This window comes from Protopterus annectens, chromosome 15.part0, assembly GCF_019279795.1.
Source record: "Protopterus annectens isolate FY-2018-M chromosome 15.part0, PAN1.0, whole genome shotgun sequence".
Classification (NCBI taxonomy): domain Eukaryota; kingdom Metazoa; phylum Chordata; order Ceratodontiformes; family Protopteridae; genus Protopterus; species Protopterus annectens.
This window is the reverse complement of record NC_056749.1, coordinates 729,189,569-729,261,657: the sequence shown is the minus strand read 5'-3', so window position 1 is coordinate 729,261,657 and position 72,089 is coordinate 729,189,569.

The window sequence follows — 72,089 nt, the reverse complement described above, 5'->3', positions numbered from 1 at the left end:
CATTTAGAACTTCTTCTAGTATGAAACAGTCACTTTGCTAGTCTGAAATAATATCATGATAGATAGCAGAATGTTAACATTGAAAGCACTGAGTTGCTCAAAACATGTTTATGCATGCTGCCTTCTAATTTCTAAAGCAACCACTTTTCAGTTGAAAGACGGTACCCTAATAAAACTACAATAGGTCCGCTAAGAGTCGCTAAGATATTCACAGAAATATGTTTAAATTAAAGTCAAACAATATAGCATACGAACCCTGTTATGGCGACTACCACCTGGGTTCAGGAACACAGCAGTGACTCATAAGAAATGGCGGTACACCTAGGTAACTTTGTAACTTCTCATACGTCAGAGGTATGAGCGGGGTTTCTTCCACCCCTAAGAGATGGTAAATTTTCAAATGTTTTAATGTTTATACCACTCTTTAATGTTTAGCTTGCCTCTTACGAGTGTCAGTGTTATACTATTGCAAGGCACTTACAATTATGTTAAGTACCAAATTTTTTAACGCTAAGGTTAACTTTATAGGTTTAAATAGGGAGTTATTGCTGCTGCGTTCTGATCCCAGAGCTAGTGATCCCAGGGATTGCTTAAATACATTAGTCAGTGTATAGCATAGTATTGCCGTACGAGACCTTGTTGGGATCCTTTGGAAATGGGTGAACGTACTGTTCGCTGAGTTAAAAGTTGTTTTTGAAAGCACGGAATTATTTTTCAGTAGGGGTTTAGTTTTAGTTCGCCAGGGTAAACACAGTGATACACCTAGAAACAGATAAAACAAAAGCATATACAGGAATCAGGACTAGTCAAAAGCAGATAAAGTCAAATATGCAGTTTCAAGTAAAAGTTCCAGGTTAATATCCCGTTAGCTCCTTCACTTACTAAATAGCTAACATATGCATACAAGTTAACACTACTTAAAGAATAATATATGCTACATTTAGAACTTCTTCTAGTATGAAACAGTCACTTTGCTAGTCTGAAATAATATCATGATAGATAGCAGAATGTTAACATTGAAAGCACTGAGTTGCTCAAAACATGTTTATGCACGCTGCCTTCTAATTTCTAAAGCAACCACTTTTCAGTTGAAAGACGGTACCCTAATAAAACTACAATAGGTCCGCTAAGAGTCGCTAAGATATTCACAGAAATATGTTTAAATTAAAGTCAAACAATATAGCATACGAACCCTGTTATGGCGACTACCACCTGGGTTCAGGAACACAGCAGTGACTCATAAGAAATGGCGGTACACCTAGGTAACTTTGTAACTTCTCATACGTCAGAGGTATGAGCGGGGTTTCTTCCACCCCTAAGAGATGGTAAATTTTCAAATGTTTTAATGTTTATACCACTCTTTAATGTTTAGCTTGCCTCTTACGAGTGTCAGTGTTATACTATTGCAAGGCACTTCCAATTATGTTAAGTACCAAATTTTTTAACGCTAAGGTTAACTTTATAGGTTTAAATAGGGAGTTATTGCTGCTGCGTTCTGATCCCAGAGCGCTAGTGATCCCAGGGATTGCTTAAATATATTAGTCAGTGTATAGCATAGTATTGCCGTACGAGACCTTGTTGGGATCCTTTGGAAATGGGTGAACGTACTGTTCGCTGAGTTAAAAGTTGTTTTTGAAAGCACGGAATTATTTTTTCAGTAGGGGTTTAGTTTTAGTTCGCCAGGGTAAACACAGTGATACACCTTGTTGGGATCCTTTGGAAATGGGTGAACGTACTGTTCGCTGAGTTAAAAGTTGTTTTTGAAAGCACGGAATTATTTTTTCAGTAGGGGTTTAGTTTTAGTTCGCCAGGGTAAACACAGTGATACACCTTGTTGGGATCCTTTGGAAATGGGTGAACGTACTGTTCGCTGAGTTAAAAGTTGTTTTTGAAAGCACGGAATTATTTTTTCAGTAGGGGTTTAGTTTTAGTTCGCCAGGGTAAACACAGTGATACACCTTGTTGGGATCCTTTGGAAATGGGTGAACGTACTGTTCGCTGAGTTAAAAGTTGTTTTTGAAAGCACGGAATTATTTTTTCAGTAGGGGTTTAGTTTTAGTTCGCCAGGGTAAACACAGTGATACACCTTGTTGGGATCCTTTGGAAATGGGTGAACGTACTGTTCGCTGAGTTAAAAGTTGTTTTTGAAAGCACGGAATTATTTTTTCAGTAGGGGTTTAGTTTTAGTTCGCCAGGGTAAACACAGTGATACACCTTGTTGGGATCCTTTGGAAATGGGTGAACGTACTGTTTGCTGAGTTAAAAGTTGTTTTTGAAAGCACGGAATTATTTTTTCAGTAGGGGTTTAGTTTTAGTTCGCCAGGGTAAACACAGTGATACACCCTGTTATGGCGACTACCACCTGGGTTCAGGAACACAGCAGTGACTCTGTGTATATCTGTTAGCGGTGTATAAGCCCTAAACTATAATGGATTTTTAAGCCTCAAGTTATGCTTATCTGTGATATTAATAGCCTTAGCTATAACTGAATGTTAAGCTCCAAAGTAATGCTTATCTGCTAGCTGTTTTACTTTACTATTCTACTTGTTTTTACAGCATTTTGCATTGCTCCACATGTTAATTGTCTAACACAGTTTCTGTAACTAAAGACTTACCTTGAAAGGCAACTACAATTTAAGGGAACTATGATATATTAGGGTATGATATGGATAACTACATGTTCTGCTATTGAGTATTTACCTTGATAGTTGGAGGCTGAATACTTTTTCTGATATCTATATTGTTTTGCTTGCTAAGCCACATGTGTATGTTTTACCGCTCCAGCTTATCATAGTGTTTTTGTAAAGTATGTTTAACCTCCTGTGTCTCTACTGCTCTTGTAAGTAACACTCTATCAACTGCTGACTTGTACTTGTCCTCACTAGTTCTACCCTCCACTGTATTAACTCTCAACCTACTTTAGTTTAGGATTTTAAGTCTTCTTTATCTCTTTTTCAGCTATTAAGCCTAGTGCCTGTGACACAGGCTCTCCATCTTCCCTAACGTAACAAGGCAGAAGGAAAGCTCTCAGGAACGGAAGGGCTTACCCAACAGGATTCTCTGCGTGTATTTAAAGCCCAGCTAGCCTAACTTCACAGTATAAGCTACTGCTCTTATAGGTATTAAACTGAACTTTATGAGTGTCTAAAGTATAACCTGTTGTAAGGGCCAGCACACCCAAGGACCAACCCTAGGCCCTCCCCTACTTTCTCACCTGTTTTCTTCCTTTACCTCCTATCTTTAGTCTGAATGTAACTCCTTTCTTCCTCCACTAGAGGGCAGCAGTATTATAGCATGTAAAGTTGCTTTTTACCTGCTACTCAATCTCCTTTAATCCCTGTGGGGCAGCCTTCCTCTGGGCTAGCCCTTGTCCAACAGTGTATTTCAAGGTGAATGACATCAGCAGGTTTGCCAAAGTAGGGCAATGGAAAGTGTCGTGACTGTGACTGGCCTCAAAAGCATTGATCCATACACACACACACACACACACGCACACACACACACACACACACACACACACACAGTCTCACAGTTGACATCTCTGGAATTAGAACTCTTACCTAACTATTTCATCACACTATAGCATTATGCAGTTATAGTACACTCCACTGAGCTTATAGGGCTAGCCTTCTCCAAAGGTGTATTTCAAGGTGAATGACAGCAGCAGGCTAGCTAAAGTAGGGCAATGGGGAGTGCAGTGTGTGTGAATGGGCCTTAAACCATTTGTCTGGAAGCACACACACAACACTCAGTCACACACAGGTTTACATTTAACAGGACCATGTATACAACTGCTAGATGAATAATGACTTGTACTGTCATGTTACACAGTTATCACAAGCACCACAGACACTATAGTACTGAGGGCTACCAGAAGCAAATGTCTACAGTGATAGACATTTGCACATCATGTGGTATTAGCCAACTGGATGTGTGCTGGGTGGGACAGGCCTCATGATGGGAAGCTCTTTGCCACTCTCTGTTACTCTCTTCTCCACATTAATGTATGTGTATGTTTGACCTATTATAGTGTGTTTTCCTTGGATATATGTGTGTATTCCTATCCAATGTGTGTGTGCAAAGCATGACTGGTGTGCACTAAATGATAGATTATGCAAACAACATGCCCTCACTGCGGGCAATATGATTCTTCAGGACCAGGAGTACAATACAAGCTGATACTGTGCTGATAGATTACAGGGGTATGGTGTGGTTGTGAGTGTTGGCTACTGGTATGGTTGTGAGTATTGGCTACTGGTATTCAAGGAACAAGTGCAGGTACTGGACATACTGTTGCCAAATGTATGGGGTCCTGTGATCTGTTTTCCTGTTAGTGTCTACCAGGTGCAATGTCACATCACCAGCGGAAAGCCTTTTCACCAGTGGAATGCAACCTGATAATGGAAGGCATAATACAGAACCACACAGTACTTTTGGGCCGAAGCCAGTAACATCTGCAGGAGAGGACCACCCTGTGGGATGACCCTGTCCACAGGGTATATTAGGTGAGCCTGCACACGCATACATATGAGCAGGTGTGGCATCACGCCACCAACCTCATACATGCCTGGAAAATGGCTGTTGCCATGGCCAGGGACTCCACAACCACAGGTGGGAGCCCAGCCATACATCCCCCACTGACACTAAATGAGGAGCTCCTTGCCGAGCTTGGGCCACCCATCACAGTACAACAATAGGGTACAAAGTCCCACTTGCTGGAGGTGGGTGGCACACACACAATGGACAAGGAGTATGCAGGTAAGGTCCCAGTGGGGATTAGTAGACTACTGTATGAGACATACATGTATCTATACAGTAGCTACATGCATGTGCCAGGTCAGACTGCAGTTGTGGATGGGGATTTCTAATGTACAGAAGTGCAAATCTATGGTGAAGGACAGCAAAATGTGTAGTATTGGGTGTTGTACTGTACATGTGCAGACATGCTGAATCCATCCTTTTCCAAGGGCACACGTGAGTCTGCTGACAATACCTCTCTTGCGCAACTACATAGGTCATTCTGGCCTGCATATGGGACAGTAGCCTGAAGCTGGTGGGTATGGAACTGTTCAGTTGTGCTTTGGCAATACCCTAGGCATGTGGAGGGCATACAACATACCATGCACACAACTATGACAAATTGCTTTATGTGTGTGTTCACTTGTGGTGGGGATAATTGTACTGCATCACAGTGGTCACCACAGGGGCCTACCTGAAGAAAATGTAACATTCCTGTAGCATTCCTCACAACCTGTCAGTGCAAGACGCCTGGACAGACACCAGAAAAATGTGTTGGACAAACTGACTAAGGTAGGGACATGTGTGAAACATTACTGCTATACAGTGGATATAAAATGTATACACACACCTGTTAAGATGGAATTTGTTTCTGAAATATATTGATTGAGACCACATTATGTCAGGCCACACCTTTCCCAACCCTTAATGTGACACATTACACGAACACTTCACTTGTAAAACCAAGCATCTGGACTCATGTATTGCACCTACAAGCCTGGACAAGTGTGAGGGTAGCAGACGTTGTATCAGTATGCTGTTTCAGTCAGGTATGATACCTGCTGCTGCCACATGTGTCAGTACACTCACTGTGGCCTATTTGGCAACTATATCACATACATGGGCATTGCTAAGGCAGACAGAGCACTAATATGTTCCAAACATTTGGATGTTCCAGAAACATCTGTACAGAGGACTGGTATGGCTTGTACAATGGTTTCACATGCTGCATGTGAGGCAAATGCCATTACCACACTATATAAAGTAATGGCATTAGGAGGTGGTCACCTGCCATGTATGGTACACACATCAAAATGGTATCAGCCACACAAGATATGATACACACTTACACACACACACACACACACACACACAGACACACACACACACACACACACACACACACACACACACACACACACACACACACACACACACACCAGTATTCAGATTATAATTCCTACCTATCTATTTATGTCTACTACAGTGTTACACAGTTATCAGACCCACCACGGAGCTTACACAATTTCACCTCATTCAAAGGTACTTGTAAGGTGAATGACATCAACTTCTTCTTCTTTCGGCTTTTTCCGGTTAGGGGTTGCCACAGCAGATCATCTGTCCACTCATGATTGGCAGTGGAGTTTTACGGTATCAAGTTGCCAGCCTGGCACCCAACCTTCCATAGAAGGCACACACATGCATGAATTCATGCCAAGGGCCAATTTAGAGTGTCCAATCCATCTACTGCATGTCTTTGGGATGTGGGAGGAAACCGGAGCACATGAGGGAAACCCACACACCCATAGGGAGGACACAGAGACTCCAAACAGAAGGCAAGGTGAATGACATCAACAGGACTACTAAGTTAGGATGTGTATGTGTTACACAACTCAAAATGGTATAATCTTCACACTACATGATTCTCAAACAGTTGCCAGTATTGAGATTAGAACTCCTGCCTATCAATTTATTTGTATTATGGTATGACACAGCAGATGCACCATGTACCTTATACAATATCACCTTGTGCAAAGGTACTTGTAAGCTGAATGACATCAACAGGACTACTCAATTAGGATGAGTATGATGTTACACAACTCAAAATGGTACAACTTTCACAGTACATGATTCTCACACAAACACTTGCCAGTATTGAGATTAGAACTTCTGCCTATCTAGTTACTTGTATTATGGTATGACACACTTCAATTTCATCTTCTCCAAAGGTATTCTAAGGTGAATGACAACAACAGCAGTAGTAAAGTAGGGTGGGGGAAGTGTAATGGCTGGAACACAAATCAAAACTGCATGAGACATATATTATCCAATTCAAACACACCCATGCATACAGTTGCCAGTATTGGGATCAGAACTCCTACCTACCTAGTTGTTTCTACTACAGTGTCATGCAGTTATCAGATGCACCACAGAGTTGATACAATTTCACCTCCTCCAAAGGTACTTCTAAGGTGAATGACATCAACAGGACTTCTAAATTGGAGTGAGGGGAAGTGTAAAGGGTGGTACACAAGTCAAGAATAATATAACCCACACAGTACATGATTGTCTGTCTCTCTTTCTCATGCACACACACTCTCTCTCTCACACACACACACACACACACACACACACACACACACACACACACACACACACACACACACACACTTGCCAGTACTGAGATGAGAGCGCCTGCCTATTTAGTTATGTTTGCTATAGTGTTATGCAGTTACTGCATGCACTACAGAGCTTACTGGACTTACAACTGGCCAAAGGTGCTGATAACTACACAACTGATGTAAAGTATTACAGGTGACAGGAAGTCTACCTTCAGTTTCTACCATACATCTTGCTAGTTCTTTCTGTCTTGCACATCAAATAGCACTATAGCTTTGCACTTCAACAGGTTATTGTATCAATAAGTTTATCACACCTGGCAGCCATCAGCAGTACTTGTTCATCACAGAATTAGCCCTAGTACTTACTATTTATTACCACCCCTCCTAGCATGATTGAAGTGTGGTTTTCTGTGCTTTCACCCATTAACCTGTTGCACTTGTACAGTCTGAGGCACTGTTGCAACTGCCTCATGTACACAGATAACTGTCTCCTCTAAACTCCAAACACTCAGGCCAGTGAGAGTTACCCCTATATCATCAAATGTGGAAATATGCACTCTCCAGCAAAGACTGGACTAGCTGTTCAAGATGATGAGATCAACAGCTGCACCACACCATATGGACCACATAGCTCGCCACAACACCCACTATGACAGCCCTGGCATACACTGAAAAGCCACATGCCCACCTTCACAGAGGCACTCAATGGACATTTACACAAACAGCACAGAACAGCAAGACAGACACCCACTCAGACACCATGACATAGCACATGCCAAAGGACACATATGTCTCCTACACAGTTCACCCCTCAACTTGAGCTCTTAAGGCTGACCACCTTGCACAATACAGTGATCATGGGTAATTCAGTACTGTGGCACACAGATATCCCACTCACTGTATTGATTAAGGAGGAGGTAACAGCCAACAGTCTATCACATGCCAGCATCCAACATATGATACACCCAGGCAGGCCAGTCCACAACAGCTACAAATATCACTGTCATCATCCATGTGGGTGTGAATGACCTGAGACACACCTCCCTGGGCTACATGACAAGAGACATGGTTGAACACTCAGATTATGGACATGTATGCAATCTGAGGGTCATGCTACTCAACAGTAGATATCTGATTGTCAAGATGCAATCACTCAAAGCACTCCTCAGTGTGGAGGACATTGACATTTGTGTTATAACAGAGAGGTGGGTCACAGCAGCAGACAGCAGCCCTGCACTAACAAGCTATGATGCATTCCACAGCTGTCAGCACCAAAACATGGCCCACACCTCCACAAGTGGTGTTGTCTCCATATCCATAATGGATTTGCACAGCTCCAGACTAGTATCCCAGCATAATGCATCAGAGGTACTTCTGGTAAAACTGACTTTGGGGAATAGTGCAATCAACACCATAGCCTGCTATCAGTTCCCAGCTATGCCCCTAGACTGTCAATGCACATTCCTCAACACACTTTCATCTATGAAGGTCCAACCCAAGACTGACATAGTAGGAGACTTCAACTACCCCTCCAACACCTGGGGAAAGTAGTCAAGCACCAGTACACTGGCCCAATGCTTCATGAAATTCATCAGTTCCAATGGCCTGAACTGGCTCATATTGACCGTCAGTAGAGGATACAACAACCTTGACCTGTATTGATTACTTATATATGGGACTGTTGCTCGACCACAGTTGTCAATCCCTACCTGGTCAGATCCAAACATGATGTAATCAACATCTTTGTGTGAGTCACCAGGGCTGTGTATGACAGTAAGGCACTGCATACAGCCTACCTCAATCTGGCCAAGGCTTCTGATACCATTTCTCAATCAGAAAATATTGGCAAACCCAACAAACTAGGCATTAACCACTATATCAGTGAGTGGTTTGTAGATTGGTTCACAGAACACACAGCATGACAGTGGCAAACTCCAATTCAGACTTGCAAGCAGTCACGAGTGGGATCCCACAGGGATCAGTACTGGATAATGTCCTGTCCAGCATCTACTTCTCAGGAGTCTAGCCCAAGACAGAGGAGCTCTGGCTGAGCAAGTTCACAGAGGACTGCAAGCTAGGAGCTATAATGAACTTCGCAAGTGATGCAAACATCCTACAGAAAGACTTCACTGAGACCAATGAGTGGTGTGGAAACCATGGCCAGAAGCTTAACACCACAAAATGCATCATCATCATCCCTTTTGGTAAAACACTCAGTTCCCAGTAATTTCCACATCAATGTGAGCCCAATGAACACTGTAGGCATTATAAGAGATCTGGGGACTCAGGTTGACAGCAACTTCTCCTTCAAGCACCACATTGCCAATGTGGTCAGGAAGTCCTTCTATATGTCACATTTCATTACCAATGGCACCACATTGCCAATGTGGTCAGGAAAGCCTTCTATATGGCACATTGCATTACCAAGGGTTTTGTATCCAGGAAAGCACCACATTGCCAATGTGGTCAGGAAATCCTTCTATATGGCACATTGCATTACCAAGTGCACCACATTGCCAATGTGGTCAGGAAGTCCTTCTATATGGCACATTGCATTACCAAGGGTTTTGCATCCAAGAAGACAGAAGTAATGATCTATGCCTACTATTCCCTCATTAGACCACTCCCCAAGTATTATGGCCCATTTACCGTGTACCTCACTAGACACCTGCTACAGCTGGAGAAGCCACAGAAGCACTTCACAAAGGGATTCCTAGGTATTAAACACACATCCTACACAGACAGACTCAGCAGACCTAGGCTATTCTCTGAGTCATATCACCTAATTAGCAGCTATCTGTGCTTGACTTTCAAAGCCATGTCTGACCCAGCTGGTTTAGAAATGCTACATATAAATCCATCCACACCACAAACTGTAGAGACCTCTACCTCAGTGCCACAATCACCACAATATGCTGGTGGGACAGGTCCCTCACCAAGAGACTGCACATGCCCTGGAATACACTTCCCATACATGTCAGGCAGAACACTTAGCTGACCCTGTTCCAGAGAAATCTTGATGAGTGGATGGGTAATAGACAGTTCAATCTAAGGATCAATGTAGTGGCTATACTTGATACAGGCACTGGGATGTAACATCAGGTGGCACAATGGCAGGGCCCTTGTATGTGCAAGGCATAAGGCTCTTGGGCCATTACCTACTACACACATGTGAACCTTTAAAGAGAATGACATCAGCAGGACTGATTTTGTAGTTCAGTGGGTGTTTAACCTATTAAAATACTTTGTAATATACACACTTGCCAGATGTGAGAGTAGAACCCCTACCTAGCTAGCGATGTATACCATATTGTTACACAGTTACCGCACACACTACACAGCTTACTGGGCTGAGAGCTGGCCAAAGATGCTGATGTGGGGAATGACATCAGCAGGACTGATAAAATAGGGCAGTAGGTGGTAAACGTATCAAAATGCTTCTACTTACAAACATACATACCCACATACACATTTGCCAGATACAAGAGTAGAACCCCTGCCAAACTAATAATTTGTACTATTGTATTAAGCATTTGTCACACACACTACTGAGCTTACAGGGCTGACCACTGGCCAAGGTTACTGATAAGGGACTGACATCATCTGGACTGATAAGGTAGGGCAGTTTGAAGTGTTGTGGGTGGGAATGGCATAAAGCTGTTTCACCTATAAACACACAATTCCTTCAGTCTTATATACACAACTGTCTCTCTCTCTCTCACACACACACACACACACACACACACACACACACACACACACACACACACACACACACACACACACACACACACACACACACACACACACACACATACACACACACACACACACACACACCTACATTTGTTAGTACTAAGATTAGAACTCCTACCTAACTAGTTATTTGTACTATCATGTTTTGCACTTATCGGATGCACCACAGAGCTTATAGGGCTGATGCCTGATGGAAGACACTTCTAAGATGACTGATATCTGCAGGACTGCTAAAGTAGGGAAAGGGGAGATGTACTAGGTTTGAATGGACCCAAAAACTTGTAGTTGTGAACACACACATGCACACACCCACTTTTAAATTTGCCAGGACTGAGATTAGAACTCCTAACTAACTAGTTATTTACACTATCATGTTATGTAGTCATCACATGTGCCACAAAGCATATGGAGTTGGGGACTCATGGAGGGCACTTCTAAGATGACTGATATCAGCAGGACTGCTAAAGTAGGGAAAGGGGAAGTGTATTGGGTTTGAATGGACCCAACACACACACACACACACACACACACACACACACACACACACACACACACACACACACACACTTTGACAGTTGCGAGAACTGAGATTAGAAGTCCTATCTAACTAGTTATTTGTACTATAGTGTTATGCAGTTATTGCATACACCACAGAGATTATGGTGTTGGATCTACCAAGTGACTTCTGTGGTGACAGTCATCTTCAAGACTGCTAAGGTGGGGCAATGGAAAGTGCACTGGGTGGGGAAGGCCTGTTTATTCCTAGATCCTACTGACATTCCTACGACATTTCTCTAAGTGTATGAGCATGCCCAGTGTGTCCTTCTATAGTACATGTGGGACTCCATTCCAGGGATTCTTCTACTCCGTTCTGGTTTGTTTTGTACTACAGCCATACCTCTCAACCTATTGGTGCAGAATATCTGGAGATAGCCTATCAAAATGTAGGGACAATGGGCCATACAATGATTCTGACAATTTCTCTCAGTAATGTATGGGTTGCAAGTGTTACAGGGCTAGTCATATATACCATTTGACACTGTCATGTAGTGTTTCAGTACCTGGTGACATACCTCCTCAAATCATCACAGTGATTTACCAGAGGAATACAGGATGGATGATGCATACACAAGGTTTATGGGCCAAATGCTATGCATTCTTGCACTATCCAGCCTGTTGAGGGGTGTGCCTACAAACAATTGACTGCTGGTACTGTGGAAATGGTCCAGCACCTTGGTGATATTACAGTAGTGGAATCTCTGTGCATTTATGTTCTGCCCTGGTCTGATTTCCAGTCCACAGTTGGGTAATATAAGTCAGACAGGATCAGGGGGATGGGCAGACTCCAGATAGAGTTGTACAGGATAGAATATGTGGAAGGGGTGGTGTCCTGGGCAGATATGTTTGTTATAGCTATCAGTATTTTTCATTGGGCTTTCCTCGATGGTTGACTGCACTTGGAGGGTCTTGTGTGTGTCAGACTGCTTGACTAGCCTGGAGATTCTGTGCTTGTCACACATATATGTATGGCCCACCTCATTTTGCTTGGATAGCCACATGTTGGGGTCGGGATGTTGCATTGGATGAGTGATCAGGGAGGGGTGTCTTACTCCCCATGGCTGTGGCCCAGGGTTCTGTGAGTGCAGACATGTCACCATCTTCCAGGCTTAGGCCTGCCTGTAGTGAGTGTATTCCCATGTTTAAACTCCTAGCCCTGCCTGTTGACTGTACAGAGTATCACACAACATCCACATCCATGACTCATATATCTTGTTGGTTACCCAAACAAGTGTGATTTTCGGGCAAACAGTGTTTTGAAAGTCACTCAGGGTTGAAGTCAGATATTATTGACAGTTGACATTGCAGTTTCAGACTTCACACCCATCAGACATTCATTGCTACTACAATCATTCCTTCAGCTTTATTACATTATTAGAACAGTATTTCAAAGGTGTCCTCTTTGGAGCTTCTTCACCCCATTATTCATGGCTTTGGCCAGATTTCTTGTTCTCTGACACTGGCAGGTTTTCTCCTAGCAGTTAGCAGCATGGCCTTTCTTTGCCTCTTTTAGACTGTGTTATGTTGGTGTTATGGGCCCCATGACTCTCCCTAACAGGGTACTGTGGGTGAGGCATAGACATTTGCCAGAGGCCTGTAGGCCAGGTGTGACGGATGCAGGCTATCTGTAGCAAAGCAGTGCATTCTGATTCTCATATATTGCCAGGCTGATGGCAGTAGACAACCTTGGGATGGTACCAGTAAGTTGACTGTGGGTGTTATTGACAATTGCCTTTGGTTTGTGTTGAGGCATCACTCTAGTTGATGGCTGGATACTGCTTAAGGCTAGTGACATGTTACTGCATTTTTATGGGACTATGGGGGGGGGGCACATCTGTACAAAATACACATTTGCAGATACTTTGCTGATATTTGCTTAACATTTTGGTCCCATTTAGCATAGTGGTGTTCCCTATCTTTGAGACTACAGGTGTAACAGTATCAACCACAGATCAGATTGTTCTGGCATAAACATTTGTAGTTTCAGAATTCTTACCTTTCAAAGCCATACTGCCACTGCCAGGCCTGCTGTGATATCACTGTGTAAACGTCTATAGGTGGGGATTTCATGGATGTTGCCATGTGGGGGCCTTTGCCAGACATTTCTGTATGGTTTTCTACAGCTGATCTGCTGGGTGAGGCTGGGAGTGGGTATGGAACGCCCACTTTGACATCCATGCATGTGACCTATGACCCCCCTAGTTATTTGACTCACCACATATACTGCAGTGGTATTTGTCAACTAGGGTGGCACTGCATGGTGTAGGTAGGCCAGTACTGGGGATGCACTTCCTGCTGTTGCACAGAGCTGTCAGGATGTCTGCTGCTATCCCAGTTAGCCACCCCATTCCTTTACATGCTTGAATTAATACCATAGATATGCTATCAGAACATTCCACTCCAGTCATTTATTTTGTTAAGGAGACTGGCTTATCTTGTGTCTGAGGCTGTTGTGAGGACGGTGCTTGAGGTCTGACTATGTTGGATGCATGCAGTACACTGCCTATACATGGTAAAGTATAGGTGGTGTGATGTTTGGCATCCATTTTACTGAGTGTGCAAGTCAGAGAGAGAGAGAGAGAGAGAGAGAGAGATCAATCCCTGGGTCCCTACAGTGTCAGTGTATGTGCTCTTTGCAAAGGCCAGGGCATACTGGGCATGCCTCCGTCTGCCTATAAGGGCAGGCTCAGGATGTTTCTTCTCCAAATCACTCTGTGCCTGTGGAGGCCTTAGCAATGGCAGGGGGCTGTGTGGCCCTTCCCCATTTTGTTTCTGCTGCAGCTGTTTCCACAGGATCATATTATGTAGCATTACACATACTATGATCATGTGTGCACATGTGGCTGGAGAGTACTGCAAGGCTCCACCTGATATGTCAAGGCAGCAGAACTGTGACTTGAGCAGCCCAAACGCATACTCTATAATGATCCTGGTTTGTGCGTGTGCCTCATTATGGTGTTCTTGTGTGGGTGTGTGTGCATTTTTGCCAGGTGTCATCATCCACAGCTCCACTCCGTAGCCAGCATCTCCCACTAAATGGCCATATGGGATGTCCCCCCTGGCAAACCACAGATACAGCTGTAAGGAATGCCAGATGTGGGAGTCATGATAGCATCCATGGCAGCCAGGACACATATTCATGATAATGCCCTGGGCATCGCACATGACCTGACAGTTGATGGAGTGGAACCCTTTGCAGATTATGTAGACCCTACCCAGGTCACCAGGTGGTGCTTTGATGTGGATGTGCATCCAGTCTATGGCACCTGGTACCTCCGGTAATTGTGCTACATGGTGGAGGAGATGCATATTTCTGGTCCTTTCCTCACAGGTGTTGAGGAACTACATGTGCTCACCAGTATGTGTTAGCATGGCATCAAGTAAGTGGTGGAGTACCCTGGATGCAGATGCCTGTGAAACCCCCATGATGCACCCAGTAGGTCTTTGGAAAGGACCTGTAGCTAGAACTTTTAGGACTACACATACCTTGTTATCCACTGGTATGGGTTCCCCTCTGTTGGTTCTAGCTCTGAGATGAGGCCGACACAGCTCAGTGATTTGCTGCAGTATGTCTCTGTCCACCCTGTAGTGTTCTACTTTCTCCAGATCATGTAGCCCCTGGTAGGTTACCCTGGGTCTGTACACTCTTCTCTTCCTCCTTGGTCTGTGGCAGTTGTCAGCATTATCCTCCTCTCTGCCAACAGCCTGTAGCACATACAGATGGATCAAAAAATGGCAGCCCCTAACACTTTCCAAGTTAAAATTCCCCTGCATGTGTACACCACTGGTGCAGAGTTTATGGGAAAAAAAACAGACTGTAAGGTGTTTCAATACTTTATACTGTTGTGCTGCTGATGCTGCCTATATGATTGGCTGACTATGATACATTCCAGCTGCCACCTATATTACTCATGGCTTTGCTTTGGTCACTATGAGTGTTAGAGGCATTAGTGGTAATTTGTGCATGATTGCCTTTATTCTGCTGTTGCTATTTTTGCAATTAATTTTTACTTGCATCTCCTCACATTTACAACTATGCAGCCACCTGCCAGCTGTATTATATTTGCATGGCCCATTCTGAGTTTCAGGACTCCCACAGTAGTGATTTCTACATCATTTCATGTTTACGTTGTGCTGTCGCCCTTTAATTTTATTTTACATGTCCTCTCTTCTTCAGCTCTGCAGCCACCTGTGAGCTGTATTATATTTGCATGGCCCATTCTGAGTTGCAAGTATCCCATAGTAGTGATTTCTACTTAATTTCTCCTTTATTGTATGCTGTTGCCCCTTATTTTTTATATGTCTTCCCATTGTCAGCTCTGCAGCCCCCTGCCTGCTGTATTATTGAGTGCTTTCATTTGCACATGTTGGGTTGCAGACTCCCATTTACAGCTATTTGGCCACCTGCCAGCTGTATTATATTTGCATGGCCCATTCTGAGTTGCATGACTCCCATAGTAGTGATTTCTATGTCATTTCACTGTTACTTTATGCTGTTGCCCTTTAATTTTATTTTACATGTCCTCCCATCATCAGCTCTGCAGCCACTTTCCAGCTGTATCCTATTGTGGATTGCAGACTCCCATATTTCTGATTTGTGCAGCATTTCTCTTGTTCTGCTACTTCCTTTGCCTTTTGCTGTTTCCTGCCTCTTTGTGCATGTGTGCTATGTAAACTTCAAGATATGGCCCTCTCCTGGGTGCGAACATGCTCCTCATTTCATGGAATAAGAGTAAACAACATCAGACAATCCTCTTCACTTAGCTGTGCTTAGCTAAGCTGAAACCAGCCAACAGACATCCAGTGTGCTTACACCAAGCATGACATACCCCCTTTTCATGTTCCTTGCTCCTCCTGCTTACACTATTGTGTTAGAACACCTACACGGTTAGGTGCAGTCTGGCACTTAGAAAATGTCCTGATTAAGTTTTGATTCAGTATAAGTCCCCTCATTAACATACTGTACTGCCTCCACCCTAGTTACTGCACTAAGCATGAGCCTTCCCCCTTAGCAACCACTATTCCCTGGCGATGTTTACTTTCTGCATGCCATTGACTATAATGGCAAAATGCTGAAAGTTGTGAATATTACTCCCTCCCCACTTCTACATATTCTCCCCCCACCCCACTAGCATTCCACTTCCCCTGCCCTCAATGGCCGAGTTCAGCCAACAGAAATAAAAGTTTTTTTTTAAATGGTTTTGCATGCCAGTGGCCATATAATTAGCCATTGTAATGCATAACCTCAATAATACATGCTTTCTGGAGCGCTGACATGCCTCCGTTGTGTAGATTGGAGAAATGTATTTGGTTAGTAACCAAATACATTTCTGCAAGTTACACTGTTACATCACGGAGACATGCCGCTTTGCTGGATCACTAATCCAGCTCATTTGCATGGTTTTCACCAGCAAATGAGCTGATTAGCATACAGCATGACATTCCATGCTGGAATAGTGTAGGGCCACTCGTGCATGTTAAAACTGCACGTACCTGTATCGCGAGGTGGCCATTTTCCGTGCAGGAGCAGTTACACTGTTCCTGCATGGAAAATAAAGCATTGTGAATCCCAGGGCACATCTTTCTAGCAACTTACATAAATACTCACATTCCAGGCAGAACAGAGCACATTCTGTTAACTCACTTTAAAAAAAATCATACACCAGACTGTAATTATCTTGTTAAAATCAGAATGTGCTTAAAAGCTATGAGCTAAAGCAAAAAGTCTTGTTTAGAATTACTCAAACATCTACAGCCTTTAGATTAAATTAATGTTAATATATTTCACACTATTGAGAATTTGTATTTTTCTCTAAAGTTTCACTTTGTTCTTCTTTCAGCTTTTTCCCGGTTAGGGATCGCCACAGCGGAACTCTGGTCCGCTAATAATTGGCAGTAGATTTTTACTGTGCCAAGGTGCCAGCTCAATGCCCAACCTTCAACGAAGGCACACCCATTCTACGCATGTCTTTCAAACACCACTTGACCGCGGGGAGGACATGCTCATTTTCATACTATGGAAACTGTAAAACCTAAATGCAAAGTGTTAGAATACTTATTAGCCAGGTAAGTGAATGCCAGCATGAATATCTATCAGATTCCTTATTTAGTCAAAGTCAAAGTAACTTTATCATCATTCAGAATCACACAAGTGCAAAAACTGAATGAAATTCCGTATCTCTGGACTCAAATGTGCAGACATCACATAGACTTAGTACAAGACATTAATACATAAATAACTACTTACTGTATAGATAATCATAATATTGCACATAAATTAAACTCACTTTAACATTTATTATACAGTGATCTCTTTGCTTGCTTGAGTATTGCACAGTACTGAGGTAAGACATTGCTTTCTCTTGCCTTACTACTGCCCCTGATGACCAGTAAATTGGCGTGACTTTATGAGTATTGCACTAATATTGGATTAAAGCAGGCAGTTAAGTTATTGTACAATTTGAGACTGTCCCAGATGGGTGGCACAGAGCATGATTGCTGCAAGAGTTCAAAATTCCGATGGCCTGTGGAAAGAAGCTGTTTCTGAACCTCGTAGTTCTGCATCTTATGCTATGGAGGTGCTTGTCAGATGACAGGTACACGAAAAATCTGTGAGCAGGATGAGTGCAGTCCTTAATTATTCCTTCGGCCCTGCCTAGACATCTGGACAAGTGCAGGTCCTGGATAGCTAGTACGGTGGTCTTGATGATCCTCTCGGCTGCCTTCACCACTCTCTGGAGAGCCTTGTGCTCAGAGATAGAGCAGCTTCTGTACAATACTATGAGGTTGTTTGTCAGGATGCTTTCTATTGTACACAGTAGAGGGTTGTGAGAACTGTTGATGGTATGTCTGTTGTCCTCAACCTTCTCAAAAAGTGTAGCTTCTGATGTGCCTTCCTGACAATGGCATTTGTAGTGGAAGACCAGGACAGCCCTCATCAATATGCACCCCTAGAAACTTTATGCTACTCACTCTGTCTACTGTTTCTCCATTGATGGTTAGAGGAGAATGTTCCTTGTGCTTTTTCCTGCAGTCCACAATTATTTCCTTTGTCTTGTTCACATTTATTGCTAATTTGTTACTATCACACCACATAATCAGTTGTTCCATCTCAACCCTGTAAGCTGCCTCATCATCATTGCTGATGAGGCCCACCACTGTTGTGTCATCAGCAAACTTGATGATTTGGTTAGTGTTGTACCTCACTGTGCAGTCATTTATTAGCAGGGTGAACAGCAAGGGAGTCAGTGCAGAGCCTTGTGGAACTCTAGTATTCAGTGTTGCTACTCGAAGAGTTATTTTCTATGCATACTTTCTGAGGTCTGTCTGTGAGAAAGTCCAGAATCCAGTTACAAAGTGGTGTGTTGATGCCTAGTTCATAAGTTAATAGGTTCATAGGTAGGTACTAGGCTATCGGCCCAAGGGCCTACGTAAGCCTAGCCAGCAAGGTTCCATGGCTTACGCCACCCAAGAAAGTTATTTTCCTGTGCCACTGACCAGCAGTATAGGGATGACTGTATTAAGAGCAGAGATGAAGTCGATGACTAGTAACCTCATGTAACTTTCTAGATGGTCCAACGATAAGTGAAATGCCAGTGTTACGGCATCCCTAGTGGAGCAGTTTGCTTGGTAAGCAAACTGCAGTGGGTCAAGATCTACGGGTAGCTTAGATGATATTACATCTTTGACCAGCCTCTCAAAGCTTTTCATCACAATGGAGGTTAGGGCTACGGGGCAGTAGTCATTAGGGCATGATGGTGGTGACTTCTTTGGTAGTGAAATTATTGTTGCATTGTTGAAGCATTTATTAACTTACTTACCAATTAAATATGAAACAACATGCTTATTTGTATAATTCATCATAACACTATTTCTCAGAATATACAGCTTATAAGTATTGGTCACAATCTTCTTCACCATCTTCAAAGCTTTCAGATCATGCCATGCAATACTTTATGTCACTTGGTTTTGGAGGTATTATGTATAAGTATAAATAATGCATATCTTTATACTTATGAGCAAACAGGTAACAGTACAGTGTACTCCTGACAGGGCATTTTTATCTCTCATGTGATGTTTTACATTCCCCTCAATAATATGTAGCTGTCAGCTATGAAAATATAAATGCAGCTCTGACATTACTGACTGACTATAATTCACTTACAAAGTTAGCAGCTTTTATACCAACATGTATTTTTGTAACAATAAGAGCTATGGAACTAATGTCTAACATAAACATTACTGACTTTACTTCACTTCAAAAGTTAAAAGTGCAAACAATTTTTAAAGAATAAAGCAAGTATGAATGGCTGGCATAGGCATTGCTGACTGTCAAATAACTTCAAACATTTTTTTGCAGCGACATACATTTTCTGAGCACTGTGTATGATACTTGGGCATTATTAACTTATCATAATTCACTGCAAAACTTATCAGAATGGCTTTTGCATCAACAAGATGCATTTCCTGAACAGTAAGTATGAAACTAATGCCTGACGTAGGCATTACTGACTGATTATAATTTTATATACTGAATCCAAACGTCATTTGTTAGTACTACAGTAATCAATTCATCATGCATGGGAAATGTGGAATGGACTATTTAGTTATTAACTTGACTGACCCCATCACTTTGTTCCAGCTTTTATACACAGGCTATAAAAGAATAAATCATAATAGAAAATGTTGGCCAGCTAGCAAAAAACATTATCTTATGATCAAAAGTCTGTCAAATGAGCATAAGACAACCTCCTGGTACACTGTGATTAGACTTTAGAGATTCAGCAAAAAAATCATATTTCTATTTGACAAGGTACAAATAGCACGTTGAACATTTTCTTCTCTCAACTCCTTTGCCCAAGAATCAGGAACAACGCCAAAATAATGTGTGTGTTGTGGGGTGGCTCAAAATCAGGGGCAGTTTTTAAATATTACTCTAATTAATTTTAAAAGTATAGAGAACAGCATAACTGGAATCAACTTGCATTGTCTAAATAAAAACGAAATATGAAACTCTAAATTATTGACTGATTGTAATCAGCACTGATTTAGTAGAAAATCAAATATTTTTTGAGGGCAGGGAAAAATATGGGGCAAAATCCTGCACTTTTTGCAACATGCATCATGCATTTTCTGAGCAAAGGAAGTATGAAAATCTAATGTTTATATTATTATCTGACTGTAATCCTCAGTGACAGCAGAAAATCTGAAATGTTAGGAGGAACATGACATACATATCAGAAAAATCCGGGATATTCTACAAAATCAGACACAGCTGAGAGTTATGCATGGCTGGCCTTAGCTGAAATGGCACCCTAGGCGAAGTAGTACTCCAGCACCCCTTAAGCCCCACCCACACCATACTAATGCACACCTCTATAGGCCACACCCACAGGTAGGCCACTCTCCAAGAATGCCACTTCAGTATTTCCTTCAATTATTTAAATGCATAGGAAAAAAAGATACCTTGTAATGTAGTTAAACTGCAAGTGAAGGACGGTGGAATTTTCCTTTAATAAACCTACTTTATCTGTTGCTGCTTCACACATATTTTACTATAAAAGTCTTGTCCTCAAAAAATAGAAGACCATGTGCCTTGTTTCAAAGGGTTGCTTAACTTACAGTTTAATTTACTTTGGGGTAGGTGAGCAGGTCTTACAGCTCAGTGAAAGTAGAATAGCAACCACTCTCTTCCCTCTGTACAGCAGCTTAAGTAAGAATAGCACAAACACAGATAGCCATTTGCTAAACAATACAATCTCACAATGAAAACAGACTTAGCATAAGCATTAAACTTCTCTGCCATTGAAAAGGCATGAAAACCCACATTCATAGAAAATGCATCTGGCTATTAAGTTTATCTTTGGGCTGTTTTCAAAACAGACTCCTTGCACTCATTTTTAGGGCCATGCATGCATGTAATCGTTCTTTGATTCACCTTCCTGATTATAACAAATTATATTCCTTGTATAATACCCTTACGGAGATTTCCGTTTACTTGCACGATGTTCTTCACTTTCAATATTGTCATGCCGAGAATATCAGACTCAATATTGTCAGCTTACGACAACGTGAAGTAGACCCAAAAGATATGCATACTTCTCAACTCTTAGTGAAAAAAAATCTGCACAAAACCTAAAATAACATAGATGCAATGGCTAAAAAGTAGGGGCAGTTTGAAGTAGTGCTCTTTTTAACTTAGAAAGTTAAAAGAATAACAATAGCATGTATTTTGTGAAGGATGCAAAGTTTAAAACTCATATACATATAATTTCATGACTTCAGTGCTCCTTGATTTGCCAGAAAACCACAAACTTTATGAGAAACAGACAAAAACTATAATGCTAAATCTAGACACTTGAAAAGGTATGCTAAACACACACACACACACACACACACACACACACACACACACACACACACACACACACACACACCTACTTTCACATAGCAACACACAGACACACACCTTCTCTTTCATACAGCAATTAACAACTAGTGTAAATTCCATACAGTCCTACTCTACTCTCTCATACAACACAGACATGCAGTTTTCTCTCTCATACAGAAACAAACAGAACCTCTAAGTTTACATTACACATCCACACACTCACACACATACACACACACACACACACACACACACACACACACACACACACACACACACACACACACACACACACACACACACACACACACACACACAGTCACACACACACACACACACACACACACACACACACACACACACACACATACACACACGCACAACTAGGGCCAATTTAGAATGTTTGCTACACCTACAGCATGTCTTGGGAATGTGGAAGGAAACCGGAGCACCATGAGGAAACCCACATGAACACAGAAGGGCAAGCGGACTTCACACAGATGGCACCCCAGCTGAGAATCGAACCATGGACCCTCTTGCTGTGAGGTGACAGTGCTAACTGCTGCACCAGTATGCCACCCACTTCCATGTTTAAAACAAATATACCTTCCTTCTAAACCAAATGGCTCCACGCGGACACACGGACTTGGCTTATTTCTTAAAAGAACTGCTAGTTTAAATTATGCGCAGGCCTGAAGAATGTATTTGCGTCCATGCTGGCTTCATGACACATGCATAGTAAAGTTCCTCCTTAACGTAACAGACTCGTGTATCGTGATTTTTTTTTTTTAGTCTCTGGACCAACCTGCAGCTGTAAGTGGGAGGGCGCTCGCCCCCTCTCACACTATAGTTCAGGCTTCCTGAACAGGAACCGAGCAGGAAGAATTTTATTAATTAAAATAAATAAATACTTAAAAATAGCGCCCTTTCCAAGGCCGGACTGTATGGCACCCTAGGCGGTTGCCTAGTTCGCCTATGCCTAAGGCCGGCCATGGAGTTATGATAAGAACAACAAAATTACTATGACAAAGTGTCAAGGCAGCATTACTGAGTGGTTAATCCTAAACAACAATGATTTACCAGAAAATTGAGCATTTAACCAGGGACAAGAGAGGACTACCCAGTCGGCTGTCTGTCAATTGTTTTATGGTCTCTTTACCCTACCTGGCCTTACCTCGAATGGCTCAGAACACGGGAAAGATAAAATCCGTCCGAAAAGAAACAAGCAATCTCAGCTACCGTGTCCCCCATTACCAAAGAAATTAAATCAGGTCATTATCTTTTAAAAAAATCAGTAAAGCACAAGTGAACTGGGTCTACAGCATGTCCCTTTAGTTTAGAAGCCCATAAGTATAATTAATTCGGACACACAGTAGAACAAAACTCCTTTTTACAGTTATCTCTGTTTTCCAGCTGTCTGCCTTAGTTTTAGAATAGAGCTTACAGCATAAAACATAGTATCTAAGGAAAAAAGTAGAATAAACCTTGAATCAGGGGTTAAAACTCTTGTGCTCTGTATTAACCTATCAGGCGCCTTACACCCTCCCCTGACTAGATATGCAAGCAAGGTTACTTATAACATTCATGTAACCGCCATTTTCAAATCTCTTAATGCCTACAGACCCAGTCGGCTGTCTGCCTATCATTTTATGGTATGTGAAACCTGTATTAATTAATTTAAAGCCTTGTGGAATCTGTATGCAACTATATCACAGTAAGTGAACTGTAAAGTGAAGTATATTGAGTCTAAGCATCAGCGACTTTCAGTAAAAGTTAGTTGTGCACCATGAATGCTTAAGGCAGTTTGAAAATGCCGTAAAACCTCTCCATTCTTAGTACACTGTGTAGAACAGCAAGCAGAGTGTTGTTCTAGTGAAATGCACTCTCATAAATATAATTTGAATGTATTGGCCTGTTCTGTTAAACATTTACTGTTGTCTAGAATGAAATAAGGAATATAGACTGTTATGTTAAAAGTACACTGTTGTCTATACTGAATTAAGCTGTATAGCCAGATGCTGCCTAGCCTTAAAGTGTGAGTTTATCCCATAGTGTATATTACTGTTGCTATTACTCTTTTTCAAGAAAATGTGCTAACTATATATCCCCTATCAGGTCTCTTTACCCTATCTGGCTTTACCTCGAACGGCTCAGAACACGGGGAAGATAAAATCAGTCTCAAAAGAAATAAGCAATCTCGGCTACCATGTCCACCATTACCAAAGAAATTAAATCAGGTCATTATCTTTTAAAAAAATCAATAAAGCACACCCGGACTGGGTCTACAGCATGTCCCTTTAGCTTAGAAGCCCATAAGTATAATTAATTCAGACACACAGTAGAACAAAACTCCTTTTTACAGTTAGCTCTGTTTTCCAGCTGTCTGTCTTAGTTTTAGAATAGAGCTTACAGCATAAAGCATAGTATCTAAGGAAAAACAGTAGTATAAACCTTGAATCAGGAGTTAAAACTCTTGTGTTCTGTATTAGCCCTGCTGTGTTCACCCTCGCTATGCTCAGGCTTGCTCCGCTCCCCAGCTTGTCCCCAAATCCTATCCGCCCCTGGAGGTGTTAAATTTATAGCCATATTTGCCACTCCCCTAATTACAGAACCAATCAGCAATTATAGGACCCACCCTAAATACAACACCCTCCCTATTTTACTACTATACCCTCATCTATTGCCCTCCCACCTCCATTTTTAAATAATTGCAAGTTACAAACCTCTTCAGTGCCTCCACAAGACTTAACCTCACCTGTCAAATTAAAGCCCTCCTACTACCTTATACCCCTGCTGATAATTACTTATCTTCTCACAGCATATGAACATCTTACCCTCCCAGGTCTACACTACCCTAGATCACAGACCGATACTCTTGCTCTTTCACATAAGTTTAATCACTCACTACTCCCCCTCCCTTCCAACTTCCATACTACAATAACACAACAACTCATTTGAGCCAGTTATGTTAACTCTAGAACTAAATACTACTACAAACTCTTATTCAAACTTTACAGACTTATAATCAATTCACAAACTAACCTCAGAATGGACAGGGACACCTACCCCAACCCAGGACCAACCCCACCTGATGCAACCAACCCAATTTATAACACCCCCACTAGCCTGCAAAACTTAAGCAACACCTCTACCTCTCTCCTCATCTGTCACCTAAATATTAGAAGCTTAAATAATAAAATCCACTACCTGCATGCACTCATGGCAGTACACTCCCCAGATATACTATGTCTTACTGAAACCTGGCTTAACCCAACCACCAGTGACAATGAAGTTACACCTCCAGGTTACAATATATTACGACTGGACCACACCTTAAAGAAGGGAGGGGAGTAGCTGTTTTATATAAAACTACACTCAATGTAACTATTTCCAACTCTCCACAAGCTCCCCAAACTGATAAAGCTGAAATACTCATTACAAAACTACAAATTAACCAACACAAATCTATAAACATTGGCTGCATTTATATACCACCAGGTAACAGCACTAATACCCTTGAAGACATCCTACAGTGGCTGTCCATAAACTGCCCACAAGAAACTATTGTTATCGGAGACTTTAATATAGACTGGAACATCTGCTCCTCAGACTTGCCTATCACCCACATAAACCTATATGGTTTCTCCCAAGTCATAACTTCCACCACTAGAACTGGTAAGCCCAATAACAAAGAAAGTATACCAGATTGGATTCTTATAAATAACCCTCCCCAAATGTATATAGCAGGCACCCAACCTGAGGAAATAAGTGATCACGTCCTAACTTATATACTCAGACAAAAAATGATATCCCTCAAATACCTAGCTTCAGAACTATTTGGAGCAATAAGAGTTTCAATCAAACTGAATTCCAAATAGAACTTCAGTCATGTAACTGGAATAGACTAAAACTACTCCCAGTAGATGAAGCGGTATCATACTTTAACTCCACATTTCTTACAATCCTTGATAATCATGCATCTACCTGAACCATCAGAATAAAAAAAACGTAGCACCATGACTGTCTAAAGAAACTAGAACAAAAATCATAAATAGAAATAAAGCCTGGACCTCTTGGAAAACCAATAAAACTCCAAAGGGTCAACTTATATATAAACAACTAAGGAATGATACAAAAAAAGTCTATAGTTCTAGACAAAAAAAACTATTACTGTAACCTGCAACATAAACATCAAAATCGACCACAAAAATTTTGGTCCAGTTTAAACAATCTTCTCCACCCAGGAAATACTATTACCCCTACCCCTGCATCTACCCTCCAAAAACCTTCAGAAAATTTTGCCAACACCTTCAACACATTCTTTACAGAAACCATACAATCCCTTGCCAACCAACTAGGCCCCAATAACCTAGACCCAATTGACCTCATATCCAACACCCACCCCTCCTTTAACTTTCAACCAGTACCAACATCACTTATCCGATCCTTACTCAAGAAACTGAAACCCACCACCCTATCAGCAGACCTACTCACCGCTGAATATCTTCAAAAGGCTGCAGATGCAATAGCATATCCCATCTCAATATTAATCAACAGAACCATCTCGGAAGTATATATCCCCTCCATCTGGAAAATTTCCCATGTATTTCCTCTCCATAAAGGGGTTAACTCCACTGATCAGTTAGATTACCGGCCCATTGCCATCCTGTCACCTCTGGCTAAAATTATGGAAAAATGTATCCATAAGAAGCTCTTACATTACCTCAATCTGCACAATCTCCTAGCTCCCTCTCAGCATGGATTTAGACCCCACCATAGTACCACCTCAGCCCTTCTATCCTTCTCTCAGCCAATAAATCAAAATCATAATAATAATACGCTCTGCTCTGTCCTTGTTCTTGACCTATCCAAGGCATTTTATATGGTAAACCACCAACTAACCTTTGGCACACTAAAGACTCTTGCCATAGATAGCCTGGTAATACGCTGGTTTCAGTCCTACCTAATGGCAGACAACAAGCTGTGCTATAGAAGGATAGCCTTTCTTCTCTACTACCAGTCACCCTTGGAGTTCCTCAAGGATCTATAATAGGACCTCTCCTATTTTCCATCTTCATTAATGATCTTCATACAGTCATCTCCAAGCAACCTGCATTCAATATTCAGATGACTCTACCCTAATCTGTTCCACCACCTCCCCAATAGACTTGCAGACCTTATCCCAAAATACTTTCAGCAAAGTAGAAAACTGGCTGACTGACTGGCTTCTTCTATTAAATCCAAATAAAACAAAACTGTTATTCTTCACCCCCACCCATAAAGCTACACTCCCATCATTTACCATAACATCTAATAATGGCACCATAATTTCCCCAGAAACTAATACAAAACTATTAGGTATAATTGTTGACAATAACCTTAAGTTTGATGCTCACATTGACAAAACCATTAAAACAGTCAATAAGAAGCTAGGATCTTTATATAGAATTAAGTCATTCCTAACCCCAACTGCTAGGACAGTGATTGCCCAAACACATTTACTATTAACTATTCTTTACACCTCCCCAATCTATACAAACGTGAGTAAATCTGATCTCAATAAACTCAATAGCTGCTACAATAACATAATCAGATTTGCCACAGTTTTGGCATATAGAACACACCACTGTCTTAACCTACGATCCCTAGGCTGGCTAGAGTTACTCTCTCAAATCCAGTATAACCAATTAATAGTAGCCCACAAAGTTCTCTATCAGCCCGAATGCACGCCCATACTCAAAAATATAGTCACCCCTTACAACAACCTAAAAACACTCTGCTCTTCTGATAAAATGCTGGTACAAACTGTTAAATCTAAAAACTTAGCAGGTGAGTCATTATTTTGCAACTCTGTTGGTAAAATTTGGAACCTACTTGCTCCCTGCTGAACTTACAGCAATTCATTCAATAATCTAATTTAAAATGTCTCTCAAAACATAGCTAAAAATTCACTGGCTCCTCCCCTGTACAAACCCTGACTAACCATCTCACCATTCACTTTACTCTCTGGCTACCTGTACAGTCTTAAAAAGTCTGAAACATTAACTATCTCACTCAAATGTTTTGTACTACTGAATGATATGCTACCTTATTCAGCCTTGTACCACTAAAACTGTTTATGTTCTAACAAGAAAATTAATATTATAAAGTTTTTTTAAGTATGTATGCATTCCAATAATTCTGTAACTTGTATCTATATGTAACTGTATAAAAAAACTGCTACTGTCAACTCTTCTGTATCTGTCCACATATGGAGCTTTTCTTCCGGGGCCTCTGCTGAAAATGGAGTTGTATCCAGTAGGACTATCCTGGTTAACAAATGTAAAATAAAATAAAATAAATAAAGGAAAGCCAAACATTCTCTACAAAATCATCTTCAGAGCCCAGCAGTCTGTCACTTTTATGTGGTCCTTTTGTATTGCAGTAGTGCAAAAAATGTGTGTGTGTGTGTGTGTGTGTGTGTGTGTGTGTGTGTGTGTGTGTGTGTGTGTGTGTGTGCATACAGATAGATAGATAGATAGATAGATAGATAGATAGATAGATAGATAGATAGATAGATAGATAGATAGATAGATACATCAGTCGGTCTTGCTCTTCTCCAGTATGAACCACAGAATTCTTGCTGACCACTGCATTTTATAACAAATACCAACACTGACTGACAATGATAACCACAAGCTGAACATCCAAAAAATAATCTGATGGATTGGACAACATATCTCCAGGCTCTTCACTCTTCTTCAACTCTCATTTGTGCAGGTCATACCTTGATGGTAGTCCTCTCAGTATCCAGATGCTAACACCAATAGCTAACTCCTATATCTGATCCACTTAATGTGTGGGCTTATTGGACCTAGTAGACCAGAGAGTGCATCTCCAATCTGTTCCTGCATGTTAGGCAGTCAGGAGGGCAGGAACAGTCTATTCTTATGCAATGTCATCAGCCAGCAGCAGTGTGCTAATTAGGTGGAGTAAAATAAACCTTTGATTGGCTAAAGTATCTGCCAGAAAAGTGATCTTTACTGCTATATTACTAGGACTGCAAGCAACAATATTGTGAAGCTGGAGCTGCTGCAGTTTTTAGATGTAAAACAAGGTAACACAGGACACAATATTTATGTTGCATAGTGGGAAAAATCATACTTGCAATGGAGTTCCATATTGTACAGACAACCCTGCTAACACAGCCACATCTTACACCATCCCCCACACAGTGATGCTGCCAAGCTCTAGCCATTATCCTCTCAGGGGGTGTGGATGGATAGAAGGATAGATGGATGGACCCTAATTCTGCCATCATGACTGATGAATGGCAGTTCTATATGAGCTTCAAAAAAGTCACACCCAAAGACTCTGAAAAGAGTGATCAAACAAATGCCCTCCAATGCTCCCCTCATGGGCCTTCTGCACATGTTTATTATATTATGTAAAGAACATAATCTTCACCCTTCCTGAACTATTTCTACAAACTCTGCCAGCCACAACCAGAATGTCAATCAAATGGAAACAAGGCAAAATCAAGTCAATACCCAATCTGCCAAACCAGAAAATGCCAGGGACTTTAGACCTATATCAGTACTACCAGCTACAGGAAAGCTACTTGAAAAATGGTATTTGCAAAATAAGCTAATCACATTGATACTTATTTCATCTTGTCACTCCAACAGTTTGAATTCTTATCGGAATATAGCACCAATACTGCACACTACACCCTAACAGGTGATATCCTCTTTAACAGAGATGAAAGACTCCTAACTGGTATAATATTCATTAACCTTGTGATGTCCCCATGCTGAGCCAGTAATCAAAGAGCCTGAATCCTCACCACTGACATTGGAAAGGGACATGTACTTGGAATACAAATGGACGTACTCAGTATTTCCAGATGCAGACATCTCTGCATCAAGCATAATTTCCCTTAAGAGACCTTAGGGCACACACTCAGCCTAGGGTCTGTGTGTCTCTATCTGTCTCTCCCTACCCAGTAAGGCTCCCCACTGGCACTGTGAAACCAGTGCTTCGTGTCCCTGCCCCAAGTAGCTGAAACACACACTCTTTGAGATTTAATTTTCAGACACACACACACACACACACACACACACACACACACACACACACACACACACACACACGCATGCACGTATGCATACACACACACACACACACACACACACACACACACACACACACACACACACACACACACACACACACACACCAACCTGGGAAAGCCTGGTACAGATTATCCTCTCTACTACTTTGTTTAGACTATAAGGTAGATTCACTGCCACCAGTTAGTTACTATAAGGCCCTTTAGAGGGTATCCAATTATGCTGAGTGAAGTTAATATTAATACAAATGGTAATGATGGCCAACCAGCAAGGCTTTCAGGTGTGGCCAGAGTTATCACCAAATAAATATGTGCAAATACTCTCAAAGCTTAAATATTTTATAAAAAGGACCAGCCACAATGAAAAGTTTAAATATATTTAATAATATATAATAAAAGAACACAAAAGTTTTAAATATATATTTACAGTAAACCACAGAGTTCAAATCACAGGAAATACTGAAAATAACATTGTTGGACAGACTCACACAAATAAAGAAAAACAATCTCTAAGCTAAGCTTCACTAGATTCCTGACAATCTAGGAGAATTACTATTCCCTAATAAGTTACTTGATAGAGGAAGGCACAAAGAAATACACGAGGAGTCTTTTGTAGTCAGGTTCCCCAAAACAGAATACTCAATGCTCAGAGATTACTCCCTGTAAAATATGATGTCCAAGATGGGTTGCAGAATGACCTCATCTGGTCTCCTGACTCTAGGTTTTCACAGTATCCCTTTGAAGCTGAGACAGTAATTTAGCATAGACAGCTACAATATACATCAAAATGTTTATGGCAGTGCCTGGAACTTTTCTTCTTTTTACTGAGCTAATGAACTAATGCTTCTTCCAGATCCACAATCTCCAGTCCTATTCAGTACTTTGGGGTGACATTTTAATGGTTTAACAGCTCATTTACATTTCCTGTATTTTTCTTAAAGTAAGCTAGCTTTTTAACCTCTGCTGTCCCAGTATCCCGTATTAAAACATATACATTTAATTCAGTTACAGTAATACATGTACATTTATTTTCATTCTAGCAGGGTGCACTGTTGATACATTTTAACACAAGCAAACCTAAGAAATACATTTTCAGCACACGCTTCTGTACAAATCAGTTTGATATACAAATGACAAATAATTATTTACAAAATTCCAGCTAGCTGTGCTGGCACAAGTCATACATCCACTGTCTTTCTTCTCCTGGCTTGGCTGGCAGTACCTCCTATCATTACAGACCTCATAAAGGCTTTAACCTTGTAGATCTTGCACTGTTACTAAACTCCTTAACAAGTACAGGTATAAACAAATATGTCTTCCCATAGTTCAAAAATTAATTAACAGGCTCCTTAAGGTACAAATTAGCAATACTTCTTCAAGCCCCCCCCCCCACACACACTTCCCCACGTGGATCTATTTTAACATCCCTGCCATTATCAACAAACTTCCAAGAGACCAACTACATACCCAAATTGCCCTGTACACAGAAAATATCCCCCGACATCCCCCACTTTGGCTAACACAGATAAATTTATCCTGAATGCTAAGAAGAGAAAGTCATGATGCCTGGAGGTATAAAAAGGCTTGCTCTAGCTTCTAAATAAAGGGGTATTCGATCCCATAGAAGCTACCCCACACTTTGAAATATCTCAAAACATGGCAACCCACACTTTGAAATATCGCAGGATATAGCTTGACCAGTCAACTAACTTCAAATTCAATATCAAATGAACCAAATCCAAAATAAACAGACACTATATGGAGCAAATAAAATTTCATACTTCCTCTCTGCAGATGGGAACTAGACATAAGAAAAATATTTGCTACTTACCCATCTGGAGTATGGCCTCCCTACTGTGGCTAATTTTCTTTCCAAAAATAACCTGATTTCCCTGCAAACAGCATCTAACAAAACTCTCAGCAGCCTTATCCCAGAAATAGAGGAGCACTGCTTATTTAGTACTTATGAAAGCAAAATTGCTACCCATGCAGCATCTGTATCCTGCAGACTATTGAACTTAGAAATGTCTCAGTTCTATACAGGCAGGCTCACTAAAACAAACCCATATATACCTTGCAGTCGAAGTCAACAGTTACCCCCTTCTTTAAACACTCTTCTAACCAAACGTCACTTTACAGATCATAGCTTTCCAAAGATGTCTCAATAAGGTGACAAGCTTAGATGGTCTTATTCCAGAACTATATAAAATACTACCCGATGATTCAGTTAAAATACTAGATAAGGTCTATAGAGAAATAAAAAATACTGCTGAAGTCCCCCTATCATGGTAATATTCCCTTATATTATATCATCTATTTGATAACAAGATAAGGATCCTACAAAGCACTCATCATACAGACCCATTTCACTTTTAAATATGAACTATAAGAGGTTCATCTCTATTTCAGCTAAAATAATTAATCTGCTTATATTTAAACTAATTAATAATGATCAAACTGGGTTTATTTTAAATAGACAAGAACAGAATAATATAATAAGAATACATGCATTAATAGACTATGCAAATAAAAATAAAAAGAACTTTCTATCATTAGTCTCGATTTAGATACAGATTTTGACCTAAAGATTTAACTCTTTGCAGATGATATTTTACTAAAAATAGGAAATATAGAGAATTTGTTAGAGCATAATTAGTTCTATGAGTCAGTTTGAAGAAATCTCGAACTTAAGATTTAATCGTAATAAAACAATACATTATTAATTGTGTGTTTTTCCTTCATTAGTGTATTAACTGCTTACTGATTATTAACTTGGTATTAATCTCATTACAGTGAGACTTGCATATTGTAACTAAATACTGTGATCAAACTGCTGCTTTTTGTTAATCCTGTAAATCTCAGCATTTTTGAAAGCCCTCATCTGGAACTTAATTAACATATTTCATCATTAGCAGAGACACATCCTGAGCAAGCTTTTGTGAGTTCTGTTTGCATTTTTTTTTGCTCCATTAATAATCCTTCCTTTTTCTTCCCTTATCTCTAAACAAATTATATTACTTCTTTGCCTACAGTCTCACACTTGCTTCTGCAATGCTGTTACTGTTTTATTTTTGGAGACAGCATAAACTTATCATGAACAAGTATGGAAAAATCCCTTGTCTTCTTTTAGCTACAGTTTCCACTCCTTTAAGCCTGTGTCCTAATTATTAGAGTTGATTAGGTTACATGCAACTATTCTTTATGTTTACCGTTAACATGGTGACTTCTGCTAAGCATACTGCAGAATGGCTATATTCCAAGTTAGTGAAAACTATTTGATTAAAGTCATACTTTGGTGAAACCAGACTCAAAATACAATTGTTCACTCCAAAATGGAAAAATGTTGGCCCTGGGTATTATGGAAGGCAAAGCTGACACACATCTCTCTGTATACAAATTCTGAGATTACAAAGTATTGAAGAAGAGGAGAAACATTTTTTTGAGTGTCAAGTCTCACCAAAATGCAGCTTTGATATAATACGTTTCTCTAAGCACAGTAAACACTTATTTTATACCCCTCCACCTGTTTGACATTTTACTAAGCACAGCTCTACTGTATTTTCCTTTATCACTTCAGCCAAATACATCAGTTTCAACTGGTATTACTTCAGGTATGCATCCATCTTCTAATATTAGTAACAGTGTGGTGGCAAACTTCAATTAAGGAAACAAGGGCCTTGATTTGTCACTGTGGTATTACTATATTAACAGAGAAGGGTCACCAGAATCCCTTTCTTTTTGTGGCATCTCATTCCTCATACCGTCTTGCTGTCTTCCCACAGTTTTCTCTTCCCTCATCTCCACAGTAAAAAGTGATACACTTGAAAGTATTCTCCTTTCTTTAAATATATCTACAGATATATACAGATATTAAAAAACATAAAGTGTTCAGCACTGAAGTGGCAGCTGTTCTGTTCTGTTCAAGTCCAACTCTGAAGAATGTCATGTTTTCCCTAAGCTGATTATGAAAGTGGTTGCCCCAGGATACTATTTGCTTTATCCTTTCTCCAGTTTTAGCAGGAAGGCATTCCCTGTGCCACAATTTTTCTCTTCAGCACATTATACATTCCACTACCTACCCTGTTAAGCTTGAAAATGTGAAACATAACAGATTATCTTTGTATCTCTCCACTTTCATCCTGCAAACTGAGCTTTTACCTCCTTTCCTACTAGTGGCCCCTGTGCAGGTTTATTTACTTAGAATAGGGCTGCATTGCTGGAAGGTAGCACACAGATTTTTATGTTTTCAAAATCCAGGCTAAGAAATTTCTTCTTTACTCAACTTTAGTTTGCTTTGTTTCTATTCTACCACCTTTCTCATTCACATCCACATTATTTTCTTTATTCTCGTCTTTAACTCCACTCACCTTTTTCTTTAGGTTACTCTTATAGTCTTTCTCAACCCTCCTCATAACATTTTCCTGTTTTCTCCTTTTCTTTTGCCTCCTTTCCTTATAGGGCACATTACCAGTCGTTCTTACTGACAACCATCTATGACACCCCCTTCCCACATCTTTGTTATTCTTCATTCTCCTATTTCCATAGTAGCTTCACTTCCTAATTCTAATATCGATTAAAACACCTTTTTGGTTCTTCATTATCACTAGTATTTCCATTTGCTACTCTCTCCCTCGTCTTCCTTCTCGATTTTTGAACTGCACTCCAAACCAACCCCCCCCCACCACCACCACAGACTGCCAAAGTCACATAATCACTTCTCTGCAAACTTTAAACAACAGTTTCACAGACCCCAGTGCAACAATTCCTCCATCTCCAAGCAACTAGCCCATTTTACCCAAAACACACTCAAAAAGCAATTTTACCAAATGGACTGCAAACAAAAAAGTCACCACTGCTGTCAAAAAGTAAAATGAAATTAAGCTCTAATAGGAGTTTTTTTACATGGCCAGAATTCCTGTTCAGGCTAATAATACTCATTTCTGCTGCTAATAAGAGACAGGATAGATTGTAATTCATGTCCAGAAAAAAGCATACTCATTTCTAGTAAAATGCTACCTAAAGAATGCAAGAAGTATAAAGAATAAACCAAAACAATTACATATTTTTCTGTTTAGTCATTCATCAAATGTAATAGTCATTACAGAACAACAGATTAGAGTTGACACTTCAGATATGTAGCACTCTTTCCTAGGATGCACATACATTCTAATGGAAGAGGAGTCTGTGAATAGGTAAAGGAACATTTTTCACAATACAAAGAAACCCTGCATATAAAGGTTTTTGATCAAGCTACACCAATCAAAGACCATGACCCCAGCTGACTTGTGCAGTGCTCAGTGTAATTCATTGTAGTTGGTTGTCCAAATTCAGAGCATCATTTGACACTACATAAAAATCTGTGCCTAATCCTGGCTCTGCAATGCAAGCTAGGAATGCATGCCCCCCCCCCCCCAAAAAAAAAATTAGATCATAACCTATGTCCTTGGTACATGTATCTGATGACTTTTTAAAACTAGGAAGATTATTAAGCTATCTAACTGTAAGTGGCAAATAATTCTGCATCCTGATGGTTCTACAATGAAAGCTATTCATTTTAACAATTACATTAAATGCTGGCAAAGCTACTAAGAAATTATTATTTCCAGTACCAAACTGGTAGAACATAAAATTCACTCCCAGTGGGGAGGCCATGACTTCTTTTTAGAGCATCTGGATATGAGAATCATGTTCCCCTAACCAGCCTGTAATTAACTGTGTATCTTAGACATCTGAACCTAAAAGTTTTCTAGTAAATGATTTTTGCATAATCTCTAATTTCTTTAGTTGTGACATCTTAATGGTACACCCCTTAGCACATTACATAATGTGCAGCCTCACTACAGACTTATATATGGGGACCAGAATGTTTTTCATCCTTATTAGTCAGGCTATAAAAGTGATTTTTCATCACTGAAAAACATGTCCTAATAATAGTAAGTATATTAGTGTCAGACTGGAGATCATTATCCATAGTAACCCCCAGATCGTCTTACAAGATACTGTTATAAATGGCATAAAGATGTTCATGTTTATCAAAAAGCACACTGATCGATCAAATACAATTCCAATGCCACAGCAACTTTCACTGAACTTTGGTGATAACATTTTTGTGGAGGGGGGAGCTCTCTGAACTCCATGGGGGGGGGACATCCCCCACACCCACATACTTATATATACCAACTTCAATGTCACACAACAGTGGGGAAAAAGGAAACACTGTACTGTTGGACAAAATTGGTTTTATCATAATTTTTCCTTCAAATTGATTTTCATCGGAATTGCATTTGATTAATTCACTGGCTCTCGATTACCCACAATTGCTGTTACCAAAACTGGGTAATCTATGCTTACATGCATTAAAACACCTTTTTTTTTTGCTTTTGACCAGTGATGCAAAGACTGTAAAACTTTATGGAGAGCAATCTGATCACCAAGATTTGTCACACCTGCACTAGTCTTAGTATGATAAGCATTTTTTTGGCATAGGTGCCAAACCAGGGATGAATTTCTGGTTTCCCATCCAGTCGTCCAAGTTGCACTTGAATTGGTTAGGGAAAAACTCTGATTCACATGGATGGGGAGCCTGTTCCATAGACAGGTTAGTCTCTGGGATTCATACCTATCTCTCCAGCAGGTCCTATTTATATCATAGGTAAGGTTTAAGTCTTTAGAATGGGCAATTCTGCTGCTGTTTGTTTTGTGGATATGAAAGAGGTCCATCAGAGTGGGGTCTGACAATGCCCTGTATGGCAGTTATAGATCTCCCTTCAAAAGCCTATAGGAGACAGAATACAGAGATAGGGCCTTGAGGTGGTCTTCAGAGTACATATTACTTACACCCTGTATTCTTTTACTGATGAATCTCAGTGGACGTTCCAGTTTTTGGATATGCCTGGTTAGATACATACCAAAGGAGGCATTGTACTCAATGATAGGTCTGATGAATGCCAAATACAGTGAAACAATGACTTCCTTGGACTTAGATGCCATACCTTTGTTTATAAGTTGCGCAAGATAGAATGATTTCCTCACCACTGTAGACATGTGATAATCAAAGGCTAGATTACTATCTATGTGTGTCCCTAAGTCCCTGACTACTGGGTCAACTCTAAGGGGTGTGTTGTCAATATGATAGTTACCAGGGATGGATGACTTCCCAAAGGATACTATTATGCATTTCCTGGCATTTAGTTGTAGTCCACGGCTCTGACATCAGTTGTTTGTATGTGTCAGCCCCTCCTGGAGAACATTTGTGTCAGTGTGAGATTCAATGACAGCTCCTAGTTTGTAATCATCTGCAAATTTAGTCAGCCAAAGACAACTGACATTGGCCTTGACTTCTAAGTGGTAAATGCCAAAAAAGGAGCAGTCCAAGGACTGATCCCTGAGGGACTCCACTTGTGACTGGCCTCTTTGTAGAGGTGGACTCCCCAGTTCTAACTTACTGGGTCCTGTCTGTGAGCCAGTTGGTTATCCACCAGGTGACATACAGGTTTGTACCTAACCTCTTGAGTTTGCCAACAATACCCAAGTGGGGTATTGTGTCAAATGCCCTGGCCAGGTCAAGGTAGGCAGTGTGAATGACTTTACCCTCATCCATTCCTTTGGTGACCTTCTCAAAGAAGTCCACCAGTTTAAGTAGGCATGATGTGCCCTTGATGAAACCAATATGGGTTGGGTCCGGTGTCTGGAAGTTTATTATATCTCTTTTGATCATCTCCATGATAATTCTTTCCATGGCTTTACATATAAGACTAGTGAGACTTATGGGTCTATAGTTTCCAGGGTCTGTAGATGGTCCACTTTTGTGCAGAGGGATGATTGTTGCCTTTCTCCATTCATGAGGCACAAAACCTGTTTGGAGGCTACAGTTAAATAGTAAGTCCAGAGGCCCTGATAGGTCATGTTTTATGTTATTTAGAAGAGATCCTGGGATATTGTTTGGACCCATTGATGCAGTGTTCTTGGTCTTAGAGCATTAAGGACCTGTTCCTAGTGATAGTAGGGGGAGTTATATTTGATATTTCCCGAGGGAAGGTTGAGGGGGGGAGAGGGGTAAAGTTGGAGCTGAATTTATCAGCCATGAGGCTTGCTATATCTTCTGACTTAGTATAAGTGGATCCATTTACAATGAGCTCTGCACACAATTGTGTATTGCCTTTGAGGTTGCGGACATAGTTAAAGAATGCTCTGTGGTTGTCCTTGGAATGGGAGGCCAAACTTACCTCAAATTTGGTTTTGGTAGACTTTATTTGTCCTCTGAGTTGTTTGCTTAGTTTGATGAGAGTACTTTTATTCTGCTGGGTGCTGCACCTCCTAATTTTTGCCATGATTTTATTCCTCCTGTTATACAACCAATTGATTTTTTGATTCCACTAGGCTGGCTTGTTTTTTGAGTTAGTTCTGTACTTCTTCCTGGTGATTACAGCTGCTTCTATGCAGCTATTAACATGCTTGTACAGGGTTTCTATGAACAGTTCTGCATAGGCAGAAGTGTTCTCAGGGTTTATGGGGGCTTGAAATTTTACCAGATTCTCACTTAATAGCAGGAGGTGAGCTTTAGAATAGTTCTTGAATATTCCATGTATAGCTGGGGGTCCAGGTTTTATTTTTACTTCAAAGGAGACCATTTTGCGGTCTGACCTTACCAGAAAAGGCATTACAGTAGGGAGTGTGCAGCAGTCTCCCACATTAGTGAGGACCAGATCCAGTATGGTTGCACTCCTGGTTGGTGTATTGACTATCTGGTCCAGGGAGTTTGTGTTACAAAATCTAGGAATCTCTGTGCATGTACATTTGGTGTCGTATAGGATTACCAGTTAATAGTGGAGTAATTAAAGTCACCCATGAATATGGTATTGGGTGGGATGGTTAGTGTTTCTAATAAGTTTAAATACATGGTATGGATTTCCTGGGTCATAGAGGGGGAGCTATTGCTTGCAAGGAAGTGGTATTGGATTTTACCTATGGTGATTTGAACATGGACCTGCTCAAGTGCATTGTCCTGTTTGACCAGCCTTGAAGTATATTTATTTTTGATGTAACTAGAGACACCTCCACATTTATTCCCTGCCTGTGGAAGGCATTATAATATTGCACTGCTGGTGTGCTCCCTGTGGCTTTAAACCTTGTCTCAGTGACCGCACAAACATCAGTATTCTCAAGGGTAAAGAGAGCTTCTAGGGAGTGGAGTTTTTTTGTTTAGACTCACAGCATTAAGCAGTAATACCTTTAGATTTTTTTGGTTTTGATTTGCTATATTGGAAGTACTTTCAGTCTGGCATTGCCTAAAAAAGGCACTATGGGGGAGGACAATGTTTTAACTAATATTCGAAAGCCTAGAGGGGAGAGGTGCAGCCCATCTCTGGCAAAGTAGTGTGGTCTGTTGGCCATCTCCTTACATGCTGACAAATATTACACTCCCTTTAGAATGGCACTAGAAACTAAGCCAATTATTACAGTCAGTCATCTTTTGTTTGTATTGTGGTATCATCCTTGGAGAAGGTAAAATTCTGCTCAGTGCTAAGTTCATACCAGCCTGAGACACATATTCCAAGAGCTCCATAATGTCTCTCTTCATAAAGTCTAGGGAGGTACGTCTCAGGCCATTTACTCCCACATATATATATATATATATATATATATATATATATATATATATATGAAAAAAAACAAGTTAGAAGGAGCACGACCACCTTGTATCAGCTTAGACTTCCACAATATGAAGAATTCCAAAGTCCAAATAAATAAAAAACGAATTTATTAATAAAATGTGAGTGCTTTTTCCCGGACACCACATCCGCTTCTTCAGACATACATATATATATGTATTTACAAGAAGTTAATTGAAGTGAAAGGTAGTGCAGAAGCTTACTGTATTACTGATGCTAGGTGTGGCCTTTTTCAGCTCCTGTTATCTACATCTATACCTTGAAAATGTTATTGGTGGACATCTGTAATAATCCCTTTAGGTAAGTACTGATTTTTACTCTAGGAATCTACAAATATTAAAAGGATGTGTTATTTTCTTTTGGTATTCCTGAATAAAAATGTAATTTCTGGACCATAACATGATAAGGTTGGTGGAAACTATTTCTGAATGTATATACCTGGAAGGTTATTTGTTTCCAATGCTCACCTCAACTCATTCAAGCTCATGTCACAAAAGCTTAAAAATGCTTGAATTTCACATCCAGATTGCAAACACATGTACATCTTAATTAATCACAATAAGAACAAATAAAACAAAAAGGATATGATTAGTACAACCTCACTCATGTGACTCCAGGAAAATTGACTTGACCAATGGACAAACCATGCTGTTGTGCTCAGTGAGCTGTGACACAGGCTTTGGAGATCTAGTTACTGATTGTAAGTTGATTATTTACAGCATTCAAGAAGCATGCATCTTAATTACACACTTCTTGTTCCTCAAGAGCTCCATTTAAATTTTACCACCATTGATGGTATATGAACCTGCATATGTTTGGCCCAGAATGGCATTAATCTCCATCTTCAATACTGCAAAACATGCATGTACGAACCTGTAGTACGTCTAAAGATTTTACTTCTACTGTATTTACTACCAGCCATGATCTTGTAGTTAGAACAGTCTGAAATGATCACTGTTTTTTTCTGATCGTACACTTAACAGTTACGCTTTTTAATGCCTGCAGAAAGGCCTGTGTTTTATGGCTGGTATGTTGTTGCTTGGATGGGGACGCTGTTCTACAGTACTATATTCAACATACACCCCACTGGACATAATAATTTTATAGGCCCTATTGCTCTGCATATCACATTTAGTCTTTAAGTTTGCTGTAAATTCTTTTCTCTCTTCTTAAATGTTTGCATTCCTTGTGTCTTCAAAACAGCAGCTAAGAGTGACTGGAAAAACATTCACACTGACTTAAAAGCATTCCATTGAAATACATCTCTTGAAAACCAGTGTGATTCTGAAGTACTAGCAAATTAGCTGATATTTTATTTGATGGTAATGACATTTTTATTTTACTCACAGTGTCTGGAGCATGTTTTAATTTCTTCTGTCTGCATTACATGCAGGATAATCAGTTTCTGAAACTACTTATGAAAATAAATGGAGTGCCAGGTTAATACTTTTATTTCTAATGTTTCTGCACTTTAAAACACTTTCCATTATGTTCCAAATTAAGGAGCTGCTGGTAATATGAGGAGAGTCATAACAGAATATTACTCATTGCTGAACTTAGCAATTTAATCAGAAAATGGAGACTTCAAATACTTGAAAATGCTGCAGACAGAACTGCACAAACAAAGCAATGTGTGAAATACTGTGGCAGGCTGGCTGGGTAATGAAATCACTTTAAATGTTTGAAATTAGATTATAAATGTGTTTATTGAGTCTTTATACTTCTCATATTCTGCAGATAATGCTGGTCTCACCAACTGTGCAACAGATTTCTTTTTTTCTATACAACATATAACAAAATCAGTGGCCAATTTCCTTGTTTCCTCCACTGCCCTAAAATTTAAGGCATATTTATAGACCAATTCCCTGTACTTTGCTAGTACACTTGAACAATCTTACAATGCATTTCAGACCTTTTCATTTCTGTAAGGAATGGGAAGGTTTAACAACAGACAAATGTGGCCTTTATGTTGATATGTTGACATGCAGTTAGGGCAGAGGACTAAACCTCCACCTTGACGATGAGCTGCTTCTTGGGGCAAGGGTGCGGGGGCAGAATTTGTCTCCTTCATTTACCTATTATGTGACCTTAAGTAACTTGATTAAGCAGAACTGCTTTGAAGCAGTTGGGAATTTAAATGCATGAATACTTTTCCATGCTACCTTCTAAATAGCATGAAACATGACCTATAAAACCCTCAGGAATTTCTATTTAATTGTATCTTCCAAACAGGCTTTGTGCCTCACAAATGGAGAATGGCAGCTGTCATCCATCAGCACAAAAGTTGGCCATCTATGCACTCTGTAAACTACAGACCTAGATGTCTCACTAGTTTCTTATGCAAAGACATGGAAAGAATGTATTTATTTTATTTTATTTTACATTTGTTGACCGGGATAGTCCGACTGGATGCATGTCCATTTTCAGCAGAGGCCCGGGGAGAAAAGCTCCAAGGGTAAGCAGATACAGCATTACATAATACCAGCATTACTTATTACAAACAGAATTATCATGGAAAAGATTACTAATGACATACAAAACCTTCAGACACTGAACCCAACCGGGTTTGGTTTCATCAAGGGCAGACCATGCTTACTCAACCTGCTGAACTTATTTGAGTAGGTCAACAAAGCAATGGACAAAGCCAAAATGGTTTGCATTTCCTACCTTTATCTGGCCAACGTATTTGACACAATACTCCACTCAGGCAGTGTTGGCAAACTCAAGAGTTTAAGTACAAACCCTTCTGTCACCCGATAGATAGATAGCTCACTCACAGACAGGACCCACAAAGATAGAATTGGGGAATCCAATATTACAGAGAAGTCTCCAGTGTAGTCCTACAGGAATTGGTCCTGGGACCACTTCTTTTTCCAATCTACTTCTCTGAAGTCAAGGTCAACATCAAGGGCATCTGACTGATGAAATTTGTAAATGAATGCAAATTAGAAGCAGTCATAGACTCTCCCACTGATACTAATGTTCTCCAAGAAGGGCTGACAGAAAACAGGTGTCAGAGCCATGTACTAAAATCAAATGCCAAGAAATGCATAATAGTATCCTTTGGGAAGTTGGCCACCCCTAGTAAGTAACAAATTGACTACACAGCCCTTATAATCAGAGAACTGGGGGCACACATAGATAGTAATCTAGTCTTTGACAACATGTCTACAGTAGTGAGGAAATCATTCTGTGCTGAAAAATGTATAAACAAAGGTATGGTATCTGTGTCCAAGGAGGTCATTGTTTCACTATATTCAGCACTCATCAGATCTATCATTGAATACAATGCCCCCTTTGGTATCTACCTAACCAGAAACATCCAACAACTGGAATATCCACGGAGGTTCCTCGCTTAAAGAATACAGGGCATAAAAACATGTTGTAAACAGACTGCCTCAAAGCCTTATCCCTGTATTCTGTCTCCAACAGGCTGTTGAAGGGACATCTATGCCTGGCACAGAAGGTATCTTCAGACCCCACCCTGATGAGCCTCTTGCATATCTTTAAAACAAGCAGCACCAGAATTACTTACTCTGAAGTCTTAAACATTGCCTGGGGTATAAATAGGACCTGTTGGAGAGACAGGTAAGTAACCAAGAGACTATCCCTTCTCTGGAACAGGCCCCCCATCCATGTGAAGCAGAGTTCCTCCCTAACCCAATTGAAGTGCAACTTGGACAATTGGGTGGGCAATAGGAAATTAATTTCTGGTTTGGCACTTATGTCTTTAATGAATACAGGCAACCTGTAAATGGTTCATCTTCAGGACTCTCTTATAAATGTTTCATTTTCCAAGCCCCTGCTTACACTACCAATGGTACCAGAACTTGCCAGAGAATTGGGATACATGTCTAGGCTTATAAAAGCTCCATTGATCATTAGCCTAGCACACACCTATGAACGTATGGACCTATGAACCTATGAATTAGTGTGCACTCACTTAACCATGACTAGCAATCAATAACAGACTAAGACCCATTATTTAAATCATTATCATGCATTTACTTTGTACAAAATTAAATTTATTCCAGCCATGTGATATAAAGATAAGTCATTCACGTGTCCATGATAACCCAGATTTGACTTGTGTCCTCTCTGTCAGAAATGAGAGGACTGAATCCTTGGAAGACTGACTGATCATTAAGGAGGAGGAATGGTGATTTAGCCAACCATGTGCCTATTTCATGTTAGGAAGCCAGAGGTGTGCAGTGACAGATGGGTTCCTAAAACTAGTGGAAAACCTACAGTTTGTCAGAGACTTAGAATGTCACAAGTGGAAGATTGTCAGTATCTTATAATGGCAGCTGGAGTAGGAGTTAGAGGAGGAGATGAGCTAAAAGATAAGAGGACAGCGGAGTGAGTGAGTGAGTGAGTGAGTGAGTGAGTGAGTGAGTGAGTGAGTGAGTGAGTGAGTGAGTGAGTGAGTGAGTGAGTGAGTGTGTGTGTGTGTGTGTGTGTGTGTGTGTGTGTGTGTGTGTGTGTGTGTGTGTGTGTGTGTGTGTGTGTGTGCCAGGAACTCTAGCTTGTAGCTTACACTGGCTGTGAGTCATGCTTGAACTGAAATTATTACTTAAGTTTTAATTAGTAGTAGGAGAGTTTTAGGATTAGGCAGCAAGTGGGGAGTTCAGGTTTATGTTAGGCAGCAATCTGATAACTTTAGGTTTATGCAGAGGGAGTTGAATTTTAGCTTTAGTGTTAAGGAAGGGAGATTCAAGCTAGAGTTAGGCACTGAGTGAAAGTTTTAGGGTTAGAGTTAAGGCTCTTGTAGGACAATGCAGTTCATTAAGGTCAGGTGGTAGGAGGACTAGGCAGTTAAGTAGGATTTAGCTAGTGGGAGTTAGGCCGCTTGTAGTTTAGAGCAAGTGGTAGTTCGCAAATGTGTCACGTGAGTACTTGTATAAATTAGCATAAATATATATATATATATATATATATATATATATATATATAGATGTTGATCAGGTTGTGAGAACTTGCCCATTATCAAAGGGTGCTGGCCTACAAAATGTGCGTTTGGGTTTTGCCTCAGCCTCCCAAGGTTTTACTTGTTTTGGGCTTAAATAATTGTGTGAAACCAAAAAAACCATCAAGAGACAGCACATATGGCAGGGCTATATAATAAAATTAACGATTTTATTGTTATAAGGTAAGCACTTTCACGTTGTTCATCCAATGCTTCTTCAGATATTAAAAAGTTAAACATTCATTCAAACATTTAAAACCAAGATGCACCAATCAGAAAGTTGAAATCTGTATAAGTCACAAGAACATATAACAATGCACACCCAAATATAAAAATCATTTAAAATGACAAAACATGTCACGTATCCAAAAATAAACAAAATAGAAAATAATAAAAAAACACAAAATAACATCATAGTCCATAGTACTTGTACAATATGTATAATAACAATCTTAGACCTCGAAAAATATTTTATAATGTATCTAGGCAAGCACGTCTTGCACTTGAATCTCTTCCTTCTAACATGGATATTATTATATGCCCTGCTGATAAAGGGGGTGCTGTGGTGATTTTTGATAAGTTGTATTATGTGAATAAGATGTCAGATGTTTGATGTTATCTGTGTTAGATACTTATATTAAGATCAATAGTTCAGCTGTAAGAGACATAATACATAGAGTACATGGAGATCTATTTGATTGTCTCTCAAGTAAATATATTATGAAAGATACTTAAAAAAGTTCAGAGACCTGTGAATGTTCAGTAAACATCCCAGGAAACACAGTAAATAGTAAAATCCAGAGCAGAAAATTGTGTATGCTATTTGCTTCTATGTAGTATGTCAAGTCTTCTTTAAGAGTTAATTGGCTTGTTAAACATGTGATTAGGTGTGTATATAAGCTGTTTCTGCAGCTTTAGTTCTTTTAAATATCTGATGAAGCAGCCCCTATAGCTGCAAAAGCACTTTTATTATTTTATGAAAGCAGCCTGGTTTCATCTCTACACAATTTTCTGCTTTGGATAGTATGAAAGATCTTTAAGATTATTTATTGATTAAGACTCCCTGAGTTCCCTTAATAAAAGGTATTCGAAAAACACATAAGTCTCTAATAGTGCCTCCTTTGAGACCTATAGTCTCGGGCAAGGGTTGGCTAACAGAACCTATGTCTATTTATGTAGAAAACATCTTGAAACCCATAGTAGCTAATACAGAAATGATTCTCAAGGACCTAGAGTCATTATTTGACTATATTGAATTCAAGCCATTATTGGAACAGTTTTTATTTGTTACGTTAGATGTCTGTTCTTTGTTTACTTGTATTCCCAATGACATTGGCATTTATTATGGGAAAAGATATTTGCATGAACATACTACCCATTCTACTGGCTTTATCAGCACCTTATGTATACTTCTTGAATTAATTTTAGAGAATAATGTCTTTACCTTTAACAATAAGTCTTTTTTTACTAAAAACTGGCATAGCAATGGGCACTCCATGTTCAAATTCTTATGCCAACATTGTAATGGCATACTGGGAGACTAGATTCATTTTAGCCAACAACAGATTTAAGAAAAAGATTTATTATTATAAGTGATTTGTGGATGATTTATTTGTCATCTGGGAAGGAGAGATGTCTAGTTTAGAAGATTTTTTGACCTATATTGAATCTACCACTACTTTTTTAAAATTCATAGTGCATGTTTCTAATGAACGGATACGTTGTTTAGATGTCTCTTTGTCTTTTTGAGATGGGATTATTCAAACTGGTATATATAGAAAAAGCTGTTGGAAAAACAGCTTACTACATAGATCCAGTATGCACCCTAATCATATATTTGACGATATTTTGAAAGCACTATTTTTACGTCTTTCACATCTGATCAGTGATGATAAGGCTCTAAATAACTCATCTAGACGTTTAATAAATAATTTTGAGGACAGCACCTTCATGCAGTTATTAATGATAGACAGGGTAAGGGAAGACCCTATTTTTCTAACAGTAAACAATGGAAGCAGTATGCATCCACCTCTGATAAGTCCAAGGAATGCATGATGTTGTTATCTTATGCTTCTAATAATAAGAGCATTCTAAATGTTATTAATAATAATTGGCTGACAAAGACCTATCCAGGATTGTAGGTAGTCATCCAAGAATAACTTATAGGAATTGTAAATCTTTAAAGAACAGACTGTGTTATCAGAAGTTTGGAATTAAACCACCCATTACATCAGGTAGATTTGGCACTTATAGTTGCAGGCATTCCAATATGTGTTCTTTTATGGCTAATGACTATTTACTTACACACCCCAGTACCAGTATGAGATATACAGTGTTGCCCTATGCAAACTGCTCAAATCATCATTGCTGGCCTTAGGCATAGGCCAACTAGGCGTCTGCCTAGTGTGCTGCTGTAGCAGGGGCACTTTTCCAGTATTTATTTGGTGTAGGTAGACCAGTATGGGGGCACTGGGTGGTGTGATGGGGGGTGCCGGGGAGCCCTTTTTCCTAGGGCGCCAGTTGACCTAAGGCCACTCCTGCAACTCATGATGTAGTCTACTTAGCCTATTGTATAACATGCCCCAAATTGTATGTTGGAAAAACTAACAGAACACTAAGGGAGAGGGTTAGAGAACATATCTATAAAATTAACAAAAAGGACATAACTGTGACAGCTAAACATATGGTTGATACTAATTTGCAGCATTCTTTTAGGTTTTTAGTACAGGAAATAATAAATATGAACTGTAGGATGGGTGATATAAAGAACAGAACTGAGAAAGATGAACAGAGATGGATAATAAAACTACAAGCAGATAGATTGCATGGTTTAAATTCCCTGAAACCATTTCTGAAAGTTAGACCAGTAGTGCATTAGTGTTTTTGTTTTTTTCTGAATTATTGGTCTGTGATACTATTCACTTTTTTATACTTCTAACTCACATTGATACTTTAATATGTTTTGTTGTCTTTATACTTGGGGTACCTGTCTTATTTTTTCTATTTTTTGTGTTTTAGTTTTTAATTTATGATTTATTAGTTTTGACACATGACATTTTCTTGTGTTTTTGATTATTAAATTGCAGTCTCGTATCAATACCTAGCAACTTTATTGCTATGTATTGAGTTGTACGTTACTTATTTAAGTGATCTGAGACAAGTTTTATGACCGTGTGCTTTAAAATTGCCACTTGACTGGTTTAAATTATACCAGGAAGTCTGAACTACTTGAATGAAACAATGTCTTATTTTTTATATATTTCCTGCACTTGGGTCTTTTAAATTTAGGACTTATTAATTTTTGGCACATGAAGTTCTTTTATATTTGCGAATGAATAAGTTGCAGTTTTGTATTTACATTCAGCAACTATATTGTCATGTTGCATGCTTCTTATTTAAGTGACCTGAGGCATAAGCTTTATGATCATGTGCTTTAACATCGCCACTTTGATTGGTTTGGATTAAACCAGGAAGTCTGCGGTATTCTTCAGTGATGTTAATTAGAATGATAAAAATATTTGCTTTGGAAATACCCTTATTAGATTTTCTGCTTTGGTAGATGTTAATATTCTTTTAGACCTTAAAAAAAGGAGAATGTTGAAATGTTCATTTATGTGTTTTGTCTATGTGCATATGATAATGTTTAATAGCTTAAATATGGTGTTTATATATACATTTATGTTTGTAGTCAGCTTAATTATAGCTTTATATCAATGCTACAGCAATATTTTTTTGTTCTGAGTGTCTTTATTTATGTGATTTATAGGGCAAATACAGGAATCAAGTCATTCTAAATATTGTTTTCTTGTTTGGTTTGCTCCCAAAGGGGAACTTGAATGATCTATATGAGCAATGTCAACATCCGAATGTTAATTAAATATGTCTGACTGCATCTGAATAGACGCAATACCCCTTTGGCCATTACCAAGAAAATGACTTTGTATATGCTATGATGTTATTTTGCATTTTTTTTATTATTTTCTATTTTGTTTATTTTTGGATATGTGTCATGTTTTTTTCATTTTAAATGATTTTTATATTTGGGTGTGCATTGTTATATGTTCTCATGATGTATACAAGTTTCAACTTTTTAATTAGAACATCTTGCTTTTAAATATTTGAATGAATGTCTAACTTTTTAATGTATGAAGAAGCGTTCGATGAACAAAGTGAAAGCGCTTACCTTGTTACAATAAAATCGTTGATTTTATTATATAGCCCTGCCATGTGTGCTGTTTTTTGAGGGATTTTTGGTCTCTCATTAGTTTCTACTATTGAGACAGCTTAATTCTTGCAGTATTTGGTTTTATTTATTAATTAAATAATTGTGTGTTGATTAAACAATACACATTTACTTATAGTAATCGTATAAAGTAGTCCATATTCAGTGAGATGCAATTTGAGGGAATGTTGAAGTGCATGTATATTTCATACTTAACACAGTATTTATATGACATTACCAATTAGAGCTTTTTAAATCTATCCGATGCTTTGCAGTGCATTCATGTGATTGTCATGTTGATTTCAAGCCATTTCTTCTGTTTGTTCTTGACAAAGTACATTGGTAATTATTGATCTGTAGCCCTGAATCATAAAAGCCCCTCCCTTACTGTTACTATAACTATTCCTTTTGCCTTCTGAGTTGGTATGTAACAGAATAAATGAGATCGGTAATTTTATAGCTTTAGGGGTTCCAAAGAACCTGAGGACAGCAAAAGGCTGAGAACCAGAGTATGTATTAACGTTGTGAACTGTGCAGCAAGGAAACTATGGCAAATGAAGATGTTCGAAGAGAAAGAATTAGAGACTGAATAGGTTAAAAGGTGTTAAGAGAATCAGGAAGTCCTCATGTTCTATATAAAAAGACTGATATAAGTAATACCAATGTATCTAGGGAAATAAGCAGTACATGCTACGTTTCATACTAGCATAGTAAAGCAAAACCTCTCACAAAGCTGGTTTCTAAAGAGAATTTATGGTGAGCTGTAGCCACTGTGTTTTATTTTATTTATGTTATTTGATGCATGCATCCAACTGGATCGAGCTTAGCAGAAACCTGTATAGCAAATATTCACAACTACATACAGTACAATTCAATACAATACAATACAATTAAAAACACAGCAACAGTTGTAATACAGCATTTTTTCTATACTTGAATGTATAGTTTGTGGGTCATTATAAATAATTATACATTGAATATATGACAAGCAGGGAAATAAGAGACTCCACAAGTTATAAATATGTACAAGCAATTTGCAATAAATACACTACAAAAATCATAAAATTGTCTTTTAACAGGTGAGTTGCTTGGCAACAGATCACTGTGCATACAATTTAGAATAAGCCAAATATTTTAAAAGAAGGTAAATCAGAGAACATCTACAGACAAACACTTGGTCCTGTGATTTAAAGAAAGTTTTGTAAGAGGTAAGGCTGCTCGAAGTTAGAATGGAAGTAGACTTACTTAAGAAAAAACAAAAGTTTACAAAAAAAAATGAAAATAATAAAGGAATATGTGAAGTCTGCCACAGTAGAGTTGTTACCTGACAGCAAGAGGTTCTCCTGTTTGATTCTCGGCTTGGCTTGGGAGTGCCTTCTGTGTGGAGTCTGCATGTCCTCTCCGCGGTTGGGTAGCATTCAAAAGACATGTGTGCGTAAATGGGCATGCCTCTGTTGAAGGTTGGACATCGAGCTGGCACTGCGGCGTTTCGTAAAAATCTACTGCCAATCATTAGTGGACCAGAGTTCTGCTGTGGCGACCCCTTACCGGGAAAAAGCCGAAAGACAAACAGCAACATACATCACCATATGTGTGGTAACTGAGGTCAATGGACAGAATAACATTAATGAGGCTGAAGAAAATAATACGTCAGGTAAGACCTGACTGCAACTTATATAGAAATTAAGGAAGAGAAAAGAGTTCAAAATAAAAAAGGAATACAGTAAGAATAGTACAGGGAGGAGGAGGTGTGAAAGAATGAGCAACTGAAGTATGGGGAAGGAGAAAAAGTGAGATGAAGTTGAGAAGATAAATCTAAAAGGTGATAACATGTCTCATGAAAGGAGATACTGCCAGCCCAACTAGCTGGAATTTTGTAAATAATTATATGTCATTTGTGAATATTAATATGATTTATATAGAAGTGTAACAAAATGAGACACTGCCAGCCTAGCTATCTGGAATTTTGTAAATAATTATATGTCATTTGTGAATATTAACATGATTTATATAGAAGTTTAACAAAAGGAGATGCTGCCAATACAGCTGTCTGGAATTGTGTAAATGGTTATGTGTCATTTATGAATGTCAACATGCTTCATGTAAGATGTTTGTATTATAAATGTATTAGAACTACATGTTATATGGATACAGAAGTGTGTGTTGAAAAGGGTTTGTAAAGTACTAAGCTAAAAAATGTAACCACAGTGTACCCTACTGGAAAAGAATAGGATTGTGCATACACTATTGTAACTGTTTAGATGTATATATTATAACAATGGAAACTGGAACACAAGAGGTTAACTTCAGAAAAATAGCTAAAAATTAAATTACTTTGTTGTTCTCTTTGTTGTTGTCTTTTGGCTTTTCCTGGTTAGGGGTCGCCACTGCGGAACTCCAGTCCGCTAATGATTGGCAGTAGATTTTCACGAACGTCGAGGTGCCAGCTCGACGTTCAACCTTCAATGAAGGCACACCCATTTACACATGTCTTTTGAATGCTCACCCAACCACGGGGAGGACATGCAGACTCCACACAGAAGGCACTCCCCGCATTCCAGCCAAGAATCGAAAGGGAGAACCTCTTGCTGTGAGGCAGCAATGCTACCGCTGCACCACCACACCGATAGCATGATCCATGCACTTGTGTAAATGCTTATAAAGTACATCTGTGTAGGATTCAGCAGTTGTAACTGTATTGTCCATCTGCATGGGAGTCATGAAGTTCTCCACTTCTGTCTTAAAAAGCATGAAGTTGGCTTTGCAGAAATTTTTTACCGCGGTGTCCTTAATGGCTAATAACTACTAAACAGAAGGAGCATAGCTAGTAAACCTGTGCCAGGTGTGTGTGTGTGTGTGTGTGTGTGTGTGTGTGTGTGTGTGTGTGTGTGTGTGTGTGTGTGTGCGCCAGCTACTTGGGCAGGGACACAAAGCACTGGTTGGACAGAGAGGGTGCTGGAGGTCTTGGCTTGGCCACTCAGCTGAGATCTCAACTCTATAGCTGTGCCAGTGGGGAGTCTTATATGGGGATCTGGAGAAAGAGGGGGAAAAAACAGTCACAGACTGACTGTGGTCTCTGTGTATTTTTAAGGGAACTTGTGCTTGATGCAGAGAGCTTCATCTGGAAATACTGAGTGTATATTTGTCATCCTCCCAAAGAACATCCCCCACTAGTGCTAGTGGTAAGGATTGAGGATCCTTGATTACTGTTGCCAGTGGTGAGGTGTCACAACATGTACAAGACAAAGAAACTGAGCAATACCATGATAGCAGGTACAATGTGAGGATGACCACAGCTACTTAAGATATAAAACAGTGACAGGTTAATATGCAGCTAATATGTGGAGTCATTTTGCTTCTTAGTTCAATTGCTTTACTAGAACATATAAAAAACACAAACATTTTTCTTCACATGCAGGAGGGCTGTACTAGCTGATTTAGGGGTTGCCACAGTGGAACTCCGGTCCGCTAATAATTGGCAGTAGATTTTTTTTATGGTGCCGAGTTGCCAGCCCGACGCCCAACCTTCAGCGAAGGTACGCCCATTCAATGCATGTCTTTTGGAGGCCACTCGACCGCTGGGAGGACATGCAGACTCCACACAGAAGGCACTCTAGCCGAGAATTGAATAGGAGAACCTCTTGCTGTGAGGCAACGACGCTACTGCTGTACCACCACAGCTTACCGCTGTACCACCGCGGCTTATCTGAAAGTGATATCAAAGGTGGGTAATGTGTCAGTTTGTTGCTACTAATGAGATTACAAATAAGGACAGAAAAAAAATCACTTTTCTCAGCCTTTGGGGGTTGATTACTACAGTTTAATGAACAGTCTTCCAAGTCTTGGGAAACCAGGTTACCTAAGTGCAACTTTCAAAGTTATTATAAAATCATTTTAGTCATAGATTTGCTGAAGTAGTCATGAGATATAGCTGGGACACGTAAATGAATGCACACTGAATCTATGTTTGAATGCGCCCCTGAGTTAAGAAAATTAGTTGAAGACTGCAGTTATGAAAGGCCATTCACAAATGCTGAAAAAGAGATGGGGGGTGACGGAGAGAAAGAGAGAGTTAGAAATGAATGTGGAAAGTGTCAAATGTATACAGATAGAATAATAACTGGAATATGTTCTTGTATTGGGGAATGCTTTATATGATGATTTACTGTCAAAACAGAAAAAATACAAAGCTTACAAGTGGATTGTTACATTTGAGACAGAAATGAAAGGTATGGGTATCCATCTGAAGTTTATGAACTGCACAAAAGTTTAGTATAAATTTAAGTAGAAAAAATATCCTCATTCTGATGCAGTTGTTACTCTGAAAGAAGCTATTAAAAATGAATTATTTTGGGATGCACATCATGAAAGAGTTGAAATGCATTTTTTTTAACATATGTCGATAACATAATATTCCTGCTAATAAAAACATACAAAAGAGTACTTGGTCACCCATTCCTTTACATATTATGCAGAGATTGCATCTGCACAATGTTAATCTATTCTTGGTAAAACTTAAACAATTTGAATTTTGATACAGATGCAGGCCACAGTGTTAGCAACAAGAGACGTCAGCCATACCCACTCACTGAAAAGGCTAACTTAGTGAAAGTTACAACTTTTTCCATCATATTACAACCATAATTTTGTTATATTTATGTACATAATTCCACATATCCTCCAATCAAAAATGTTGAAGTTGAACCACTGTCAGAGGAGTACTTTGATGTCTGTAACGTTTGATCAGTTTGGACACAATCTGTTATTTGCGAAGAAGCAATGTGACTATAACAAATGAACTAACGTTAAGATAAATAGCAGCTTTGCAAATGACTAATATTCGATTAAAAACAAATTTAAAATAGTGCAAGTTGCTCATTTTGAAGTCACACACACACACACACACACACACACACACACACACACACACACACACACACACACACACACACACACAGCAAACATTGCCACAGATAATGGTTAAAGGTGCTGGCCTGGTTCTGCTGTAGAGAAGTTGACTACCAGGCCGATTAAGTACTGATGTTAGATGTAACATAGGATGCACTGGTGTAGGAGAACATGAAGGCATAGACTGTCAAGGATATAACTTTACTGCAAGTTCAAGAAAACATTTGTCTATAATAAGTGCCCCAAAGGTTATGGCATAGTATCTTAGAAGACTTATATTAGCTAAGTGTCAGGGATGGCTTTGGATTGCTGGACTGTAGCATCACAGTTAGTCAGGAAGACACTGAATAATACTGATAGTGCTATACCAAGGTCATCATGAAATAACCAGCATGAAATCATAGCCAGGTCAGATGTATGGTAGCCTGACATGGATGTTAATGTATGTTAGAACAAAAAAATATATGATGAGTATTAAATAAGCACTGAACTTCAAATGATTTTAGAAAAAAACATTCTCTAGTGAGCATGCGGACTATGCTAACTCATTCCTTGGAAAAAGGTGTCTAATATTGTCAGATGCTCATTTAAAGTAGATGTGAATGGCATGAATTGTATTCCTTCAAATGCAGCCATTAAAAAAAAAATGAAATGGCAACCATTTGAAATATCGAGACCCATTGTGCCAAGTCCTGAAACATGGTGACTGAACAGCCAAAAGATCGGACTTACATATACCAAATCCAAGATGCCATTTCTCAGAATATTCCCTTTTCCCTATGAGTTGGTATATATAAGTTCAGGAGTGTGGGGGTTTGCTCCATACATATGGGGGGTGTGGGGGTTTGACCTACTACAAAAAGAATTTTAGGAGAAAAGTAATTTTCTCAATTCACTGTTTTCCTGAGTTTTTGGTCTTTTTTGGGGGTGGGGCTTTTTTGGGACTCAGCATTAGGAATGCTGACATTTCAATAGGGAGCCAAATGGGATGACATTTTAGCAGGCATACTATTTATTTATTTATTTATTTTACATTTGTTAACCGGGAGAGTCCGACTGGATACATGTCCATTTTCAGCGGAGGCCCGGGGAGAAAAGCTCCAAGTACATAACAGACATATGAACATTGTTAATGCAAAAAAAGGAAGATAGTTGAGTTCTAAATACAATATAAAGATACATCACATCTTGGGAAAAAAAAAACAACAGCAGCATATAAAAAAAACATAGGTCAGTTACAAAGGCGAGGCGCCTTGTTAAAAAGCGGTTAAGGATAGTGAGGTAAGAGAAGGGTAAATGATAGTGGTTAATCAGGTTTGGAACAGGGACATTGCCAGAAAAGCTTTGTCTGACAGCAGTCCATATTTCACCTGTGGAGAAGTTATATATATGCAAAGAAACAGAATTCATCATATGGTTACCTTACCACCTCGCATTTCATGTAATGGCCTGGTGGAGAAGAAGGTTGTACTGACTTTGAAAGAAGAATGAAAAAGTGAATGTTATTACTGTAAACTAAACAGTCTTGCCTTTTGTTTAGCTACAAAATTATTAAATCAAGCTGAGCTCCACATTTGACTTTGAATTCTACCGAATTTGAAAGTGAACATCCAAACAAAACAAAACCAATGAGTTGAGATGTTGCCTACCTGGAAGTTAAGTCTATGAACGGAAGTACAATTATAAGTGCAGGTGGATTCCTGGAGTTACTACAAGTTGTTTGGAATATGCTCTTTATCTCATGGTCATTAGCGACAAGGAGGCAGATTGATCAAATCAGTGCTGTGTTCACAGATACAGCTCCAGTCTGTGAAGGAAGTCTCCACAAGCAGTGCAGAGCTTCTCACAAGTCAGCTGACACAAGCTACACTTAGTGTTCACAGATACTGATCCAGTCTGTGAAGGAAGTCTCCACATCAGTGCAGAGCTTCTCACAAGTCAGCTGACACAAGCTACACTTAATATACACTTAATAACTGTAGGTGAGAAATCTGATCCTGTACCTGTTCTCATTGATGGTAGTCAATCCATTCTTGCATTTTCTGTAAGTTTCGACCACCACTTTTTGGAACCTTCTAAAGTTCCCATTTGCACCCCATGTGAAAGTTTTTATTCTGATCCATATTACAGTAAATGAAGATGTCTTACCATAATAAATGTGAGTACAGTATCCTGAATATCAGAAATGCCATACACAGCATGTGCATTACATCCTGATCTACACTGCAGTTGAGATAGATAGTAACCTAATATTGTAGCCCCCCCCCTCCCATTTCCCATGTGCTATACTGTGTTGCTCGAAGCCTTTATGCTAAGAAGTGGACACCTATTAACATGAAAGTGCAGTTTGGATTACTTCTTAAAGTTATTGAATGATGTGGGGGGTCAGACCTTATGTCCATATATAAACAAAGATGATTATCTGGAGCTTTATGAATGCATACAGATTATTACCTCTTGGGCTGTTTTCATACCACTCTTTGCATGTTTGCTGCAGTGTTACTATTCAGTAACACACTAGTAGGATGTCACACTGCATCATCTCACCGCTGTTGTTTATGCTCGTGTTTGCTATTTTGTACCCCTGATCACCTAAAACCATTTGACCCCAACACAAACTGGCTCATTTATTACCCCTGCTTGCTGCACCTGAGGATACTAGGTATAGTAGTTAGGAGTCAAGGATCATGCAAAATCAATCTCAGGCAGTAATAGTTTTATTTTCTGCTCCTGACCATTCTGTTGGCTGTCAGGTACATTGCTCTGTGCTCCCACAGTAGTGTTTGCTTCTGTAGGCCTGTGATAATGACAGAGACTGAGGCTGCTATCATCACACTCATGCCTCTATATCCTGCCTTTTATCACAGATTATATACATATAGTATGTCATTACGGCGCCAGTGACACCTTCTCCCACATATATCTTTGTCGATATCAAACTTTCACTACCAGAAATCCCCAAATAACTCATCCAGCATCCGGGTCCCTATTTAATCCCAGATAATCTGGATTATACTCAGAGCTTCATCTCCTAATGCTATTGAGACAACTGACCAGCAGTCTTCAACAGACATCTGCACTTAACTGTTAATGCATGCATTTCTGTCAAAATGTTTTTACTGTTCTGGGCAATAGTGTGCTTTCTTTTGGGGATCCTACTTGACAAAGTAAATGGAAGTTATTTGTTTCTGATGAGATGTTCTTTTCCCTAAGTTTTCAAATGTAAGTAAGTAAGTGTGCATTGAATGGTGCATAAAATATTTTTTTTACAGTAACCTTCCATAAGGCACTTGTTCCATGAACAAATAAATCTTTAGAATACTGTTGATGTAATACTTTTATTGCTTAGTTCCTTTGGAATCTGAGTAAATTGCAGCACTGGGAATAGAACTCTGTGCTCTAACTAACCTTCCATGGAAAAACAAGATCTGTTTTGTGATAGAAGCACTCCAAACTCTAAATTAGATATGCGTTATTTGATTCCTATTATATATATATACCTTCCGTTTTGCCTTTTGCGATCACTGGTCCTTTTATGTCAAGTATTCTTTGGTACACACACACATATATATATATATATATATATATATATATATATATATATATATATATAGATATATATATATATATAGATATATATTAAATAAATTACATTTATTAAGAGGGATGACCACTACAGACACAGTCTCTATACATGGGCAATATAAACTTAATGACTTGTTAAATAATTTGCTCATTGTTACATAATAGACAAACAGGCTAGGAGAATCAAACCCAGGATTACTCTAAGGTCTAGGCCTAGGAGTATGTAGGCTCAAATCCTACACTAAGTTTCCAAGCATTTAGGAGCATGATGAAGCCTCAAAACTAATAAAGGTGTTAGGGTGAGTGAGCAAAATCTGGTGATGCTTAATAGCAACAGTCAGTGGTAGCGTCAGAATCTTAGATTTTCTGTACACGCCTTCCACGTATAAACAAGTGTTTTCATCAGGCCATAGTGTTCAGCAGCATTATCTCCATACAGTTAAAAAAACTAGTACAACTTTAAAGATTAGCTGAAAGAGAGGAATAACAACATACAGCATTACAGTTTATAGTGTGAGGTACAGACTGTGGCATTTTTTTCTAAGTATAAGGCGATATTCTTCAGCAGCATTTTCTCCATAGGACTGATTTAGCACTGTGGCATAGAGGGTTAGAGTCCTGATTATGGCCAATGTGCTCTAGGTTCCACTGACATCTTGGGTGTTTGAGGTACTGGAGGGAGAATATGAATGCCCATTGGGGTACTGAGAACAGTTGGGTGCATCTCATGATTGATATCTGACAAAGTTTGATGATGAGTGAGGGGACATTGTCCCTAGTGAAGTGTCGGCAGTGACTGAGTGACTGCAAAGGCAGGATGATACACCAGCATACATCACCGCATATCCATACCAGGATACTGCAAAGGCACAATGACACACCAGCATACATAACCACATGTCCATACCAGAATACTGCAAAGGCAGGATGATACACAAGCATACATCGCTGTATGTCAATACCAGGATACTGTGTGTGTGCATATGAGGAGAGAAATTTAGGGTATAATAAAATGGCCCTGGGATAAATTGATCTTTTCACCAGCCCAGAAGGGGTTGAAGAAAGTCCATTGGTGACTTGATGGATTCTGCAGACCTAGTGGAAAAGGAGAGGTTCCCAGGAGCAACTAATAGGCAATTGTGAGGATTAACCCCAAAATATTAAAAAAAAATAATAATAATAACTCCAAACAAATAAAAAAAAATAAAAAATTCAGTGATTTTATTTGTTAAATGAATAACAGGAATTTAATAGCATTTTAGGAGGAAAAATTGTCACCTTAATGTTTATAATACATATAAATTAATAGAAAACTGAAAATAATACAGATAGCAATTCAATTATAGATACTCTGTTTATAGCAGCAGTACTGCTTGTCTGCATTGTTTTTATATTTTTGTGGCGCAGAAAATTAAATGGATAGTCAAAACAGATTAAAATGGATAAACGGGATAAGCAACCTTATATTTAAATATGACAGCAAAGTGGTGATATCAGGATAGTGGTCTGCATATTTAAACCAGGCTTGGAAGTGAATTACTTCAGGTTGTTTTTTTTATTAACTAGTGCAATGTTCTTTGGTGGGGGAAGAAAAAAACATATTTCTGTATTGCCACTCTGTTTTCTCTTTGTGTTAAGTTTTACTTTAACTTGACAGTCCATGGCAACCTCAGTATGCTAAAGATTTTGATATCTGTATATAAACTGTTTTTTATTGTAACAGGGGAAAGAACAGAATCTTTAATAGGCTTCTTCCTTAAGTTTATATATGATGATGGTAGTACAATTGTTATACCATTTAATTTTAGTCACTGCATGGGACACTGAGGAAGTTTACCAAACAGATATAAATGCTATTTTAATGTATATAAAGAGGAGAAATGCAATTACTATAAATTGTGGCCTTTAATAAATGAGTGTCAGTTAGGTCACCAAGGACTTGTGTACTTCTTCCTTCTTAATGACTGATACATGTGGCAGTTTTGAGAAATTGACCATCAAAGTGGTCAGACAACTAGGCACAAAGTGATCAGATGACTATGTACAAGGTGGCCAAGTAACTAGCATGAAGTGATTAGATAAGTAGAAATGAATTGACTAGATAACCAGGCACAAAGTGAGCAGGTAACCAGGCACAAACTGATCAGGTAACTAGTCACAAAGTGATCAGATAACCAGACTCAAGGTGAACAGATACCCAAGATCTTTGTTGCTCTTCATCCTTTTGGATAACACACAATAGTAATCTAATAGTGTTTCTTTACAAACTTTTTCAAGGTTTTCAACCTTGTTCAATAAGTTTGTGTTTTGCTGAAGGAAAAATGAGTGAAGCTTTAGTTTCTGCTGTGTTATATTCAGCTCTGTAACAGCTTTCTCTCTCTCTCTCTCTCTCTCTCTCTCTTTCATTATATTTTCTTCTCTTAGGCCAGTAATTACTTCATGTTGGTGAAGTATTTATAATATCTGCACATAAATCATCTGTCTTATTAGTTAAACAATTTATAGCCACTGTCATAGAATAAAAGTATTTTTTGCTAACTAAGCCATCGTATAGAGTTTTCACTGTTGACTATTTTCCAGTATTCATAGCTGTGGCAGAGGCTTACTCAGATGAAATCTCATGCCACTGTCAAATGAAAATTGTCAAATTTCTTCAAACAGTCAAAGAATGCCAACCTGTCCCCCAGTCCTTTGGGTAATATGTCCCAGATGATTCTTTTCAATTTATTTTGCAAAATTCTCAGCTAGACCATCTTCTGTGTGGAGACATGCGTGAATGGGCATACCTTTTTTGAAGGTTGTGCGTCAGAGCTGGCAACTAGGCATGTAAAAATCTACTGCCAATCATTAGCGGACTTGAGTTCCGCTGTGGTGACCGCCAACCGGGAAAAGCCAAAAGACACAACAACAACCAGAAGGTTTTTTTACTGCTTAATTCCAGCTCCTATGTTTACACTTTATAAACCCATGAGAGTGACCTAGCTGGAAAGGTTCTATGAATGAAATACCAACCTAACTGGCAGAAATGGATAATAATGCAATCTAATCGGTGTAACCAGTTGAACCCAGAAGAAAAGAAGGTCATTATTGTCCTTTCATCATTAGTGAGAACACATATAGCCTCTCATTAGAAGAAAGCTGAGCAACCTAATACTAAAACTCTATCTAAATATATAAAAGTGCATGCTAAGATAATACTTGATTGTTATGATCTGACTGTATTGCCCTTTGCTATTGGTGCAACCACTAGTGCAAGTTCTGGTTTCAAAGCTCCATACTGTAAGATGTTGCTGTCCATTATCACAGTTACTGATTGCACCTCTTGTATCAATAATAATATAAAGGATTATGATCAGGTTGCCGATCATAGCCTGTGTATTATGTGTTTGAGACATGGATGTCAAAAAACTAGCTCAAGTGGTGAATCTTGCCATCCATGTCGAGAACACATAATAAAGGGGTATAATCAGAGACCTGATCATAATTCTTTGTAGTACATGGAACTTTATCTGTTCCACGTACTACTAGTTACAGAAGAAAAATAAATGCTAAATGTTGTGCTGGCTTCAAATCTGTAAATAACTTCATGAGTGCTGTCAAAAAGACAGTGTGTAGCACAGTCCCGTATGTTTGCACCCACTTTCCATACCTCTCAAATGCCCAGATTTTCTCATAATGACTGGATTTTTGCCTAATATGTTTGGTCTAATACTCATAAAATCTTTGATTTTCAGATAAATCTCTGAGGATTGAAGTTACTAAATAATAACATACATGTGAGTTTCAAGCTTCATATTTTTCCAAAAATGCAGGGGAACACACACACACAAACACACACACACACACACACACACACACACACACACACACACACACACACACACACACATCCTGTTATTCTATCAACTTTCAAAGTTTAAAGGAAGTTAGAGACACACATTACAGTTATGGACAGCAGGCAGACACAAATCTGTTTTTTTATTCTACCGCTGTCATTTGCTGGTCAATACTGGCAGATTTGACTGCCTAGAGTGAGATCCTACCTTAACAAGTTAAGCAAGGGGTGCTTAACATTTGTTAAGATCATTTTTTGTGCTATAGTAACACCTAACTGATTTGTCTTTTTCCAAATATCAGAGCATAATCACTATGCTCCATGCAGGATAGTTATATTACGTGCTTGTGGTAACTTTGTAAACAGTTATTGTTGCTGCTTTTATAAAGTTTTATATATATATATATATATATATATATATACACGGTTACACTTTGGAATCTCAAAGTACTGAAATGTCGAATTTCAGTATCTCGAGACCAAAGTGTCGAAACTGCAATTGTGCGAAACTGCAGTATCCCGAAGCAGGAAATGTCGAACCCACGGTTGTGATGATGCATTAGGTAAGTGTTAGTTTTTAAAGGGTTTGGGGTAGGGTCTGTGTGTATGTGAGTACGTTTGGAGTGTGTAGTGGTGTGTTTTCTGTGTTTTGGTGGTTAGTGCGACCTCAGAGTTTGTATATATAAGTAGTGGGGGTGTGAGGGCAGCCCACAAGGGTGCAGGGGCTTGCCCTTGCTTCTAGCTGGGTAAGTGTTTGCGTTTTTGTGTGTTTTGTTTTAGTTTTGTGTTTGTTTGTGTGGTGTAGTGTTTCATGGTTTTGAATTTCGCGGTTGTGGTGTTTTGGGTTTGTAAGGTTTCGCTTTATTGTCTCGAGATACTGAAATTCAAAATTTTAGTATTTCGAGATTATAAAGTGAATCCATATATATATATATATATATATATATATATATATATATATATATATATATATATATACACACACTGAAAAAAACTCTTTAAAATTCAACGAAGAACTGAAACTATATCCAAAAAACTTCGTAAAAATCAGAATTATCCAATAGCAATGTCGAAAAAACACATTGAGAGCCAGTAATTAGCGCTTTCATCCAATTTAATATGTTGGACTTCTTCAGAATAACATACAATTACAATACAATCCTGTACATATAACCAAAGTAATGGTGAAATGACAAGTCATACTGTAGACCAATTAGGAAATATAACTCATGAATTATGTAATAAGAATCCTGTTGAAGCAAGACATTCCACTAACTGAATTATGTATAATGTATTTAGAACCCTGTTCAAAAGTAAACAAAGCCTACCACTAGTAAATGTGTAGTTAGTTGTGCCATTTCAAAAACATTTAATGTTTAAACTTTCATTTAGTCCAGGTGGGGCATTAGCATTTAACCTTAGTTGCCATCTTAATTCTTTAACCTCCAATAAAGTATTTCTATCCCCAAAAACATATGAACATAATCAAGCACAATGAATTTAAATCCTGTAGACAAAGGACATATATGACTGTGTTTAGCTAGGGCATTACTAAAATCACATTTTCTTATAGCCGCACAATGCTCCTTGATTCTTGTAGACAGCTTATATTGTTTTACCAATATAAAATGCTGAACACAATGTGCAGATAGCTGCATAAACAACATTGTCTGAATTGCAGTCAAAATATGTAGTATAATGTATTTTAAAATTATTATGTTTAAAAGTATATGAGGCACCTGTAAGAATATTCTTACAGGCAACGCATTTTCCACAAGTAAACATCCCTTTATTACTGTGAATGACAGGGGTGTAACAATAAATTGAGTGTCTCTATTTTCAAATAGAGAACGTAAAGATTTAAATTTTTATGTGTAAAAACAGGACCTAGCCCTAATTTGTTGTCAACCTCCTGGCTGGAGGTAAGAATATCCCAGTTATTATAAAACACTTTCTTAATAGCTATAGAGTCCCTGCATATAGGAACTGGGAAACTAGTGAATCTATCTATAGAGTTATGTGTAGAAAGAGAGTGTCCTGAATTATGTATTTGAGAAACGTACTGATAGGTGCAGGACAAGGGAGTAGTCCGTGATTCAAACATAGTATCGGTTATATCATTTATAGTGTTACTACACTCATTGGTCACAAGGGGAGTAGTCTGTATTTCATTCATACTATTGATTGTATTTTTCTTCGGAGAGAAGCCTTTTAAAAGAATAGGAGGATAATTGGACTAAATGAAAGTTTAAACATTAAATGTTTTTTGAAATGGCACAACTAACTACACATTTACTAGTGGTAGGCTTTGTTTACTTTTGAACAGGGTTCTAAATGCATTATACATAATTCAGTTAGTGGAATGTCTTGCTTCAACAGGATTCTTATTACATAATTCATGAGTTATATTTCCTAATTGGTCTACAGTATGACTTGTCATTTCACCATTACTTTGGTTATATATACAGGATTGTATTGTAATTGTATGTTATTCTGAAGAAGTCCAACATATTAAATTGGATGAAAGCGCTAATTACTGGCTCTCAATGTGTTTTTTCGACATTGCTATTGGATAATTCTGATTTTTACGAAGTCTTTTGGATATATATATATATATATATATATATATATATATATATATATATATATATATATATATGTACACACATATGTATATATATATATATATATATATATATATATATATATATATATATATATATATATATATATATATATATATATATATATATATATATATATATATATATATACACACACACACACACACACACACACACACACACACACACACACACGTCATTGTTCATCTTCTGTTGCCTGTTTTTGCTGTTACCTGTGTTTATTATTGATGATTGCAAAAAAAATAAATAAAAGGTTATGAACATATCAAGTCAAGCAAATCTGTTTAAACTAATGAGGCAGATGGCTGACTAACTTCTTATGTATTAAATCTTAAGGGTTGTGAATGGCCAAACAGAATGAGCAGGTAAGCTTGGTCCTGTTCATATCCAGCACCCCACTGCAGTTTGTCGTTATCTTCACGTCAAAAGTTTGTCAAGTAATGATTGGCTTAAAACATGATTCATACGATATATTACAAGTGACAGCACCTATAGTCATGAAGTTGGACAATTATGACTAACTTCAGTATAGTGATAGCATCCTCACAGTGCTGGGTCTCAGTGCTTTCCACTCTTTCAACCCCACCACTGAAATGACTGTGTTGTTAAGAGGGGACCAGTCAGTATTCCTAAGAAGCCAAATCAAGTCTAGACTCATAAGGCAATAAAATGACTGAGTTATTCCATAGCCCAGTTACTGTGAATAAACAAGTACCACATCATAGCCACGTAGCATAAAAACCTACTTGTTACCAGCCACCCAGGTGCATAGTTGAACAAAGCGGGGTCCCTCCCAAATGATCCTAATACAATTTTCCTGGAGGACTTCAACTTTCTTTCTATTTAATGGGAAACCTGTATGATTTCTGCAAATAAGTGCACAAAATGCTTCCTAGAGTTCATAAATGCTATCTCTTTAGACCAACTAGTTCACAACACAGCTAGATAAAGGATCAAAAATATTGGATCTTGTCCTCGCCTCACAAATCCAACCATCATTTAGTAATATTCACTTTAATGGTAAAATCTGATACCTTCAAATCTTTCTATTCTTAAAGTCTATTTTAAGCCAAATCTATCAGAGCTAGCTGATAATCTGATGAAATGTATCAACCTTTGCAGGCAGTTTCTATGCTTACGTAAAAGCATGAAAAGATACATCATTTCCCACAGGCATAAATACCATGCTATGTTCAAGAGTAAACCCTTAGTGTGGAACTCTAGTATAAAACTGTATAATAAGAGGAAGACATTTAAGAACAATACCCCAACCTCTAAAAGAGAACTCAAAAAGATTAAGAAAGAACTCAGGGGCAAAAACAGATCTTCTAAAAATAAATATAGCCAGAAATTTGTCTCTTTATTAAGAACAACCAAAACGACGTTTTCAACTAAGTTGGACGTCATAGAAGCAAACCTAATAATCCACTGAGCTATTACATGACAAGAACGCATACTCATCCTCTGAAGGCATAGCCCATATATTCACAGGTAAATTTTGCTCACACTTTACACGCTTATCTCCTCCTAATCCACCCACCCCTCTCCAGATTAGCATTCTTACACAGTTAACTTCAGAGGAAGTCCTGATAGCTCTTTCCAATGCCAAGAACACTTGGTCCATCAGTAGAGGCAATGCATCAGGCTGCCTATTTGTCAAAACCAAGCATAGCCTTATAGACTTGCTACTAAATCCTTACCATTTCAGTCCTTCCATTGGATTAAGGTTGGATGTATTGTGAAATGCTGCAGTCATCCCATTCCGAAAGAGTGAACCCACCCTGGAAAGTGTAGGCTTTTAAGCCTCACCATCCATGTATTTAAATTACTAAAGTGTATCATTATGGGAATTATTAACAAGGACATCAGCAGTCTACAGTCCATTGACTTAAACCACTTTGGGTTTGTTAAAGGTATATCCTGGCTTCTGAACTTGGTGGACTTCTTTGAGGAAAACAGTAATGCATTGGATGCATGTAGGTTTGTTCACACTGCTTACATTGACCTGGCCACTTTTTTGATACAGTCCTACATTCTGACATTATCAAAATATAAAGAAAATAAATGTAACCCTCTGTTGCCTTCTGGATAGTAAACCAGCTTACAGACAGACCTAAATCTATAAGTGCAGCAGGCATGCTTTTATCAAAAAGGTTGTTTTAAGTGTTGTTCTTTACAGATCTGTCCTAGTTCCACTTTTCTTTGGTATTTATTTCTCAGGTGCCAAGGCTAATGCAAAGGACCTATGAATGACAAAGTTTGCAGATGGTTGTAAAGAGATTCTACAAGAAGGCCTAACACACACAAAATAATTTTGCCAAGACTTTGGCCTTAAGCTAAATGTCAAGAAATGTTGCGCTGTGTCCTTAGCAAACATAAGCATACATGTACCCTTCACATAGATGACACACCTTTAAAAATTGACACAGATATTATTGGCATTTCATTAACAGTGAGCTATCATTTGATCACTATGTATCAACAATCTTTAAAAATCCTTTTATCTAGCCACATTGATTGTCAGGGGTATATCTTCTTTGTCAAGACATTGATTAACAGGAGTATATCTTCTTTGTCAAGAGGAGTTATCATCCCACTGCAGTCCCTCTCTCATCAGACCCATAATAGAATATAATGTCCCTTTTGAAATGTACTGGCCTAAATATATGATTAAAATAATGAACAATGTGTCTTCCTTGTACTAGACTACCCACCTTTAACCACCTCCCCTCTTTTCAGTTCCCTACAGATTATTTGGGTGGGGTCTCTGCCTAGTCTACAATGTTTTGAAGGATCTAGCCATTTGTGGTCCCCCACACATTTGCAAAATAAGCAACATCTTAAGTAGCCACTCAAATGAAATAAGGTTCAACTGCAGCATAAACTGGAGTTGCTGAAGAGACAGAGCTCTCTCACAAAAAAATCCCTTTTTATTGAATATATTTCCCTTAGATGTAAAGCAAAGCAACTCTATGACTCTGTTTAAGTCAACCTGGACAAATAAATAGGAAACCTTAAATTCACCACTGATCTGTTTCTCAAATCCTCATTGAAAGGGCAGGAACTTAGATAGTAGGTATTTGTACTGTAGGGTTCTGATGAACTGGGATCTTCACACTAGACTAAAAATGATCTACCAGATAAAACAGCCTAGTATTACCTCTAATCCTATGTACCTAGCCTAGCATTACCTATGAACCTATGTACCTAGCCTAGCATCACCTATGAACCTATGTACCTAGCCTAGTATTACCTATGAACCTATGTACCTGTGACTAGTATTACCTGTGAACCTATGTACCTAGCCTAGCATCACCTATGAACCTATGTACCTAGCCTAGCATCACCTATGAACCTATGTACCTAGCCTAGTATTACCTATGAACCTATGTACCTATGACTAGCATTACCTGTGAACCTATGTACCTGTGACTAGTATTACCTATGAACCTATGCACCTAGCCTAGTATTATCTATGAACCTATGTACCTAGCCTAGCATTATCTATGAACGTATGTACCTAGCCTAGCATTATCTATGAACCTAAGTACCTAGCCTAGCATTATCTATGAACGTATGTACCTAGCCTAGCATTATCTATGAACCTAAGTACGTAGCCTAGCATTATCTATGAACGTATGTACCTAGCCTAGCATTATCTATGAACCTAAGTACCTAGCCTAGCATTATCTATGAATGTATGTACCTAGCCTAGCATTATCTATGAACCTATGTACCTATGACTAGTATTACCTGTGAACCTATGTACCTAGCCTAGTATTACCTATGAACCTATGTACCTATGACTAGCATTACTTGTGAACCTATGTACCTGTGACTAGTATTACCTATGAACCTATGTACCTAGCCTAGCATTACCTATGAACCTATGTACCTATGACTAGTATTACCTATGAACCTATGAACCTAGTCTAGTATTACCTATGAACCTATGCACCTAGCCTAGCATTATCTATGAACCTAAGTACCTAGCCTAGTATTATCTATGAACCTAAGTACCTAGCCTAGCATTATCTATGAACCTAAGTACCTAGCCTAGCATTATCTATGAACCTAAGTACCTAGCCTAGCATTATCTATGAACCTAAGTACCTAGCCTAGCATTATCTATGAACTTATATACCTAGCCTAGCATTACTTATGAACCTAAGTACCTAGCCTAGCATTACCTATGAACCTATGTACCTATGACTAGTATTACCTATGAACCTAAGTACCTAGCCTAGCATTACCTATGAACCTATGTACCTAGCCTAGCATTATCTATTAACCTATGTACCTATGAATAGCATTACCTGTGAACCTATGTACCTATGACTAGTATTACCTATGAACCTATGTACCTATGACTAGCATTACCTATGAACCTATGTACCTGTGACTAGTATTACCTATGAACCTATGTACCTAGCCTAGTATTACCTATGAACCTATGTACCTATGACTAGTATTACCTATGAACCTATGCACCTAGCCTAGCATTACCTATGAACCTATGTAACTAGCCTAGTATTACCTATGAACCTATGTACCTATGACTAGTATTACCTATGAACCTATGCACCTAGCCTAGCATTACCTATGAACCTATGTAACTAGCCTAGTATTACCTATGAACCTATGTACCTATGACTAGTATTACCTATGAACCTATGCACCTAGCCTAGTATTACCTATGAACCTAAGTACCTAGCCTAGGATTTTCCTATGAACCTATGTACCTAGCCTAGTATTACCTATGAACCTATGTACTTATGACTAGTATTACCTATGAACCTATGCACCTAGCCTAGCATTACCTATGAACCTATGTACCTAGCCTATTATTACCTATGAACCTATGTACCTATGACTAGTATTACCTATGAACCTATGCACCTAGCCTAGTATTACCTATGAGCCTATGCACCTATGACTAGTATTACCTATGAACCTATGTACCTATGACTAGTATTGCCTATGAACCTATGCACCTATGACTAGTATTACCTATGAACCTATGCACCTAGCTTAGTATTACCTATGAACCTATGTACCTAGCCTAGTATTACCTATGAACCTAAGTACCTAGCCTAACATTACCTATGAACCTATGTACCTATGACTAGTATTACCTATGAACCTATGTACCTGTGACTAGTATTACCTATGAACCTATGTACATAGCCTAGTATTACCTATGAACCTATGTACCTATGACTAGTATTACCTATGAACCTATGCGCCTAGCCTAGCATTACCTATGAACCTATGTACCTAGCCTAGTATTACCTATGAACCTATACCTATGACTAGTATTGCCTATGAATCTATGCACCTAGCCTAGTATTACCTATGAACCTATGCACCTATGACTAGTATTACCTATGAACCTATGTACCTAACCTAGTATTACCTATGAACCTATGTACCTCTGACTAGTATTACCTATGAACCTATGCACCTATGACTAGTATTACCTATGAACCTATGCACCTATGACTAGTATTACCTATGAACCTATGTACCTAGACTAGTATTACCTATGAACCTAAGTACCTATGACTAGCATTACCTGTGACCCTATGTACCTAGCCTAGCATTACCTATGAACCTATGTACCTAGCCTAGTATTACCTATGAACCTATGCACCTATAACTAGCATTATCTATGAACCTATGTACCTATGACTAGTATTACCTGTGAACCTATATACCTAGCCTAGTATTACCTATGAACCTATGTACCTATGACTAGCATTACCTGTGAACCTATGTACCTAGCCTAGTATTACCTATGAACCTATGTCCCTAGCCTAGTATTACCTATGAACCTATGTAACTAGCCTAACATTATCTATGAACGTATGTACCTAGCCTAGCATTATCTATGAACCTAAGTACCTAGCCTAGCATTATCTATGAACGTATGTACCTAGCCTAGCATTATCTATGAACCTAAGTACCTAGCCTAGCATTATCTATGAACCTATGTACCTAGCCTAGCATTATCTATGAACCTATGTACCTGAGACTAGTACATTATGATACCCTTTGCTCAGTTTTACCAGCGCCTCCCCTATTATCCATGCAGCATATTCAAATTGTACTTCTATGACAGAGACTGAGAACAAAGGTATTTTATATCCAAAATGGAGTGCAGTTTTCTAACATTCTAGACAAGGAGGATAAATGTTCTATAACTCTTCGATTTTGGCTGACCAGTAAAATTTGACTAATACTGTTGTTTTAATTTTGTCTATCCTCTGGTGATCTCATAACATGTGACTATGGACTAGTTTAAATACAAATGTCCTGTGAGAATTTGGCACTAGTAACAGATGCCAAATGTCTTACATTTCATTACTTTACTCTACACAAGAGATTAAATATTAGCTCAAAAGAGGAGTAAGAAGTACTGCAAATATCATCTTCACCTGTCTCCCTCTACAAACTTAGTTTTGTATTTCTGGCTCTAATTTAAGTACCATATTTCATTTTGCCTTTTTAAACTTTATGTGGCTCACTTATATGTCCATTAGCTCAAGACTGACACCGTGATTCACAAAGTCATTTTTTTATTTTTGTGCAGGAACACTGTAGGAGCTCCTGCATGGAAAATAGCCTCCGAGTGATCCAGGAAAGTGCCGTTTTCACGTGCACGAGCAGCCCTACACTGTTCCAGCACAGACAACCAGCAAATATGCAAATCACCTCATTTGCTGGTGAAAACCATGCAAATGAGGTGATTTTGCGATCCAGAAAAGCCGCCAGGTCTCCCTGCTAGAACAGTATCAGTGCAGAAATGTATTCAGAAAATAACTGAGTACATTTCTGCAACTGACAAAATGGAAGCATGACAGCTCATGTAAAAGCATGTATTATGTTTAATACACATGCCAATGGCCAAATATAAGGCCATTGGCATTAAAAATACATTATTTATTTTTTAAATTAAACTTTTTTTTTTTGGCAGATCTCAGCCACTTGAGCTTAGGGCAGATGCGCGCAAATGGGATTGTATAAAAAAATGGGAAAAGTCAGTTTTAAGTGAATTCTGCATTTTGCCATTATAGTCAATGGCATGCAGAATGTAAACAATACCAGGGAGCACTGGTTGTCATGGGGAAAGGGTCTGTTTAAGTACAGTAACTAATGACCTACACACTGCAGTATGCAAATGAGGGGAGTTATATTGAATCACATATTTCTTCAAAGTGTCAGCTTGTCCCTAACTGTGTAAGTACAGCAATAAAACAGTACAAGTCTAAGAGCTGAATGAATTCATAAGAGGGTGCGTCATGCTTTCTGTAAGCTTATTGGATCTATGTGGCCCGTGTTTGCCCTTCGCTAAGCACAGCTAAGGAAGGGGGTATGTCAGATGTGCCTGAGCACTGTGTATATAGTGTAAATGGGTGTGCGTGCCACACACTGGGTTTTAAACCACAAAAAAAAAAAAAAAAAAAGAGAAGAAATGGCAGCACTGTTTACATATGAGCATTGGGTATGCACGGTATGCCTCAGGGTTTAATTAGGGAGGAAGTGGGAAGGGGAAACAGCAGTAGGAAGGCAATCAAGGAGAACAAGCATAGCAGGCAGGTGGAATGTATCAGAATCAGCCAATTACACAGGCAGCAGCCCAGCACACAACTATAAACTATGCAAACACCTTTCAGTCTGTTTTTTCCCACAAACTCTACACCACCGTTGTATACAGATAGGGAAATTTTACCTGACAATACTAACAAAATGTTAGGGGCTGCTGTCACTCTCATACATCAATATGTGCAAGAGGCTGAGGGTGGTGAGGATGTGAATGCTAATGACCATACCACAGTGAGGAGGAGAAGAGTGTACAGATCCAGGGTAACCTACCAGGGGCTACATAAGCTGGAGATAGTGAAGCACTATAGGGTGGACAGGGACATTCTACAGCTAATTGTTGAGCTGTGCCGGCCCCGCCTCACACACAGAACCAACAGAGGGGAGCCCATCCCCGTGGATATCAAGGTATGTGTAGGCTTAAGAATGCTAGCCACAGGTACCTTCCAAAGGCCAACTGGGGATATCATGGGGATCTCACAGGCATTAGCATCCAGGGTACTCCACCAGTTCCTAGATGCCATGTCAGCACATGCCAGTGAGCACATATCTTTCCTCAACACCCGTGAGGCATTGACCAGCAATATGCATCTCTTCCACCAAATAGCAGAATACCCTGAGGTAGTGGGTGCTATAGACTGCATGCATATACACATCAAAGCACCACCCAGTGAGTGGGGTAGTGTCTACATAAACCGCAAG